Source organism: Melanostigma gelatinosum (assembly GCF_949748355.1).
Source record: "Melanostigma gelatinosum genome assembly, chromosome: 10".
Classification (NCBI taxonomy): domain Eukaryota; kingdom Metazoa; phylum Chordata; class Actinopteri; order Perciformes; family Zoarcidae; genus Melanostigma; species Melanostigma gelatinosum.
In genome coordinates this window covers 10,565,550-10,637,638 of record NC_136643.1, presented here as the reverse complement: position 1 = coordinate 10,637,638, position 72,089 = coordinate 10,565,550, and the positions used below count along the sequence as shown (strand labels likewise).

General features: G+C 41.4%; 2 protein-coding genes across 3 annotated transcripts in view; both read right to left on the bottom strand.

Moving 5' to 3' along the window:
* The window catches only part of LOC306783016 (insulin-like growth factor-binding protein 2-A), a gene marked incomplete at its 5' end in the record, with an annotated part of 18,870 nt that extends 17,066 nt beyond the window's left edge, over positions 1–1,804 (bottom strand). Inside the window, one exon of the mRNA XM_079276541.1 lies at positions 1,444–1,804. Coding sequence (XP_079132667.1) covers positions 1,444–1,804 — 361 coding nt within the window. The remainder of the gene's footprint in view (positions 1–1,443) is intronic.
* A 13,348-nt stretch (positions 1,805–15,152) lies between these two features.
* Positions 15,153–59,774, bottom strand: slc4a3 (solute carrier family 4 member 3; the record flags this gene model as incomplete). Of its 2 annotated transcripts, none has more annotated exons than XM_079276387.1 (22): positions 15,153–15,230; positions 16,333–16,506; positions 19,396–19,565; positions 21,289–21,542; positions 21,652–21,818; positions 21,913–22,002; positions 22,340–22,531; positions 22,769–22,963; positions 23,058–23,206; positions 23,302–23,517; positions 24,433–24,652; positions 25,498–25,682; positions 26,160–26,265; positions 27,025–27,208; positions 32,416–32,551; positions 32,756–32,936; positions 34,136–34,281; positions 43,173–43,396; positions 44,676–44,863; positions 45,049–45,299; positions 47,571–47,745; positions 59,718–59,774. In XM_079276387.1, the coding sequence occupies 22 exons, from the start codon at positions 59,769–59,771 to the stop codon at positions 15,153–15,155; spliced, it is 3,735 nt and encodes a 1,244-aa protein (XP_079132513.1). The 2 variants fall into 2 exon arrangements, with proteins under 2 accessions (XP_079132513.1, XP_079132512.1); XM_079276386.1 differs by having other exon boundaries at positions 47,571–47,739; positions 59,718–59,771.
* Positions 59,775–72,089: the final 12,315 nt, after the last annotated feature.

Here is a 72,089-nt window from a genome sequence, read left to right as displayed (position 1 = left end):
TCAGACTGATGTACTTTGGGTAGTCGTCGTGACCAAATACGTTGGTCATTTTACATACATACATTTTTTTTCCTGTTTTTTAGTCAGTGTACAGCTGCTGTGTTACTTTAAAGTAAATGTTTCAACATTTTTCCCAGGTATGATGGCAGGTCAAAACTAGCTGGCTTGGTGATGCTGGCACACACACACAGAATATTAATGATTATGCTACACTCCCTGGTGAATACTGGAGGGCTTTGTAATAAAATGACATCATGAACTTGGCAGCGGACAACTCAATCAATCTCCAAAGAAAGATCACACAGACCCAACACATATACAGTACTAAATCACTTGAAGGTGTGTCTGAACTGTTGTAGAATTAGACAGTTTCATGATCCATAAATGAACGCCCCTAATGAAAGTAGCATTTGCCATAAACAAGGGTTTCATTTCTGAGAAGCCATTAACTGTGCCCCTCCCAATGAAAACATCAGGATGTTCGTTTTGTTTTAGTAACCTTTTTCTGTTCATCCTTTCATCAAAGGATCTGAGCATCTCAAGCTGATTGAAAGCAGCAGCAATGTCTCCTGTACTGTCAAGCAAATGTTTTTGTTCTTACATAACCTGCTAGTCATTTCCTACTGGATTTCAGATCTCTACATCTTACATCTTTTGTTTAATGTCTGCAAGGCATTTCCAATTAGGGTGAAATATACTTTGAAAAACCACAATTATGTACTTGGATGACCTTGACTGGAACATAAGATTTTGTTTCTGGGAACTTGTGGCAATATTTACAACCATTACACTGTAAAGAGTGATTACACATTCTACTGCAATGGATGATTCTGCATAACGAGTACTTTGTCTTTTGGTGGCCCACTTTAAGTGTTGAGGCTTTTACATACTTTTGTATTTTTACTTGAGTAATATTTTGAACGCAGGACTTTTACTTGTAGGGATGTCACCAAGTGAGATTTTATTGGTGACACGGTTATTGTCAGGAAATATCTTGGTTTACTACATGTTTACTTCGTAAGCACATCACTGTAGTTTTTGTGACAAGTACTTTCACAAAAGAATATTACGCGGCCAAAAATCAACGTATTTTTTTCAAAACAAGATCTTTTTCTTAGCTTTCGCACCGCATCAACCAATCACGTTGTACAGAATGGTGCGATTGACGCAAATTTGCGTCATTCGCGCCATTCACGTCACTCCAGTCACTTTGCGTCTGTGCATAGACTTTGTATGTAATCTACTCACGCGAATAATTTGCGCCGCATTTGATGTGACCACGGCATAAGAGGAGCTGTAGAGTCTGGAGAAAATTTGATGTGAGTTCATCACTGAGTGACCCTTTACACTTTTGTCATTTTCTCCATTGTTAAAGTCTTTTGTTGTGGTGCAGCTTTAACTTTAACTTCCCCCGTTCAGCACTTTTTTCTTAAAAGAACTTACCATTTGTATCCTGCTGGTCCAGAATTGTCGTGACATCCAAGTCCACTTGTTGTCCACATCGTCCGAAACCGTGGATGAGCTGTTGCAAAGGTAATTCAGACTCTGTGCTGGGGTAGCACCTCAGGCCCCCTAAGCACCTTGGTGTATAGACCCCACAAAGCTCCCCTTCCAGCCTGGCACACAGTGGACAGCAGCCGCAGCCCGGCTCCCTCACTATTTCTGGACATGCTGCTGTGACTATTTGACAGGCAGCCAGACGCTCCGCAGTACAACTTGGGCATCGGAAAGCTAAATCCCCAAGTAAGATTCCAGGTAATGCAAGGTACGTAAACAGCAACCTGTAAGTCAAATATATGACCATTCTGACGCTTTTTAGGTTTATTAGTGAACTACTGAAAGTCAAAATGACCCTTGGAAGTTAAAAGTATCAAGTTCAGTAGCCTGAAAGTCAACTGTGTGTGTGCGTAAACACTGTGATGCCACTCACAGGGTCCTATCTGCTCCCATATTACTACCTTACTGTAAATCAGGAACAAGAGGGCCCATCACTTCAAAGTGTAGGTTGGACTGATTTTGGTTAGTTTGGTAGGTTTCTGCATTAAAGCAATGTTCGGAATAGTTAATAATTAGCTTGCGACTAGCTAACTATTGCTAAGTCAAGTAGCATTTTCCACTTGGTCGGGTATAAATAGCCGAATAGCTGTCGTGTGACTATTCTCACCTGTGTGCAAATAGACATTCTGGTTGTTGTTTTTTTACTTTGGTCAGCATAGCTATGGATTCAGACTTATTAAAGTCAGGTCTCAAATAAAAAAACTCCATACTTTTTTGTTTTTTGTAATGCTTCATTAAATTAACCAATAACATAAATTATATACACAGCTGTGCAATTCATCAATGTACCTTCATTGATATTCATAAGACATATAAATTCTGCTCCGCTCTGGCCCCGTCCACATGACCTTAAATTAACTGCTCCCACAACTACTGTGCCATGCTGAACATGGCGTCGGCAGGACAGGTCTGTCAGTCTCCACTGGTCAGGTCAAAAAAGGTTATCGATTTTGCTCACTTTTTCTCAATATGTGCAAACTGAAAGACTCAAGGAATTTGCAAGTAAATATAGTCACCAGCAATATTTAAATTTGCTCAATTAATTGAAACAGGAAAGTTAGAACTATAGGTTCTACTAATTGGGGAGTGGAAGAGCATGAATGATGACTTAGTGACGCGATGCAATGTTGAACTAACACAGTCATGCGATGAAGTGCGCGCCGCGCCTCTTGGAGACTGTGAACTAGCCGGAAACTTCTCACTCATTACACAGCCGGTGACAACAGGGAAGATATTTCCTCATCTTTGTCCGACCCCATGATGGACGCTGAGGTTCCCGGCCTTGCACTGCAGCTCCGGTATGAGGTCACTGCAGCGCACATTGTTACACGCTTCAATTTAGCTGGTCTGGGAGTATGTAGTAATCTCAGGGTCATATGTCCTATTTGCTTGATTCTGACACTTACATAACAATTCTGGGATGGAAAAAAAAGGTTTGCTATAGGACCAATGGGGAAAAAAGAAAATAAATGTCAGTTCCTGACGTATAAAATTCCATACTGACATTTTAGGACACTTACAATCTTCTCCCCACCCACGTTTGCAGCTGGATGGTGATGGAATACACTTGTCCCAGTACACAACTGGCATATCACAAGACATTCTCAAGCCCCTATAAGGCCGGTAATGTATTTTCTTCATTAGATGCTTCAATGTTTAACTTACTTTCTTTTTCATGGTGTGAAAATGTTACTCGACTGGGTTATCAGTAGGCCACCATATTTGAAAGTAGCGAGAGAGGTATCGTGACCAAAACAAGTCAATATACTTAACCTTAACCATTCTAGGTCAAGTGAAATCTTGCGAGAGTTTGGCAAATTGTGTGATACCAACGAGACAAGACCATGAATTATTGCAAGGGCTGAATCAAAGTCACACATTTGTGGATTCGTCCATTTTTGTGCCATTAAACTGCATCTTAATTGCTAAATAGGAAAATGTTTTTCAACACTGCATTTTTCCATACATTTCTCCTCCTATCTGTACCACCTAATCATCAACTGCGTTGCAGTTTGTGAAGGCAGCATTCAAAGTTGTCATCAGAGCCCCGACTCAGCGACTCCTAAAACACACGCCCCCCTGACCGCGGTCGTTTTGTAATGACCTTTGCTGCTTGCCTTCTCGCTGTGTCAGTCATTTTCTTCCTCTTGGTATCATGCTTACAATCTGGCACCTTGTCGCCACATTTTTATAAAGGTTGATGCCCAAAAATGTCCCAACAGCAAAATAAGAAAATACAGGCAGGGTCTCTTCAGAGTCAGGCACCTCGAGTGGGTCGTAAGTCGTTATTGAGGGTTATTTTTTTTTCATAATATCCTCTGCATTCTGACTTTAAGGATAGTTTTTTCAGACCAAAACAAGGATTTATGTTTCTCCCCAACTTTCTGAGGCAAATAAAAAGTTTACGGTACATGGCCTCTTTGTTCTGCTCCTGTTCCTACCTGACAAAATACTTTCCATGACTTTGAATGAGACGCTGTGCAAACAGCACTTCCATTCCCTTTCACAGGCACAGAGCATTCACAAAACAGTGTCTATCTGCCGTGTAATCTGTTTGCTCTGTCACTTACACCGCTATGCCTTCAATTTAGGCAAATGGAAATATTTTCCTATGACCACTCCTCAGCATTTCTCCGCTCACAAATTCATTATGATTGTATTGTGTGTACCCATTGCTTAGCAACTCCAAATGAGTGGGCAATAGCTGAACAATGTTGAAACGTTTAACTTTGCATTTAAGCGGAACGACCTGATAGTGTAGTGCTGAGAGATATTTTAACTGGGCTCCTGAGAGATCCATCTTCCAAAGATTAATTTAGTCTCGACAAATGCTATACCAAAGAAAGGTGGTCACATTTTCCACAGTCAGTCATTTTCCTCAGTCATGAATGAAATTCACAGGAGAGGAGTGAAAAGGAGACTTATGTGGGAGGCCTCTGACACCTAAGCCCGAAACAAGAGATTAATGAGGTTGTAAGATTTTGAAAAAAAGGTCTCAGAATGATTTTCAATGAAGTATCAGCATAAGTACAAGAAAGGGTTTCTCTTGCTTGTTGTTTTTCATTAACGTATAAAACTCTAACTCAACAAAAGTGGTATTCATCAATATTCCCCACACAGGGGAACACATGTTCTTTCTAATGTTTGATGACACATATTTAAATCACCGTTATGTAAGTAAAAAGAAGAAAATAACCTATTTGCAGTATTTGGTTGCTTGGGGAAGCATGGCTCAGTTGCAGATCTGTGGAAGCAGATAATCATGTAATTACTTCAGAGGACACCAAAGAGCCCCGCAGCCAGAACAGTGTCCAGCCTTATTTCTATCAAACAGTGTCTGTACATGAAGAGCTAGAACTGAATGTGAACCAGTGTCCTCTGTCAAAGTTGGCCAATGACAGCAGAAGGACACGCCCCCTGACCATGGTTGCGGTGCTCCCCAGTGGCCAGACTGGTTTTGGAACGAGCATTGTGTGCTCGCCTCGCCATATTTGTGTTTTTTTTAACGCTGCGTCTGCGATTTTTATGGATGAGTGCTTATGATCTGGCGCATGCTTGCAACATTTGTATAGAGGGTGAAGTCCCGGACACATCAAAATCAGATATTGCATGCAGAGAGCAGATTCTCTGCAGATACAGACACCCCCCACACAAGTGATGAGGGATTATTACATTGCTTCTTTAGAAAGATTCTCCTCATTCTACCTTTTAAAAAGGTGCGGTGTGTAGGATTTGGCGGCATTTAGCGGTGAGGTTGCTGATTACAACCAACTGAAACTGCTCCCGTGTGCCAAGCGTGTACGAGAACTACGGTGGCCTACGCGTGAAAATGCAAATGTGTTTTTCTGCGGCCAGCATGGTGAAGAGGACCCGCTCCGGATGTAGATTTAAACATCTCATTCTCAGGTATTGAAAACACGACAATTCTTAATTGCAGGTTATTACACACGATAGAAATCATACGTATTGATAATATACAGTATTATGTAATGCTGCTCCGTTTAGACATTTTTAGCACCCTTGACACCCTGCGGGACACCAGTGGACATTCTCACTGACAGTCTATAAGTTCAAGCAAAATCATTCGGCGTATAACTGACAAAAGCTAAAGAATCAAGGTGTTTGTATTTATGTGTGTTTTATGAACTCCAGAACTCCAGAAAGATATGGGCGATACAAAAAAAAAAAAGGGTTTGTTCCCATTTTGGTTTCAGCTGCATTCTACATGGTTGAATGGTTTCTAACTGAATTAAGGTCGGGATTCGTGTGAGCTGGAAGGTTAAGCCAGGCGTCCAGGAAGTGATGTTCGCTTCTGAATATGTGCATCTTTAGCCAGTAGTGAAAGTGCTGAGCATGGATGGGAACATTCCGGGAGCTCTGGCTGCCTCTCACAGTCGACTGACATGAGGCTCGTGTGAAATGGAAACTGTCAGCTTTCCTCAGGTTGTGAACGTTTGACTGTGTCTGTTTGTGAGCCCTGCAATAACAGCCTGGCTAACCTGTTCAAGGTATTCCCAAACATTTTGCTCAGTGCATGCTGGATTAGCAGAGTCCACCTCCCCTGATCTCTGACTCCCACCCATCTGACCTCGTATAGGAATAAGACTGACCTCAAAACATAAACATTGACATTAAATGTCTCTGTGAGATGCTACCAGCCGGGCTTGTTAACAGTGAGGCCTCTTAGTTCACGTGTCTCTGGGGAGGCTTTATGTGGAACGTGTCTTTGGGTAGCATGGGAACAGCCGGCTCGGTCTGGGAAAGGAAGCAGGCCGTGCATTGCTGTTGCGCAATCCAATTAGATCGGAGTTTCAGAGATAAGAAAACTGGACCAGATGACACAAAGGGTTTTTGTGACCAGTTGTGCGTGTGTTCGCTGGCTGGTCAACCATTTGAAGCATCCTCAGCACAGGTTCTAATCAAACCTATTTACCGGGAATCCACCAGGAAACTATTTTTCCTTCAAACAGCAACGTAGAAGCTGGGGTATGTGCTTACAGAGCATTTTCTCTTTGCTGATCAGATTTGCTTTTATAATTGATACAATCACTGATGTTTTCATGTTATTAAGGTAAGTAATATAAAAGAGAGTAAATACATATAATTAGTACATTTTTATCAATCTTTATTTTTCCTTAAGGACCTGTAATTAACATGACAATTTGAGAATTTACAGCATTTACAGTGCATTTGCTCCACACAAGCACAGATATCACATGTGCGTTTATTAAAAAAAAAAAAATCTTCCTCTCACTGCATTCCCTGGTAACATCTGTTTTCAGTGTCTGCCTCCCACGGGATAAACTCATTAATTTGTGGGAATGTCCAGGAAGCAGATGGCCACCATGTCTGTTTCATACAGGGCTTATTGTTAATGTTAATGGGCTTTTTTTTGTTCAAAATGTGGCTGGACTTTTAAACAAAATCCTGTGTGGGAAGTAACAGAGCTTTATAAAAGTAAGGGTATATGTTTTTATTTAAAATGTGACGTGTTCATGAAGGAATTGTTGCGACAGAGGTCATGTATTGTTCTTTGGTCATGCGTTTGGCAAATCACGTATCACTCACGTGGGGGAGGAAGTCGATTTTCCAGCTGGAGAAAGTGTGCCAGTGCTCTTGGAAATTACAGATATCACGAACGGAGTCAGAAAACATTGTAAAAATGAAGTTTTGATCTTGTCATCTTCTGTTCATTGTTCATTGTATGCGTGTAAAAAGGTAGATCACCTCATGTGCAATCTTAAAGCTGGTCCTTAATGACACAATTTATGTGAATGCCACGATTCTTTCTGTTTTAATAAATGGTGTTGTCTACTTACTTGTTGGCACTTATCTTCATCCGGACAGGTAGCTAGCATTCCAATATACCTAGCTACTTAGTCATTACACCAAAAAGAGAAATCATCAATCATCAAGTTCAATTAACCATTATCATTGGCTGAAAAGCAATACTATCATTATGTATTTCTATAAAAGCAACTAGCAACAAATTGAGAGACCGGGAAAATAATGTACTCCCATCCACGATGCTCAGAGTGCTCTCATTGAAGCGAACGTTGCACATTGACGCCACCAATATGCCAATGAGCATATCTCGTCATCTGGCTACTTTTAGCGACTTTTGCAGCTACCTTTTGGTACCAGTACTTTTCTCTATATTTCGTTTTCCACTGCTGGGGTTGTGTAGGATATGACAGTGGCCTGCAGTGTTATACTCCGTCAGTATCGGCTAAGCTCTCCGGGAACCTTTGACTGAGGTGGTACCAAAACAAGTACCAGAAACCAGCTCCTAACTTTGCTAATGGAAAACCCACAAAAGAGAGAGTTGAGTTTACCATGCAGCGGACTTGTAGCAATAATGAAAGTTAGAAAAACAGATACATATAGTGAATTCACATAAAACAACAACAAAAAAGCTGACAAAGTATTTTCAAATCAAAAAGCCGTGTGCTCATTCAATAGTCTGACACAGCGAGCAGGAGGGCACAGAACGAAGGTTCAATCAGCTGCAGCTCGTGAGAGTAACTCAGAGTAACTGGGCTCTGATACGGAGGTATGTTGCTTTATTAAAGACATTTTCCAGCTATTTCAGTGTTGACAAGATCTTCACTTGTTGACACCACATTCATACACCGTGTCTATGATGTTAGCCGTTTGTCTTGTGCCGTATGGAGCATTCGGACCGTCATTCTCACTCTGTTTTCTCCAGGAACGGCATGTGACCAGCACATGTTTGACTGCCGCATTGACGACTGCCTGTCACACTTCAACAAGAGCATGGAGACAAGTGGCTATCAGGACAGCTGCCCATGGCCTACTGAAAACGGTACTTTTTATTTACAGTTTCTTTTTGTTATCATTTAATTAACAAAATGTCAGGTTCTTTCACAGTCACATTCTCAAAGTTAATATTTCATCCATATCCTAGATTACAAATGTAATATTATTTGGATCAAGTGAAAGTAAGGTGCCAGATTAAGTGAACTACAGCTATTATTTCTGTATTAAATCAACATTTAAGTAAACATAAGTATCATATTAGACCTGGTATCGGAGATACCCACTATTAAAAAACTCTGATCAGGATTTGGAACAAAAACTTGGTCAGGACATGCCTTCTGAAATGATAAATTGTGTATAATCAAGAATATGCACGTCATAACGAATATGAGCCGTGCCATCTATTAGTCTGTGTTGAGCCTTGGTATGCACGTAGTGCAGGAAGCCATCCCCGAGCTCAACATTATGGAGCCCAGTGAGTGAAAACTGAGGGCTGGATAAAGTGGCACATTACACATGTTTTATGACCTTTTCAGTGACGATCTATGACCGTTAGTCATGGGGAAAGTCAGATACTTTCCTGTTTCCTGGCTGCGTTATGTGCTGGTCAAAGTTTCATCTAATTACTCAACTTTTAATAAAAATAAGTGCTGGACTCCTGGGCTCATATGTCCAGACAGCAGTTGTTTGTGGAGACTTTCGTTCTTGCCATAATGCCTACAACAGACTGCAGTAGACTTTAATTATGGCTGTAATAATCCAAATTTTACTGTTAACATGGTTTGAGGCTAAGCTCCCATACAGCTCAAATGGTGCATTAGGGTGGGGTGTCCATCATCACAAGGAGCCCAGCTTGTTGATAAGGCCTCCAGCTGTCAGGCTCGATTGAATCTTGATGTTTTCCACACTAAAAATTGTGCACATATATGCAATAGTATATATCATATATTCATCGTGTTCTTCTCATTTTAATCCTCAAAAAAAAGTTCAGCATGATATGAAATGTGCACCCGAGGACTAATATTTATTACTGTCAAACCATTTAATGTTGAAGTGTTATCTTTACCTCACATTTCACATGTTCTATATCTCTCAATGGCTGTGTATGTCTTTCATGTGGTTTCAGGTGATTATACATTCATAAAAACATATATACGTTCTAGATACTTTATTATATTTCTGCTAATAGCTCACCCTTAGTCATACACACTGTGCCTTTAAGTATAACATACATTCTAGGTAGAACTTCATCCTTGACTGTCTAAATACTTAGCTGTGAATGTCTGAACTTACTGGAACTCATTATTCTGTCATATATGCTGTTTGACACCAACTTCACACTTGACTAATCTGTATTGTCATTTTTTTTTTAAAGCTCACCAAAAAAAAAAAAGAATCGTTCTTTCTGTATTTGAAACACATAATACATATTTATTCCAGACAAAAAAATAATGTTTTACAGTTGATTGAAAACCTCTTTACAGCCACAAGGACCTGCTATTCAAGTAGCCCCCACAAACCAAGTGTCAGTCTGTGTTACAAATGCATTTTACAATTTTGTCATCAGATGAGTATACATCAAGAGGTTGTTGTGTAGAGCTGTGTGTCATCAAAACAACGTAGAACTCCATCAAGCAATGTTTTCAATGTCAACTCTAAGGAACTTTCTGCGAAGGTGAAATCAATAGTAGTGCCGTCTCACTGAGAATCCAAAGCAATCCAAAGCTCAGAGTGCACTCTGTCCACACAGACATGAAGTAAACAAGAAGGCATTGAATAGTTCTGCATATAGCAATCCAATAGAATGCCCATGTTACTTTGTTTCTGCTGGAAGTTACTGTGCGCTTGTTGTAACGTCATTTCATTTGCTTTTAAGGTTTAAAAATTGCTTAATGCAGCTTTTAAGGAAATCATGGCTTTAAGTGGCTGTAAAAATCGTACGTGTTCCTGAATGAACAAACCTGTCACAACACTATAATAAAACCTTCTACACAAAGGATTAGTATTTAATTTATAACCCATGAGATCAACAAAACATGATGAAGACCGAAATTAGGAAACTAACCCTGGTAAGGAACTAATCCTTTGGTATGCAGTGCAATTAAAGAAACATGAACGGCATTCCTGCAGTATCCAAAAGACACTATCAACTATAATTCTGTGCTCGTATATCACTGTGAACAACCTTCCTTATAATAGTGGATCTAGTTGCACCCACATTGGATTTATAGTTAAATAATGGTTGAACCGAACACACTATTCCATATGCTAGAAGTCCAAGATCGCCAGACGTCTTCACTCAAACCAAAGATGTTGAATTAAAAAGAGGTTCAAAAATAACAGAGCCAGGTCTTAGATTTGGGTGGGTGGTCTGCCCTGCTACCATGGTGGTATAAGGCGACTAAATGTGGTGAACTCAGAACATTGACATGGCAGAACCTTTTGAGGGTAAAAAAAAAAACAAGTTTTTCTTTTCATCTTGCGTGTTTCAACATCGAGCGCCCAGGCGGGACAGAGTGGCAGCACCACGCCTTTTATTATCTTTAATAATACCCACAATTCCACTTTTTCCTCTTGTGTAAACACAGAGGATGTTTTGCTAAGTATTCGCTCACTGGCTGTCTCTTGGCTATGGCCTACGCAGCTCCACACATACTCAGACACACCAGTTCCTGCCATAACAAGAGCGCGTGGCTGTTTGGAGCAGCCTAGCAGTTTTGTATCGTCAGACAACAAAGGACAACGGCCCTTGTGACTCTTTTACCACTGTGGGTCAACCAGCTCACCAAATAACATCGCTCCACTGGACTCAGATGGCAGATACCAACTAAACGTCGTCGTCAGATTTGAATCGTATGGTGTCCATCTAATATTTGTTTTCTATAGCGTTGCACTTAAGTGTGAATACTCGCCATGTGCTGGTTATCTATGGAAGTCAATCAATAACAGAACTATCAATCGAGCACAAAACGAGTCAACGTTCCAATAAAGTTGATAGTGGACGTTTTGTGTAAGACCTAGTTTAAAAATGGTCTCTCTCTTTTCTCAAGCTAATTCAGCAGCCTGAGGTCTTGAGAATGTCAAACTGCTCGCCAATAAATGTTGGCCAACAGTCTTCAACAAGACATAGACACGTCCAGCTATTAAGGTCACAATTAAAATCTCCTTACCAGATGATACTCCAGGTCGACTGCATTGGCCTGTTCTGCTTTCAGCTGGAGTTAACATCAAAGGAATATAAAGAGCCAAAACACAGAGCATGACTTCTCCGATGGAGTGAAGAGGAAGCCTTACTGCCAGCTAACGGGGCTGCAGCTACTGTGCACAAGAGTTCATGTCCTGTGTTTTGTTCTGGGAGTTTCAGTTCATCATTCAATTCAGGGTCACATTTACACTGCGTTCCAAATCCCATACTTTTTCTTTTTACTTTTCGTATATAGCGCATCTGCCTTCACAACATTTGTCCTGTTGCATGCAGTATGCATTCAATCGGGGCGTATTATATTAACACAGCATTGCACCTTGTGAGATTGTAATAAAACACACAACCAGGAAACAAAATATACGCTGTATTGGTAATAGACATTTAAATGAAGTGGATTTAAAGGAACCTTGTGGAGTTTTTCACCACTAGTAGCGCTATGGAGCAATGTTTTTAGGTATGTGCCCCTTTTCGTTTGCCTTTCGTGAGTGTGAAGTGACACCTGCCGACTGTTCCACGTTATTGCACTGATCAACAGAGGGTGGTGGTAACGTGCATTGAAATGTAGCGATCGGGAAAGATGTTTCAAACTGGCTTTGTAGCAGGACACACACAATGCCTTCCAAATCGCATACTTTTTCATTTGAGTATGTTCTGCAGATATATGTATTGTTGCATGCAGAATGCTTTTAATTGAGACATACAACTTTGTCCTAATATTCCAACTTGAACTTTGACCCTCTTGCTCTCCACTGCGCTGAAGATTCTGGGTCAGAATAGCCAGAAAAGCATTCTGGCTAACTGCATCCTGGTATTTTTGGCATACTGCATTTGAAAAACTATGTATTGGAACATATTAAATATTTTTCTGGCATACTTAACAGTATAGCAATATGTGTATTGGAACGCACATATATTTACAGGCGTTTTTTTTGGACATAGTTATTTTACATTTGCCAATATAAAAATGATTTTCCCGATTACAATTTAATTCCTAGCGGATGGTAGAAAGCTATATTAGCCAAACAGCTTTTGGACAATCTTGTATTAATCTCGGTTACATATAATTGTTTAAAATGAATAAAAACATCACACAATAAGAAAACAATAAAACTGTAGATGAATTAAATGTAGGAGGCAATTTTTTTGTCCACATTTTTTTAAATGATTAAATCTCAATATTTCTGAAAGTATGGCCAGAGCCCTGCTCGCTTCTATCTAACACATGTGGTCGCTCAATAGCTTTGTCTGGACCTCCGTAAATTGGAAATCAGCTTTACTAAATCTAACAAGCAAAAATCATGTGCCTGAAAATACAGGCAGCCAAACATTTACATTCAATAACGTCCTGAACACAGCGGGGCCACGTATAACGGAGTATGATGGAGATAACGGGTCAGTTTATTTGCTCAGTTTGCCCTCTTAGTCTTTGTAAACCCTGAAACAAAAAAGACATGGTTGAAAAGGTCCATTAAGCCTATTTTAAAAGACACTCCTATCAGAGTCCTAAAACACATTCTGTCACTCATTAACTCGGGGAGCTGCAGAATTAAATACAGACTACAGCAGGTGTACGCTTCACATCAAAGTGTAGCTTCAAGTGTTTGCCTGAAGACAACAATGGAGGATTCATTTACAGCATAACACCATGTCACTTTGCTGGAGTAAACACATCATTCCCTTCACTGATATTCATTTTCTCCATTGTATAACACAAAAGTCTGGACCGTAAGCTCTATATTTTTACATCGCAAGTGTTGGATTCATGTACACACAAGAGACAACAAACTAAAGGCTTGGAAGCAGTATTTACAGATCGAAGGTCAGTTTCCCCTGAGACAGAATTCTTGCATGGCTCATAATGTAGGACATGGTTAAATGAAATGAAGATATACTAATCTGGTGAGCATACAAAATCAACACTACACTGCTGACCCTGAAATCTTTTATAGGTACTCTCAGAATGAAATTTTGCTTCACTTTTAAGCACTTTGGAGTTTTTAGTAGTTGTTTGTATACCTGCAGAAGTAATCATCATTATCAGGTAAAAACAAGTTTTTGTTTTCTATTTTGCCATATTTCATAGTTATTTATGGAAACGTCTTCAGCTGACACCCAGTGAGTTTTGCCTGATTCCACCTTCAATGTCTTTACCCATTGAAGCTGATACAGTGTAGAAGTGAACACGCAGACATATGCACGGTGCAAGGATAGAAGCTAGAAGGATACTACCTTAAAATGTCATGTTTTATAGACAATACATTCAACTTGGGAATAGTGACAGTGTGCAGAAACCTTCTACTACTTCCCATCAACTACAACATACATAAAATGCTCCGAAATGTAGTATTTAGACTGGAAAGCTAGTGAGAATGGAGCCTAACTCATTGGCCTTATCAGCCAAAATCACATCAATTTCTTCCTCTCCTTTATAAATAAGAGCGTCACACAAATCTGTGCTCGACTTGTTAAAGTCTCTTATGAAAAATAATTTTATTTACAACTGGTGTTTCTGTGTAGGAGAAGTAAGGTCTCTGATTACGTGTCATGACTGGACGATTACATTTAAATTCTATAGTGGGCTCGCGATATAGGAGGTGAACACTAAATCTCTTGGTATTTCAAAAGAACTCTGAACACAGAATTCCAAGCTCACAGTCTTACTGTACAATAAATCATTCATACGTCCTGCCAACACTCAACTGTTCCCCAGCGTTTTCACTGCGTGTGTGTTTGCTTAGTGCTTATGCTTTTCCAGCCAAATGTGTTACTATGTTATTCATGACATCCCTGAAACAAAAATGCACCACGACGTGGAAAGGACAGAAACACCCCTCAAAGAGACTTGCACAGTCTGTGGAGACTTTGGCTTCAAGGGGAGAGTACATTTAGAGAGGAGGCTTCATGCCAGTGAGCTCAGTTGGCAGCGACAAAAGTGAACTTTTGCCCAGTCAAAGTGCTCATTACTAAAAGTCTGTACAGAAAGGGAAAGGACTACTTAACTCCTTGCTTGCCCATCATTGCAACCTATAGGCAACGGCAGTAGCATGAAGGGAAAAGGCAGCTAAACTACACAGGCAGTGGAATTTAGGGCTTTCAGTTCATCATTATGCATTTTGATAAAAATCCGCTTCCTGGATGAAAATGAAATGAAAGCAAATCAACCCCCCGTTTTCCTGCTTTCTGGACAAAAATAAGTCGAAATGATCCAGCCCGCTGTAGCCCTAGAGGTCACCGTCATCATTGCACTCATGCCCAGAACCTGCAGAGTAATTAAAGGGATAGACAGGAAAAAATAAATAGATAAAGTGTTCATGTAAGTTACATTTCTTTGCTAGATTTGCACTGTCCACTTCAGGTAGGGTGCTGAGGCTTCAGGGAGTTTAACACAACACCACCACCACAGCGATCTAACATTACGTGTCCTCTTTTAGTAAAAACTGGAATGAACAAAGGTAAGAAGGGAACATCCAGCTATAACACCGTTATTACTGTCGCTCCTCTCGCTTTATCACCACTACGCAGAGACAGTGAGGCTTCCGGAGAGGCTACCTCCGATTGGTCCGAGCTGGAGGGTGGGAGGCATTCATACCAGCAGGGTCCAATTTTAAATTTATACAAGCATGTGGATCTCGTTGTACTCGTCTCGTCCATCTTCATCGAAGTTGGGAGAATCCTCGTCGCAATCCAGCTGTGAAAAAGACAAATGATCTTCAATAGTTTTCATTCAAGGTCACTCAAAGGTCAAAATCAGGCCACTTCGGATGCTTTGAAACCTAACCCCTTTGAAGCTGTTCAAACACACTCTGGTTGCGCTTTTGACTGATCGGAGAGCTGTATATTCAACCATCGGACTGAGACCATGTGAATTGTGGATCTCGGCCTGCTTCAAGGGGAAATAAATGATGACATTCTGTAAAATGTGCTTATTTGCTTTCTAATAGAGCGTTGAATGAGAAGATTGATTCTCTGCGAGAAAGCCCAAGTATTTCTCAAATGTCTCACTTGTCCTTTGATAGAGCAAGCTCCAGCTCTTCGTGCTTACAGCTCTTTGTTCGATAAAAAGTCAGTGTGAAAAGGAAGCGGACCAAAACTAAAAGGCAACAATTTATCTCTTTTTTTTCCCCTGGTCCGGACCAGATGAACAAGGTGTGAAAGACTCAGAAATACTTAAACGTGTTTGTTAGAGAAAAACAAACTGAAGAATAAAAAGAAATCATAGTGTGTACAACCTGGTTCATGTGAAGGTGCCGGTTAGAGGGGTGATGGATCTGACATCACGGAGGTCTAATTTTGGTAAGTTTTTAATTGTTTCCAAGGTCCTCTGTAGTTTGATTCTACAGTGCCTTGGGTTCATGAGACCTTTGGATGAACACAACCCAGATGGTGGTCAAGTTAAGAACAAAGCTGTTTGTACTCGTTCCTGAAAAAGTCGACATTTTGGAAATGGAAAAGGCTTTAATCTGACAGTGTTGACATGTATGGGTTTAGGGGATCTAACCAAGAAAACATGGAGCCCGGCTTCAGGTTGGACTGTGAATCTTTTTGTGGTTCGAAAAAGAAATATTTGCACATCATCTGAAAATATTAGTATTAGAAAAGACGTCCATGATCACAGGGGAGAAAATCATTTGTAGTTTCTTTGTTTGATTTCTCTAAGAGATGTTAAAAACATGCCAACATCCATGTATTCAATTTGCTGTAAAATAAGTATCCTGGGGCTATGTGGGATCAGATTATTGTGGCAAAGACTCAAACATTCCTGGGGCATTCCTCTGCTACACACAACCTACCGCCTGGAGCTCTCGTTCCTCGAAAATCCTGGAGAGGATGAGGCGGCGAAGCGGCACCGTCATGATGAGGACAAAGGGGAACGCCAGGGAGGCCTCAGTCGACTTCACTACCCACAGAGCCACGATGCACGCCAGCTGGATGATGGTGAACATGTTCATACGCCATGTCTTCACCTGAAGCAACACACACGTGTGGTGGTTAAAGGACATATAAAACAAATACAGACAAACACAGTGCAGACGTACACAGAGAGATACTCATCGACGCATATCGAGGCACATTGAACACACTGAATCCCAAACTATTCCCTTGCATGAAGACAATCTTACATGTTTTTGGCTCCATCTAGTGGAAAATCCTGCATCTAATGATTTGTCTGAAATATATGTAAGTCAACCTGAACTTTCTCTAAACCCTTCCTGTCTTTTTCCTGTTTTTGACAGGAAAAAGACAGGAAGGGTCAATCTGACACAGAGTCAAATCCGGACCAAAATCCATAACTGATGCCAATACTGTTAACGTCAAAGTAGAGTTATGTGGGGGGGAGCCATATGTCATCATTAGCAGGATCCTCAGAGTATATTTTCATTGCAACACACAACACAGATGTTCCTGTTCACGTGGGATTTTACTCACGTAATGTTTCTTTGAGATTGATTCGAGTCATTCATTCAGTATCAATGCTCAAAACAAGATCTGGTGGTATCAATACTCTAAAGTACCTTAACGCGTGTCACACTTTTGTTGGATTGCTTGAACGCTTGAAGAGGTAAAACAGCAACACTTTGAGGTATACAGAACAACTTTACACACGTTTCATTCACGTTCTTCAGGGCCATCACGGCCACAAACTGAAATGCTTCGTTCTAACAATAAAGTTGTTCTACACCACAAGTGCTGCTGGAGATCTACCTCTTCAGGCTGTTTCCCTTATCCAACCTTGGAAGTAGGTGAAGCTGTGCTGGAAATCCCTGCTATGCGTCTACAATGTCTACGCCAATGAGTTGGTTGTGCTCGTCTAATTGTGCCTACTGAACCCGTCGGCTGTCATTTCATGTCATCTTCCCATTAAGTTTAATGAGCTAATTCGGTGTTGCAGTGTTTGGTTTTTTTTTGTGTTGGTTTGGTTTATTAATAAATACAAATTGTTATTATATTTCCATTTATTATTCAAGCCTTGTCCACCCTGCAGTGGAGGTATTGTAGGCTGTCTGCATGACTGTTTCCTACTGTATATTCATGTATATTCATCACCACCCCTCACCTCAGCTTAAAGAATAGCTTATTCTAATGTGTGTAAATCTATTGTTCTTGCTCTGTAAAATAAGTACTCTTAAGGTTATCTGAAGTTGATATGAGGCTGCAGCAAATAGAGACAGAAAAACCAAATGGTTAAAGTTACAGTGCTTTTATTGTTAAATCCCCTCTTTGATTTACTCTCCCTCCACCGCAGCTCAGCAAGGAAACGTCGGTTGTGGAAATACAAAGTAGGCATTTCATAACCAAAAGATTTATTATATTATCTTCAATTAAACGTTGGAATTCATTTTTCCACAGAGCAGGGACTGCAGATATTGTCCCCATCACTTCCATTGGAAGCCTCTGAGAATTAAGAATCTTGCAATTGCCTTTATAAAGAGGAGGAATGATTACAGCAAGTGTTAATGGTCACATGGGGACCTAGATGTTGTTTTAAACTGTGAGCCTATCCTATAATATGACCTGTATGCGTACAATGGGCCCCACCACGACTCGTAGTTGTGGTAATTGTGTCTCTTTGTAGTCATGTTGAGTCTCTTTGTAGTTGTTTTGTGTCTTTGTGGTAATTGTGTCTCTTTGTAGTCATGTTGAGTCTCTTTGTAGTTGTTTTGTGTCTTTGTGATAATTGTGTCTCTTTGTAGTCATGTTGAGTCTCTTTGTAGTTGTTTTGTGTCTCTTTGTGGTAATTGTGTCTCTTTGTAGTCATGTTGAGTCTCTTTGTAGTTGTTTTGTGTCTCTTTGTGGTAATTGTGTCTCTTTGTAGTCATGTTGAGTCTCTTTGTAGTTGTTTTGTGTCTTTGTGATAATTGTGTCTCTTTGTAATCATGTTGAGTCCCTTTGTAGTTGTTTTGTGTCTCTTTGTGATTATTGTGTCTCTTTGTAGTTGCTTTGTTGTCACTGTGTCACTTTGTAGTTGCTTTATATCCCTTTGTATTCATGTTGAGTCTCTTTACAGTTCATTGTTGTCATGTTGAGTCTCTCTGTAGTTGCTTTGTGTCTCTTTCAGATCACTGTGTCCTTTGTAGTCCTGTTGAGTCTCTTTGTAGTCTTTTTGTGTCTTATAGTCGTGGCTTTATGCCATGTTGCAATTTTGAGTCTCTTGCTGGTTGGTACGAGTTTATTTGACATTTTGTAGGTGAAGGACCTGACACTTTGGGCCCCTGGGCCTGAGGTAAAAAACCTTATCCAGGTTTCTGATCATTCTCTGCTATGTGTGCAGCTGTGCCCTGAGATAGAGTTGCATAGTAGTTAGTCAGTAAAACAAATAATATCGCGATATACAATACAATGAGGATCAAAACACTGAAATAAGTGTAATAGGTTATTATAATGTATGTAAATCTATTGACACCAGTAATACAGAGGACAAAACTATTGTATTCTTCCATTACTGATGGTCACATGGAGAAGCTAAATCCAGCAGTGTGATGAATGCAGCCAGAAACCCAACTGTGTTCATCCTCAACTGTTGAGGTAACTCTGTTTAGACTCAAAAATCCAGCAACATTTTCCTCCTCTGCTTGTAACTCTCTGTTGGTTAAAGGAATGACAGATTTGCTGGATGTAGTGGAGTCCAAGTGTGGCCTATAGCTGTAAAAAACCTGGATGCCTTTCATGTTAAGTGTATAAAGGGTTCTGAATGATCAGGTCTCTCTATCAAACCAAGCTCAAAGCTAAAACTGCAGAACCACGTCTGCCTCTGCTCTGCTGCAGTTACCACTGTGCTGGGTTTGGTTTCTCCATCTTACCACTAATAACAGAAGACGAGCGCTTGACAACGTCCGTATTGCGTGTGTTACTACCTTGGTGACGTAGGTGTGGTCAGGGTGATGCTTGGCGGGCGTGACCATGAGTGTGATGCGTTCATACAGTTGGATGCCTGTCAGAGAGGTGACCCCCATGTACAGGAAGATGCCGAAGAGCACAGCCAGAGGGATGAGGCGCAGCACGTCTGTCATCACTATGGACATGCCTGATGGATTAGAGATGGGTTAAAGGTTTATTTTTCAAATGGCAGTCTTTACTGTTTTTTGAGCCAGACATTTGCAACTGTGGAGAGAATTATTCATTCAACAAGAGAACAGCCCTCATGACAAACACGCTGTCAATTCGAAACACATTCACTGTTAAGCTGAAACGCTCTTTGGGCAAATCCAAAAAGTCTTCTTCCAAATCTCAAGCAGTATTTCAATCAAACAAAGGCTCAACAATCACGATGAGTCATTATTGTTGTACACTCAAACTGGATCAAACTAATACTTAGGACTACTTTGGGAACCCTACATTAATTGAAACAAGATATCCTGTTGGCAAAATAGTACCAGCCAGTGGATGAAAACAATGTCGCCACGTCAGACAGTCCATTTTGAGTTGAACAATTATCATTTTGAGGACAATTTGTAAACAGATTATAAACTCATCGTAAGCTCTCTTAAGCAACGGCTGATTCATACTTCGTGAATGTCTCGGCATGCAGGGGCTGCAGAAGTGGCACTCTGTACCTTTTTGACCGTGTGTTTTCGCTCAAGACAAATAATTGCCTGGAAATTCCAGCACTGTAATAATGTGGTAAAAAAAAAGAAAAAAAAAAACCACAGCCAGATTATAAAAGAAAATTATTTCTCTGCAAGTGGTCAGTTAGTTCAGATTCCTCCAGCTCCATCCAGTTGCACTTGGTTGTGTGTGATGTGATTTGTTTATTGTCACTTTTAATGAGAACTATTTTGTGGAATGAAATGCTTTTCATGATTAAGTTAACAAGCTTCTAAAAAAATGTATAACAATACAGAATTTGACATGGTACTCAAGAGGAGCATTCAACCAATTGGCCAGTTGCTAAACCCCATCCCCGTTGGTCACCGATTGCTTCTTTGCCTTTGAAGCGTTTCGTTATAGCGTGGCATGTTTGAAGTTAACAGTGATTATAGTGGCAGTGATTTACTTCACTACATTCTCAGTGTTGAAACTGGCTCTCCCGTTACACACTGAGGGCACACAAAAGCAGGCTTCTCATTTCTAGCCAACAACTGTGGAGTTTGGCTGAAATCACAATTGTTGCTGGCAGAGTTTTCCAGCTGTAGCTCGTGTAAGATACTGCTCACGTTGAAAAGTTAGCATTCTCACCAGTTTATGATGATGGCGCTGAATTGGTTTTGAATTACAGTGTAGCCTCTGAACTTTACTTTAAAGTTAGTCACTTCAAACAGGAGAAAATGCATTAATTAAGGGGGAGGACTATTACTGGAGCCCTGGGAGGCAAGTGGGAAAAAAGTCAATGTTTTCTCTCCTCTGTTTTTAACTTAAGAACAAGTAAAAAAAGAAGTTTTGCACACATCTTTTTTTTTGGCAGGTGATTTAAATGTTTTGGTCAGGATCATTTTTCTATCTTCGCTGTTAATCATGTCGGCCACAACAGTCTAAAGTGCACTACTACTTATCCCTGCACGCTAAACACAAGGTTTGTGTGTTATGTGGAGGAAAACATGCTTTTAGTCCAATTTAACATATATTTTTAACAAATTTCCCCCTGGGGATGAATAAAGTATCTATCTATCTATCTTAAAATATGGTGAACATGTACTTTAGCCTCTTGTGGCCAAAATGAGTATTACAACAACAAACACAATCCTGACAAAAAAAGAAAAATCAGCTGGCAGATTACCGTCCAACACTCCCACTCTCCCCTTTCCTCTTACCAACAAGAACAGCCACAAGAAGCCCGGTCAGCCTCTGTTCTTTCACCTCCTGGATCATGGGCTTTTCGCCGGGCGCCGTGGCTTTGCTCATGACGGTGAGAGCGTTGACATGAGTGACGGAGCGCACAGTGGCCGCGGTGAGCCATGGCAGGCCAAAAAGAGGACAGATGGCACCCAGAATGACAATGAGAAGAAGATCCAGGTGGAACCCCGAGCCTTTAACCAGGCAACGCTCCTTCTTAGAGACGATCAACCTGATAGATTGGGGGGGGGAATTTGAACAGATTAAAAAATAAAGTAGACCTTACTACACAGATTCTCCACCCAAAACATTACGACTGTAGATAATCATACTGTACGTACGAAGTGATCTGAGTTTCCATGAAAATGAGGATGAAGACAAGAATGGCAGGTACAATAGATGCCCCCATCATCCAGGTAGGAAAATGTTTCTTGTCGCCAAAGGGGCTGATGAACCAGCCTCTCTTGTCAGGGGAGGTGACTGAGAAGCCCGACGGCACATTGAGTTTCTAGAGGTAAAAGAAAAAGCCCTGATTTGTTGGAACTGTAGGAAAGATGCACTTCAACTGTTGCTGTCACTGAAGTCATTTACATTAAAGTTACCTGTGTGTAAGTGTCAGTAATGGAGTAATCCACCAACACTGAAAATAAAATTGAGATGGGGATGCCAAAGTCACCAATGATTCTTCTGGCCTAAGGATATTGAGAAACCCGACATCAATTAAATCCAGTCAACATCCAGCACACATCTCATCACATTGGATGCATTTGTTAAACACATTCTTTCAGTTGAAGTATTAATATCATTATTTTCCCAAACTGCCATGGTGATATGTCAAAGTGCAATGTTATGATAAGGTAGTATGCCCCAATTGAATGCATACTGCATGCAACAGCGCATACTTAGTCGTATGTACTTAACGTAAAACAAAAACGCTGCCTAAATTCAACATGACTTTGTGTATTTACACAACAGGGCGTCTTTAAAGGCCCACGAGAAGCCTGACATCCATTGTTGGGGTTAGGTTACCTTGCCGCCTAAGAAACGACTGTTTCGGAGTTTCCTGAGGAAGAAAGCAACAAAGAAAGTGCCTATCATGAGGACCAGAGACAGAAGAGCAGTGTTGGGCTGGTTGCGGATCGGGTCATCAACTTCATGATGCCCAGCAACTGGGTGAAAGTCACTGGGGTAAATTGCCAGCAGTGGATGCTCCTTAAACACCTAGAAACAAGAAGATAGTCTCAGTTTTTTGAGAACTGCTTTTTGCAGATTTGACAAGTGAAGGATTCCACTTAATTCTTAGATGCTATCAACTAATAAGTATTGAACCATTAAGCATAATAAATGACTCATCGAGAAAATAAGTTGTTGTTATGGGGGAAAATGCAGATCAAAGTTTATTTTATTGTCCAAATTCTTATGGAGCTCATTGTGCTGTACGATTTCTGGGGTTGTTACCTTGAAGAGCTTCGAGAAAGTCTCATAGATGAAGATAAGGGAGATGAGGAAAGCAAAAATCTCCTGGGTAAAAGGTGAGATGTAGCGAACAAGGAAGCTGCCCTCTGCTGCCACCATCAGCAGGACAATGAAGACGAGCCAGAAGCCAATCCACACACGCCCAGTTAGGTACTCAACATCGTGGGACTGACAGAACTGAGTGAAAAGACAGACATGTTCATCACATGTTCAGGGAAAACTAAATGGGAATTATGGAACAGAAAAAAAACACAGATGATGTTTTCAGCACCTTGTAATAGGCTTCTTCAAACACCAGCAAGGGTCCTGAGAAGCCTATGATGAGGAGAGGCTGACCACCAAGCAGCGAAAATATAACTCCAAGAGTTGCTGTTGACACGATGAGCTCAGTCACTCCCATCATGCCGTGTGTTTTTTCTCCTGTATGACAAAACAGCCAAAAACACACCTTTTAGAGCACAGGTAACAAAAGTGACAAGGAATCCACTTTTTTATTTTTGGTCGTTTCAGTTTACCCAGCAGGCCTCCAAAGGTAATAGTGGGCGACAGTGCTGCAAAATAGATGAAGATGACGGCAGCGACGCACTGCATGTCCACGGCATCTTTTAAGTCGCTGACATATTGTGGGTAACGGCGGCGGATGTCGTGGATCAGGCCTCCAAAAGGGATCCCTGAGCGCTTTAATGGGTCCACCTCCTGGTCTTCCTCCTCCTCCTCCTCTGGACTCACCTCTAGGGGGTTTGTTACAGGCTCCATTACATAAAGAAACCGATATACTGATCATCATCGCAATAATTGAGCATACACACTGTCCTGCTACCTTGAGAATTCAACAAATAAAGCAACAAATGTGAATATATCCACAGCCGAAAAAAGTCCCCAACAAATCAACTATTTACTCCTGTTTGCATGACATTTCATAAAAACTACAAAGGCCAGCTGTTTTAGGACATTACAGAGAATTGTAAAATATATTTTTGACCTGTTTTGTAAGATTTCCCTCTTTAGTTGGAAGGCTGGGTCGAACACAGTTAAACGTTTGTTGACAATGAGAAAAATATAAAGCACTGGGCTGCCCCCAGTGGTTGTAACGGTAAAAAAAAGGCTTGAGGAACACAAAATGTGAATTTTGTATCTATAATCTATAATAAAAATTATAAAAAGTTATTTATGCTATTCTTTATAATTATGCATCAAATGCTTCCAGTAAAAATACTGATTGGACCTTTAAACAGTTAGATGGTTGCTTTATTTTAAGAATTAAGTTATGATATACAATGGGATGTCAAACCTTTGAATGGAGAGGGTGATTTCTAATCAATTCATTTCAAGATCTTTTAACTGATACATAATTTGGAAACGCGACAAGTCTTACGAATATATCGCTTGAGTTTTGTTTACGGAGGTGATGAGATGTATTTTTCAAATTTGTGAAACTACTAAAAGATACAAAACAGTTTTTCTCAATGTCTTTGTCCAGTTGATTTGTAGGGACTAGTTTGCGCACAATTTAAAAGAAGTCTGACTCCAGGGATTGATCTGTGTTTTGCACTAAAGCGCAAACAGTAGTTTGTAGAAACAGAGGTGCCTCATGCAAGCCGAGCAATTGTGGATGTGGCTTGGAAAAGAGGCTCTTGACAGCGTACCTTTGTTGTTCAGCTCTATTCCAGGTGAGGACTGATGCCTCTTGAGTTCTCTTTCCTTCCTCTTGCGCAGCATCTGCTTCTGGAAGTCAGCCACTGTCTTCAGGAGGTCTTTGCCCTCCACATCTGAGGGTGGAATGACGATGCTGCAGTCCAAGAATTCATTGATACCGTTCAGGAGGTCCTGTCTGTCATCAGCAAAATAGGCCACCTCATGGAAGTTCTGCAACAACATACAAATGAATGTCATCACCAGAATGCATTTTCCCATGTTTGCCTCATTCTTTTTTCAACTTTCTAACAGTGAGACCATTTTCTGGGCTGTCCTCTTTGTAAGATCTTTTTGGTTTTGTGAAAACTGTTAAAAAACTAAAATGCTGAGCTTGAGATGTCCACCACACCACTGAATAACAGTCCCTACAAACATTTGCCCTGAAGGACCATAATCACATTTTATTGTTTACTTATTTCAAACGTTGTATTGTTTCTTTCCTTTTAAAATGACAATCAATTGTTTACTAAATGCTAGGAGTGATTTTTCACTGATTATAGCAGCAACACTGATTTCCATGACACCGCAGTGCAATAATACAGCAACAATAGCCCGAGTGGAAACCAGGAATATAGCATGCATTTGGCCTGAAGGGCAAACATGAGAAAATGGCTCAATCCGGAGGACAATTGTGAAGCCAGGGCTCTAGATCGAAACCCTGATAGAATAGAATACATGATTGCATGCTGTAATGGTTGTGGGATCAAGAAGTCTGGTTTGAATGGGTTACAATGGCAACATTTTTGTCCTTAAGGGTCTGAGTCTCTGTAGTTTGGCTACACAGTTTATTCCCGACTTATTATAGGAGCTGTGTTTGAAAAAAAAGAGAAAGCAAAAAAAACCTTTTCACACCTCGAAAAGGTTTCAAATCTCAGACCTTTGCCAAAAATGCATGCCGTATGCATTAACACAGCCAAAAAGGTTGAACATTTTAAAATGGAAAAGCTCAAAATCCCCCTAGAGATGCAAGCGAAAGGGTTGATTTAAATTCCACATCTTTTACATTTCACATCCACCTTGTCAGACATGAGAGTGGAGAAGGAGCGTCCAATCTCATGATAGTCCACGTTAGACTGACTTGGACCAAGCAGGACGAAAATAAAGCGAACAGGGACGGGGACCTCCAGCACGGACTCCAGAAGGACTGCCTCATTCAACCTCACAAAGGCCATGGCTGGCTGCTCCAGGAAGTCAACAGAGCCTGAAAGGAAACGACAAAGAAACCGCGTCTAGTTCAATGTTTTTTGGGAACAAAATCGGTGATTGGGCTTCGGCTATTAGTACATTCAACACACAGTTTGTTCTCAAACATCTCAACGTAAATGACTCTGAATCTCCTCTTCACTGACGTCTGTGTGCAGTGCTAATTTGCTGTTCAAGAAAAATAAGTCATCCTGCAGCTTTACAGCAAAAAGGTTTCGAGGTCCTAAAGGGCAAAGAAAAGCAGCTGCAGAAGTGTTGACTTTACATCAACAGCAGTGCAACACTACAAACTAAAGACAAACTGAAAAATGACACGATTATGGTGTTGTACTAATGTCATTTCAATATTTTATTTGAGTGTTTTAAAATGCAGGCTACTGGGGAATTTGCAACAAGCAGATGAATCTCTTGAGAACAGAAGAAGAAGACATAATTCCTTCAACTAATCTACTTCGTCAAAACTCACGGAGCTTACCAACTAAAACAATGACAGCTTCGGCATCTTTGGGAATCTTGGCGAGGAGTTTCATCGATCTCGCCGCAGCTGGATGGCTCTCGAGAGGCAGTGGGTGGAGAGATTTCTTGGAGGAGGAATAGAACAAAGATTATCCACACTGCTGCGCGTGACGTGACACCGTAACATAGCATGGGACCAATAATGTGAATTTATTGTGGGAACGGCAATGTATGTGTGCACAATAATATTCTAATGGCCCAACATAATTCACTTTACACGGCCCAACTGGATGACTGCTTATTTATGTTTGAACAGAATGGTTTTAATGGGCTGATTTAAATTTGCCAACATTGTAAGCCACAGGGAACACTAGGTTTTCACAGTTAATGCATCAAGAAGCTTTAACTAGAAGCACCTGTAAGCTGCAGAACATAATTCAACACATGTGTGGCACAGAGAGGCTTGCTCCTTCCGACTTCAAGAACTACCTACATGACTCCTGACCTTGTGGAGCGGTGTTTCAAAGAACAATGCCAGAGCCACAGGCCTCACTTCAGGAATTGAGCGTAATCACGCTTACATCTATGCTTACTGCTGATTCTTAGAACTTAATGCAAAGCATAAACTAGAACAAGACAGCTCAACGTGGCTTTTATCCCGTCCATTTAGATAGCTGAGTTCAATTATCCTGGTGGATTCACATCCAAACGATTTATTCGCTTACTTTGGCTCTGGTAAAGTGGATGCACTGCGCTCACTGCCTTCACTATTGTCCCATGATCTCATATCTCACCAATCTCTGTCACCGGCATCTCAAACTGACAAAGAGTTAAGGTGTCACGGACACAACAAATGCCATACAGAAGGTACCAAGGGAACTTACGAACAGGCTGACAAACACTTCTTGTTTGGGGTCGTATACCCCCCCCTTGTTATCCTGGTGCTCCTCCTGCTCTTCAGCCACCAGTGGCAGATTGGTATCCTGGACGTTGTTGTGATTGAAGCTGCCATGAAGACTGCTGGATGAGTGGTGGCGGTGAAAACGATGTTTCAGATCACTCGGGTGGCTGTGAAAAAAAAAAAAAAACATGATCAAGGGCTAGAATGTAAGTGTAAAAATGTAAAAATATTAACACGCTGAAGTTTAACAATGTTTACCAGGGTCATTATCTTAGTTTTAGTGTGTTAGCATGCTAACATATGCTAATTAGCACTAACCTCAAAGTGCAGCTGTTAGTTTTATCAACCAAAGTAAATACAAATTAAAATGTGAATCCGACGATGGTGTTGGACAAAAACTCAGAGGATCACCAAAGTGATTGCGATACAACCTCTTGGAACCATGAATATCTGCACATTTTGACACAGATTGACAAGAGGCAGCATCACAACATGGTCAGTAAAGTTCTGTCTTATCAGGATGCTCATTACAGTGTGTGACAAAGTCTTATTATAAGACCGGTGTCTAGGATTTAGTAGTCACACGTAATATTCACAACTGTACTTTCATCAGTGTATAATCACCTGAAACTAAGAATAGTTGCTTTTTTGTTAGCTTAGAATGAGCCCTTCAAATGTACAAAGGGAACGGGTCATTTTTAGTCCGCCGTGTTGCATCGGCATGTTTCTACAGCCTATAGCCTAGAACGGCAAGACCAAACACTGGCTCTAAGGAGGACCTTTGGCTTTTTGAAGTTACTTGAAGGCCACCGTAGTTCTCCAACACGCTTGGAAAGGCAGGGGCGAGCGGAGGGGTGATGGCACTACATCCAACACACTGGTCCTTTAACACAAGGTCCACTCAAGCTTGATAACAAAACTGCACTGTCATAACATGACAGTGCAGTGCAGTTTTTTATCGTAAACAAATGAAAAATCATTGTCATGAAGTATTTTAAATAGGAGGGCTGCAGGATCATTTCTGGCAATGACAAGCGCACAGCTGTGATTCTTGTTAACCTAATCTACATCCTGTTCATTCGACATGCTGCAGAGTTTTACCTCATGCCGTTGCAATGCAGCTCATCAATATACGAAAGTCAACCGCAAAATCTAAATCCAAGCCACCTTTCAACTCAAGCTAATTAGAATGCGCTCATGAGAAAATCTTGCGTTGACACAGGAATTCTCCGAAAATGTGCGTTAGAACGTGAATAAAATCGCTGGAGACTAATCTGTGTAGCACGTTTCTCTGTCTCTTACAGAGAAGTATTTAGTCTGTCAAACCAGCCAGGATTTTAAACACTGCTTCATGCTCAGGCCATTGGTGACATCACCTCATTAGGTCCACATGGTCCAATAAGAAGGCGCCCAGATTGGACAAAGGAACGAGGTGTGACACTAAAGTGAATTGTACTCACGTAGTTTCCAGAGGATCTTTAAAGTGGTCTGAGTAAGCGATGAGCTAAACTTCAGCAGCATTTCAATGTGTTTCTTTCCATGTCATAAATCTGGTATCTCAGACTGGCGATGACTCCAATGAGAGTGTTTTGTCTCCTCTGTGGACGCAGCCAGGGACATGCTGGGACTTTCTGTGCAATGGCTGTGAAAGATGGAATAAACACACAATGTCCTGCTGCTGCGAATGTCCGCTGGCCATCTTATTTTTTGTTTATCTATTGTGTCGCTTTGTGCGTGCAAGATCAATAGGTTTGGTCAACACAATGTAAGTAATGTTGAATTATTTGCATGTATCCACTGGCCGAATCCAAACTCGTGAAGTGTCATCACACCAATGCATTGTCCATGCAAGGAAGCTGTTAGTGAGCAAACCCCGGCTGTACCATTCTGGCTTAACAGAGAGGCCCCCAGACAGAGAACACTGGACCAGTGGCTTCTGAGAGCCGTATACAGGGACATAAGGATACGATGAGATCCTTAGAAAACTTAAACAGGTACGAGTGAAAGTTTATTCTTGACATTATACCTCCCATTATGAATCCTCTCATTTATGGTTTTTAATTGACCAAAACTAGGAACAGAATTCTGAGTGGCATTACTTATAAAATTAAAAGCATTTGTCATCTGTGAAAAGGAAACTTAAAGGCCTATAACAATGCACTGGAATTATTATTTGTATATGAATTCTTGAACTTTGAAATATAAACTTATATTACTTTTTGCATATCGTCACCTTCCTAAAATAATGGCCTAAGTCATTTTTTGACAAAAATGATTTTGTTGCCTAAATCATCTCCTTATGATGCTGGCCACCTCTGGTAAAATCGCCTACATCCTCAGATGAACAGATAATGCTATTATACCCCTGTAATATAGTGGCCTATGTCAAGACTCAAGAGTGTTAGGCCGTTTTATTTTGTGTTTTCTGAAAAACCTGAAAAAATGACTTAGGAAAAAAAGTTGTGGTGTCCCCATGATGAACATAAACTCTCCAAATCTACACACAAACACTGCTGCTGGTTTGACAGCATCACACCCAATCATTTCCAACAACACCATTGAACTTGACACCAACACTGGCTGACTGGGCGCGATGGAAAAAAAGAAAAACGCATGCAGGAACCACAAAGCACCAAAAACCGCAAAGGCAAAAAAAAAAAAACTGACCCTGTTGACGAGAAACAGTAAACCTCGGAATGAAGACACCCAAAAAGCCTGATGCTTAGTCAGCCTCCTTTCATCTGAAATCCTGGGTTTTGGACCCATTTTGGACGCATAAAATCATGTTGGACTAAGAAAGCAAAGATCTTTAAAAAAAAAAAGGCAGAGATCAAAGAGCCAGGATAGCTCACACGATGAAGAATCAAACTATTCGTCAACCCGGGGAAGTACACCAGATGATGAGCCAAGTGTTAAATGTCACCATTTGGAAATTCCCTGTTCAGTTCCCCTGAGTTTGCCTTTTTGTAACAACCTCCCCTGCTGGATAAGATAAGATTAATGAGGAGGGTTAGGATTTTATTCTTCATGCTGCCATACCTTCAATCCCAGCTCAAAATGTAAACAAAGCTGCATTCACACTGCTATACACTGGCAGGTTGTTTTAATACATGGATAAAGAAACAAATAACTATTTCATGGAATGCAATCGTGATCTGATGCCATGGTAACTAACACCACAAACCAGAAACACAGCTCTAGTTTAGGCCTTCAGATTAAAGTTATGAAAACATATAAAAGAGGAAAGTCCTCATCAATCAACTATGAGTCAAAAATAATATGTCCACATCAAAACAAGTGCTTACAGGACAAGGCTAATAACTTTATAACATATTCTTAAGTACATCTTTAAAATAAATCATGGATATATGCATTATTTAATCTAGTTTAAGCCTCAGTAATGTCTTGCACAGCTGGGCACTGTAGTTTACAGCAAAAGTAACTAAAACAGCTTTAAATAGGAGCGTTCTTGAGGACTATTTCCAGCGGCGGATTTATACACATTCGGTGCTCTAGCGAGTCATTTTAGGAGCAGTGTATGTGTGATCGACTGAAGATGAACGACAGTATGTTTGTGTGTTCATGGTCACCCAGTGCAACAATCTGGCTTATTGATGTGTTTTGGATAATTCATGGACAACAATGGAGTTGTATGGCTCAGAGAAATAATATACTGTATAGCGGGATTGTTATTAGGATACATTCATTTTGGGGGTTTTGGCCTGGAATGAGATTTGTTGGCAATTAGAAACATTTTTAACAGCACAGGGTAACGAGTTTCCAAACCAGTAGCGGAACTTTTCATGGTCATGTATTTTTTTTTGAAGTTTAGTAAATATATAAAAACCTTTTCTTAGGAAACAGCACAGTATTAGTAATGAATGAAAACTAATGTCAAATAATACTGGGCCTGACATTCTGTTACAGCATTTTTGAGAGTGATTGGATCAGTGAAGCCGTTTTAACATACTAATGTTGCTTGTGTGGCGGCCTGAAGAACCTAATCCGTGTACATGGATCTTCATAATTCTTTTTCTTTCGTTTTGTAATTATAGGAATGAAAATTGTTAATGTTAGGTACAGTGACGCTGAGTTTGTGTCAAAAAGAGCCTGACTAAGTTAAACTCGCTTGATAAGACAGCCTCAGGTGCAATGTTCCCTCTAATTTTTCATGTGTCTGGGCATACACACAAGCTCCCTGAGCACACTGAGGACCACTGTGAGCAACATCAGATGTGCACGCTGTGGCCACACACCAGTATCACACCTGTTCAAAACCTTGGATCATAGCAAGTTACATGGCTTATTAAAAGAATCAAATTACAGCAGCAATTTTCACTAGTTTACTTTTAATATAAGTGATTTGACAAACTTTAAAGGAAAAAGACAAAAATCTTGTTGTTCATGAGATGTGTAGTATGTTTTATGTGAGAGTCCTGCTTGGCCATGGGAAGAGTCTTGCTTTGGCCTGTGTGAGGTCCTGTTGTGGAAGAAATGATACATATACACCTTTCAGACATACCATTTTGTTCACATTAAAACATTCACATTTTGCACAATGACGTGTGCTGTAGCTTGTGATACAGTGTAAATTCCTGTAACTCTGTCTGTAAAATATGTAATTACTCAGTTTTTTATTATCATTTCTACTACCCATAAATTATCTAGTAGTAACATAATTTAATGATTAATATCCATAAGTAAAAAATCTTAATAAATGTCACTAGAATATGCACAAATCTGACTTAAATTTTACCTTATTTTTCACGTCTGTCCTTCTCACTTCTCCAATGGTTGTACACTTTGTCCAGGTTGATGGCTTCGTCTGCTTCTTGCTTTGACTTTATGTCGCTGCCCGTTCGTTTCGCCATGATAAGGGGTTAGCATTTGCGTCTCGTAACTCCGCCGCACTGTTGTTAGCTAGCTAACCTGCACGGCGCGAATGGGCAGGGCAATAGTGTCAATGCTATGATTGGCTGCGTAGCGTAAGTGAACCGAATCGTATCATTGGCTGGACACCTGTCACTCACTGAGTTACGTTGCAAAATAGTACAGAAAACAAAATTATTATTATTATTATTATTATTATTATTATTGGTTTAATTGATTAGATAAGAGTAGGACTAATATTAGATATTAATTAATACGTTTATGTTGAATTTTATTTTATGCGCTGCATAGATTTTCTTGTGCGCTGAGAATGTGCGAGCAGTGCGCGATTGCTCAAGCGAGCAGCTTAGAGGGAACATTGCTCAGGTGCTATAAAAGGTTTGTTTAAAAGACTCTGTACTGAAAAAAAAAACAATCTTTGTGAACGGTGCATCAACTTGTATGTCTTTTAAATATTAAAGCTCGTGTTAGTGTGCTTGCTGACCTGTGTTTGAGAAGCAGAGCCCGGAGAACACTCGGTCTGTCCTCGGCTCTGATCTGGTCAGAGATGATCATCGTCTCCACCACAAGATGGACGATGCCGGGCAGAGAGTTCTGCTCTAGGTCCAGAAGGATGGCACCTATATAGGGAGGAGAGGTACAGGAAGATAAGGAGCCACACTTGATTGTTTAAAAGGTTTTAGGGAGAAATTGATGCAAGTTTATTTCGCTTTTTTTTTTTTACATGTCATGATTATCATGGATATGGACAGATGGAAATAGGTAAATCACAAGACTGGTGCTGTGAACATCTGCCTTGCTATATGCATGCAGGAGCCCTTTACCGTGTGTGATGGTGCGGCGAAGCTCCAGCAAGCTGCGGAAGGAGAGTGAAGCCACATGGGGTTTGCCCCAGCGGTCTGTCTCCTCCTCCACATCCTCCTCAAACTTGATCCAGCGGGCCCGCTCCTTCCAACGCATTTCATGGTCCTTGTCCACAATCAGCTCGTTCAGCTCCACAAACAACTGAAAAATGAAGTAGAACAGATAAATAAGCATTTAAAGCTGCGAATATCGCCCCTCTCACTTTGATCTAGCGCAGCGTAACCAGAATAAGGCTGGAGCCTGCAGCCTACAAATGATTCTACTTAAAAAGAAAAACCACCGGCACAGCCACAGTCTGCTTGTTACTATCTTGGATCGTTTTTCAACAAAAACACGACATTAAACTGATCGGAAAAATAAATTCAAAGACGGCTAATCCAATGACACAGCTGACACACATGTCTGTGGGGAGCAACTAAGTGGGTTTTGGATCCAGCTAAGAGTGGTTTGGACTGAGAGGATAACCAAATTGTTTGGAAAGACATTCAGTGACTTTTCAACATACTATTCCTTCTTAGCAAAGTGTTCTCAGAGCGAAGCAATATAATACTTATCGGATTTGTGTTTTTGTGACATTTCTGCGGTCACACTGAGGTGGAACACAAGCAGCAAGTTTGTATTCAAGGCTCATCAGGTCAATGAAGAGGAATGTGCTGAAACCAAGACTACACTCCAAAGAACATTTATGGAGTCATACTAATCAATGGATCATGTGACTCTGTGTCACGTGAGAGGTGTCTCGCACGCATTCAGGATTATCATCCAGCTCTACTGTTTCAAACTGTTTAGCCTCTTTCAGCCTGTTGTTTTGCTTCTAAGGCCCATAAAAACTATCTGGTTCATTCTCACTGCTCCGATTAACAGAGTTTCTAGCAGCAGTAGGCAGCTGTTTGAAGCAAAAATCCACTGAAAAAACCCTAACGCAACCAAAGCCAAGCCGAGTGGATATTAAAAGATTACATTTAAAAAAATAGATGAACATTTTAAGACCCAGATATTTACCCTCAGGAGCTGGTGGAGACCAAACCAAGGGCTACAAGGAGAGTGGATATTGGACTTACATTTGTTCGGGGGAACAGAAACGCCACTTCAAAGGAATGCTGTGCAAACACATGCTGACATGTTCACCATGATGACTTAATAAGGAGTAAGATGTCAGTCTTGTTCTTTTGTAGGTAGTTCAACTGCCCCCAAGCGGTGAGGAAATGAATGCTGCTTTAAAGATGATGTTTTCAACGACAGAAGCTGTTTGGTTGTGTGTGACCTGCATAATATGAAGTGTTCACCCAGCGGTCAACATGTAGATTAATGCAGTTAAGGGTAAAAAGTGTGCCGCAAACCTCATGGGTTTTCTTATCTGCCGCCCTCTTCTTCTTCTTCAGGCTGCTCAGTGGTGTGGAACTGTTGCTGGCTCGGTTCATCAGACATCGTGATGACTTCTTCACCAGGTGGCGTCTCACCCCGGGGTTGTCCTCAAACCTGTGACCTGAACAGCCACAAGCATTTTTTTTAAAAGACTAAATGTACAAGGTCAACATAGCTAAGTCACTATGATGTTCTAGAAGACTCATTTAGAACTAACTAGGTGCATCTGTAAGCAGCGGCTTGAGATGCTCTTTTTCCTCCGACTGTTGAACGAACACAACATCCTTTCGAGCTCAGAAAAATGTGCTCCAGGCTGGAAACATCTGAAATCTAATTTGAATGTCTGTTGAAGTTTCCAGTTGACAGAAGAACATCCAGTAACAGAAGGCAACAGCTCCATGGGTGAGAGAGAAGCTACAGTATGGATGCCATGGGAAACTGTTACAGAGGAGGTGGTTTTGCCTCCAGACATTTGTCAGTTCAAAAATAGTCATTTCATTTTCTGTTTCCTTCAGCCACCAATCATATTTGATTGAATTTAGCATAATGAGGAGGTGTTTTCATTGCGGTGAGCACCTGGCTATCATTTGCCGTGTGAGAGAGTGGGAAGCTTGTGAGGTCAGTCATTTGGATAAAAGAACTGGGAAATGAATGACCACCTGTGTGGAAATGAGTTATTAGAGTGTTAAAGGACATGGTGAGATACTTGTGATTATTATTTATTATTTTGAGGCCCAGTTTGTGTTTTTAAACATAAATGGTAACATAGGTATTTGGTGAAATTGATGTATGATTTAAGACACAAATTTGAGATGGTCAAAGGAAAATACCAGTAGTTGTGCATGTTTTAACTGCAAATCAGGTGTATTTACTGTTCCAGCAACTACTTTTCAAAGCAGATTTTCCATTTTCCAGGCAGCAAGTAGGGATTATGGGTAGGTACTGTGTTAGGATATATATGGTTACGGTATGAAATGGGGTTGGTGTATTTAAGGTCATGGTAAAGAGCTGGGGGACAGTTCAGAAATCGACATTTGCATTCAGTCTGGAACTGCTGTCGACCACTCAGACTGGCCAACGGCTGAACATCATTTCTCATGAAATAAACAGTCTTTCTTTAATCTTTTACGTGAGCTGCCGGAGGTAACCACAGTGGAGGTGAGAGGAAAGAGGGGATGTGTGTTTGTGTGAGTGTGCGCTCATAAAACTGCAGTAATTGTTCCATTCTGCTGCGTCATGCCTTGCTAAGGGAAACGGAGAGGAATGGAAATCAAGACGAAGTCAGGCCGTATTTGATTTTGTAGTCTCTCGAGGGAAAAACTCAACTGCTCCAGCTGACTGTCTCACCATAGGGCGGGGCACAGACAGCACAAGAAACTTCTGTGTGAAAAGGACATCATTTTGTTCCTCTTCCTCCTCTTGAGCTGGTATCTTACCTGGGCTAAGGCCTTCGATTCTAAGCAGCCATATGCTTCAACTACCACCATACACTCCATCTACAGGAGTGAGAGCATTATGTTATGATCCAACAACACCACACATCATTTTTTAATCTCGGAGAAGTTCCCTATGGTGCTTTGAACAATTGACATCATCCGCTAAATGAATTGTTATGCATAAATTAGGCTGTTTCCAAATCTATTTGGCTGAGATGCATTTGCTGAAACATTCACACTTAATTAAATGTAAATACAAATAAACCACATACCATTCAAAAAAATGGAATTGGAGTGACGATCATAGACGGAGCCTTTTCTCTAATAATTGATATTCCATTTAAAGAACCTTGTGGCACATTCATGACCTCTGATTATTATTTATTTTCCAGTGAGCTGGAAGAAAAACCCTTTTGTCTTTTCTCTGTGAAAGGACTTAACATTGGCAACATGAGCAGACTCATGACGAGTCTTCATTGTTCACTTGGGTCAACGATAAGACGCACATGTTCTCGGTTACAGAACAAGTCAACTGAACTATCTCCGTGTAACCAACCATCTGATTTTGATATCACAGATTTTTGTGCATTTTAGAAATCAGACAAATCCCTTCAATTTAAATAAATCATAAAACCAATGTATTTTCAATATTGTCAGCATATCTGATGTCCTGTTCCTCTGTGCTCTTTGGCCTGACTGAAATACAATTGTTGTACAAATCTAATTTGCAACTTATTTCTAACCACATCATCTAAAATCTAGCTTGGAATGGGATGTGGCTTTAAAAAACAAACAACGGTTTGACATTATGTCATGAACCTTTGCATGTCAGCGTTAGTTCTTCAGAGGGATATTTCTTTACAAGAACTTGAAATGGATATGCCAATAGAGAGCATCAATGCTAGACATGTGCCCGACACACACAGCACATAGAAGTGGTCACAATCTAGAGCCTCAAACGTCAGAGAATATGCTCCGTCAATGTGCATCTGCCTCTAAAATGTTTGTTCCTTATGAATATGATTATGATTCAAAGTTGAACTTTGGGAACTGGGATTAGCTATTTATTTACCCCTGCTGAATATGGAGCATGGATCAAAGATTAGGGTGTGTTTTGCTAGCAGTGGCTAATATCGCCTTGAGCAGCTAGCCTGAAGCAGAGATGAGCAGTGCACTGTATGCTCACTTCTTTATAACTCCACCCCTCCAGATTTTAGATTTTTTTAAACCTGTTGTCTTCACAACCAACTGATGCCGATTCAAGTGGCATCACTTGAGGCCATTTTTCAGAATTTACCCATCTTCCTCCGGAGACACTTTATACAACTGTTCACATATGCAGTAGTACTCCCCTACATGGCAAACACACTTTGATGTGTTCACCTTAGAGACGAGCGGTCAAGGTTTTTAAAAACAATGTTTGGCCTCAATTCTCCATCTTACTTGTTGATGAAAGAAATTCAAAAATGACTGTGGCCCTCAGGCCAACAGATACCCAACGAAGATAAACAAGACGAAGAGTCTACAGTCACATCACCAAATACAAAATGGCAAAGTTAACATGCGGCATCTTCATATGGAACATTTGATAATTAGCACTTAAGTACAGCTAAAGCTGACCAGACTGTCTTTAGTTTTAAAGCTATATTTTCACTATCCAAGTGTTGACCTGATAATGGCGCAATAGGAAGCATCAGGGGATCAACAAAGTCATAATGATTCATCATCAGGGGACCATGAATGTCTGAAAGTTATCAAAAGCAACTAATTAGTTATAAGTTATAAATGCTTAACCAACCCCACGTGCCCAGTTGGTGCTCGCTGTTTTCAGCTACTACTGTATTAAATCCTACACCATTATAAATGTTCAATTAGTGGCCGGCAGAAGCTGAATTAGACTTTCGTAATCACACCAGACGTATGTCAAAAAATGCAAACTACATATGTAGCAGTGATATGCGGGTCCAGCGGTTTCTGTAAGTAATATTTTGTGCAATAGTCCACCTACAGCTTCTCTTCCCCTCTCTCGCTGTCATTCTCTCTCGCTCACACACTGACAGTGGCGTGGCTCTCAGACATTCTCTCTGTTAGTGTTGTCTCAGTCCTGACAATTGAGCTACTATAATGCATAAAGTCGGCGGTTTGCAGGTTGTGTTCTGGTAGTTGATGAATGCATATTGTTGCAGGTTGGACGGTACAGATTGGCTCCCATAACAGGTTGGGTGGGTGTGGGTATTAAAAAGCCCTGACCCTGAATAGTGTATGGAAGTAGGTATTGAGTGAGTCATCTCGCTTTCTTCTCCTCTCTGCCGAGAGCTGCACCAGCGCAGCACCAATCAGGCAGGCTGTATTGATCGAGTGGCAACACCGGCAATCGCATCTTTCACAAATCACTGTTTTCTCATGTGACGCAGTTCCGACAAAGCTTAGCTTTTCAAAACATCTGGCCAATGACAGTCACAAGAAGGGAAAGTGGAAATATGTCTCTGTTAACCCTGAAGCATGAAGACGGAGGTGTTGGAACCTCGCTTCATCACATGACAATGTGATATATGTGCCATGTTCCAAATAGGGATAAAAATAGTAGAGCCACACATTGCTGGTCAATGAAATGTGTTTCCGCTCCAGCTGTGGCTCCCCCCAGAGCCAAATGGGTGCCACTGGATCAATAGGGCAGCAGGAAAGAGCAGCAGTAGAGCACTGTGTCAATTCGCTCAATACTGTGGGCAACTTTGTTCTGCTTGTTGAATGAGCATTATATTGCCATCAATGAAGCAAGTGGAATGCTACACAATCAATGGAAAAAAAGAGAGCCCCCGTCCATTCATCATTCATATGAAAACAGAATCATCCATGGGGATTTCTCAGAGTTACTATTGCATCACAACTTCCTTCATCGGAAGGTTGATGTAGCTTTCACTGTTGTCAAATGTCCATGACTTAAAAGCTCCACATTGAATGGACAGAATTGAAAAGCCGCACTACAAGAGCAGGTGTATCTCTCTCTCTACACACAACTTACGGGACGGCTCGAGTGGTGACCCCAGTTGAGTGTGGATTGACTCAAGCAAGTCATCGTCGTCGAAATGCAAAACAAACTCTTCAAGGTCCCCTTCCAAGTTGGACATTGAGCTGTAATGGTCGTGCTGGTTCTGCTTGGGCATGCCTAAGCCTTTCTGGACACTGGACCGACGTTCCGGTCCTTGGTGGTCAGTGCCAAGCTTCTTATCAGGGCTCCCATGTCCCTGGTTCTCTTGTCCCTCAATGTCTGTCATCTCGACGGTTGGTACCTCCTCCTATCCTCCTCTCTCCGCGTGGACACACTGCTCATCCAGGGCTTCCAACTCTTGAACGCCGTTGCTCGCCCTGGGTCGCTGTTCTGATGAGCCTGGGTCTATGCAGCAAATACTAGCCTACCTCTGTGGTCCTGCGCTGGTTGTGCAAAATAACCTGTATGAAAACTTTGAAAACCAGCTCCAATATTAGATGTTTTTTGAAAAGACTTTGGCCTCAGGAAGCCAAGAAAAATATCGCTTGCGGTCAGGGAGTCCAACTTCTGAAAAGGAAGTTCTATAAAGCTAAAAAAACAAGCACACACAGTCAAAATATTTCACTTTAGCTGCAGCTCCAACAAGAAGTGCTGATGAGGGATGGTCTACTTTGTGAGGGCTGCCGGCGGTCAGCTGGATGGTAGTGCCGCCCTTTTTTAATGATGTCCCCAGCCCATCGATCTTGGTGGCTTTTGAACAATCCAACATAAAATGGATCCGAGCAAAAGAGTTGATGACTTTCGTTTCCATCGTGCCGCCATCGCTTTCCAACCATGTGATGTGCATGAGGGTCAAGTTTCAAAAGGTTGCCTTCTCCACTCGAATCTCATTAAACGGAAAAAGCACACTTACACACCAAAAAGACACGTGCAGAAACATAGAGTGAGAGCTGCCGAAGAACACAAGTAGTGCTAGTGTGAAACCTAAAGGATGACAATATTACAACAACACCTAAGAATCAGCTCCAGCATGGTGCCAATTATCAGAGCAAGCTGCACCACGCCCCTGGGTCTCCATGGAAACCGTGCGTCCCCTGAGGTGTCGTGGTCTCACTCGTCTACAACAGGTGGCCCAGTGTGAGCTTAACGGGTGCAGCTGAAGCTTTCCGACATACAGCGGTGATACGCTGTCAATGTTGGAGCGTCACGCCCTACAAATCAGAGTTGCTGGTTTTGAGTGACTGCGGGGTCATCTGGATTCCGGTTTTCTAAACAGTCAATGATTACTCTGCTCTGGTAAAGCAGAAAAGGCCTGGGGCAGGGTCGCTGCTGAAGGGGAATCGACTGCATCCCCTGATAATTAATGAGAGAGCGGCTGCCCTGGATACATGACATATGTGGTGCATTTTCTATTTTCCACTACAGAAGGATAAACATATCAAGGGTTTTAATTAAGCCTGCAACAAACTCAGCTGTGGCAGAGTTAACTGGTTTTGGAGCTGCCACAGCACCCACTGTATTTTACGCTTTCTTCAACTCTGTCTATTTGTGCCCCTGGCAGATGAGCAGCTATGGCCTGTAATCTGTAACAATATGATACGTTGGGCTTCCTTTTTGAGGGAAAAAGTCTTCAAGAAATGGCAATATATGTGCAAATCTGATGGGGATGAGGATGAGCTGTTATTTTCTGCACTAATAGTGCCACTAATTTCCTCATAACAATTCTTCACTGCAGTTGGCCTCCCATTAAAATGGGTGGTAATGCAGAGTTGTGATGCATTTGACTCAGCGACTCTTGTGTCACAACAATATCTGATAACGGAGTATTGTACATATACGTAAAAGAAACTCAATGATAAAAATCCATCTGCAGTTTTCTCTTTATCATTATACCGCTAATGCGATTACCATTGACTGGAATCATGAGTCGATACTGTAATTTGTGTAATTCAGATGGAAGCGTACTTCTAAACGTGGTGTGTGTGGTGGGTAGGGGCTGTGCGGTTTCATGAGGCAGAATGTGTGGGACTCCCACAGTGGAGCCAGGTTATCGGCAGCAGTGAGGACAACGTGTCAATGGTCAGCACCAGAGCAGCAACGGAGTCAATACATGTCGCAACATGCTTTCCAGTTTGACCACTATTTGACAGAGGCAGGAATTAGAACAAGAATTTTAGATAAGTGGTCATTGTTTTTTTCTGAATTTGACATTTAGTACAAATGATCTACTTTTGTTGGAAAACTCGTCACTGTGAACAGCATCAAAATGCTCGAGTAAGTCGTCTTGTAGGGTCCAACAGGTCTGTTGCATTAACTCTATTTGAATTTCTAGGGTAAGAACAATTTTTTTAATCATTTTTTTATTCTTTTGTTAAAATACTTTTATTAATGTTTCAGTGTACAGTTAGTAATGTGTTATTTTAAACTGAAAGTAGAAGTTTCTTGCTCTTGCAACTGGACAAAATAATGGAACAGATAATATATAGTATGTGTGGCACCCTGGACATTTGAATGGCTACAATTATTTGCAGTTGTTATTGTATTAGTTGTGTCATTACCTTGCCCCCCTCACTATTATGTTCTGGTTATTAGAATTCAAAACGCTTTGTGTGACTTTTAAATTCACCTAAAGTAGCTGCAGGGCGATACTCACTCTCGCCAGTAGGTGGCAGTAGCAGGTTTTGGTTTGACTGGCGCTGTCGTTCTTGTCTAAGATAAGTGAGCTAGACCAGAAAGGACAGTCCAGATCACAGAAGCAGATATTCATCAGAGACTGACATCGTCATCATTCAGTGTGTAACATATGCACAAAAATGAAAACGTCAATATTTATAATTCAGGTTTTTTAAGACAAGATAAAGTTATTTTCCTTTTTTGGAGGCTCAGTAAAAAAAAAGCAGCTGTTAAAGAGCAGCAGCTGCTGAGTCATAATCGGCCAATAAAATGATAAACAAAACAAAAAAGAAATGTGAATGTGTACCATTGGGTGATCTAATATATATTTCTTAAGACATATGCCGAGGATTTAAACAGTAAGAAAGGTCAGAAAGCAAAATAAGTCATTAAAAATATTGCTAAAATGTTTAGATTGTAACATTCAAATTGCCATAACTCTTGTACTATCACTGCGTTGTCTGGCAGATATATTTATCATTACCAGGAGAGGTTGCTGAGCGTTATTCCAAAAATATGAATCCAGCCTTAAAAACAAAATGCATGTGAAAATACCATCTGACTTTCTGAATATATTTTGCTGCTGAAATTGATACTTTGATGGGAGACCCTGACATGTTTTTACTATGACCAGTAAATTAGGCCTATAACTAAACATTTATATTGTAATCAAAGCAACACAAGTCTGTTTTCCAACGATACAAACAGTGGAGACATCAATGCAAATGGTTTCCAGCTCTCAGTCAGGTAGAATGGATGCCGACGATGTATTTCCTTTACTATCTGGTGAGGAGGGACATGCACAGAGTCTAAAATCACATCCATTTATGTTCAGATCAGTGTGCTGATGCAACTTAAAATTGGCAATTTCTTCCTTCTTTTTTGTCAGATAAAATATCGAAGAAGTTTTCTCTCCTCCTTCGCCACAGTCATTTACTCATGCATCGCCTCAAATACAGAAAGTCTTAACCCCCATTCTCCAATGATATCCCTCAGTGCAGGCCGACACACACAGGAGCTGCTGGCATCTATCAATTTCTTTGATCATACATATATATTTGGTGTTCCCATTTTGAGCTGGTGTCCACAATTACTGGTGTATCGCATTAAAGCAGGATCACCAGTTGCAGATTTAAACAAATCAGAAGAAAAACCCAATAAATCAGAAAATAAAAGAGGATGTGAGCTTTTGGAAACTGAATCACCAGCTTAACAGCACATTCTGGGAAACACACACGACGACACAAACTGCTATATAGACCTGGCAGTTATATCACAAATATCCTAGCAACCACACCAGGTGATATCATGAAGGTCTGATGGCGAAGTGGTTGAGCACAGTGGCTGAGCTGCTATGCTATATAACAATCACGCCAGAAAAACAAGACTTCTCACAAAGATCCCCCCCCCCACAACGCTGTTGTGGCGTGGGTGAAAAGTAGAATCTGAGTCATCTCGGATGGTGCATTTAGCAACAGAGGAAATCATCTCCCATTCCCCTGCTCCGAAGCCTTTTTATTTCTCCACAGCAATGAGAACACATGAAAGCTAGTTCTTCAGTCAGCTGGTAACAAACGAGGCCCAGCCATGTTATCACTTTGTGTGCCAAAATATGCCACAAGATAGCAGGTGTGAAAAGTAGCGATTGAGTTTTAGTATACTGGTGTATCTAATATTTTGTACAACCAGGTCTGTGGCATTTCTGTTGAAGTCGTCCAGAGTACGACAACCATAGCAACAGTAATTTTATTTCATGCTATGTTACATTGTAGCTTGAGAAGAATAACAGCCTGTTGCAGCAAAACACCTCCTCTTTCTCGGCTACTCATCCAACTGCTAATCTGAAGTGTGCAATAGGACAGTGGAGGTTAGAAGGGAATACACGTGGTTCCACCTCAGTTATGTCTCCCTTACTTTTCATGTCATCCAGGTCGGCACTGGCCAACATCTGGGCCTCTGCCTCATCAGTGGGCACCTGCTGGTAGACGGCCGTCTCCAGAGCAGTCATGCTGCCGATGCAGATCCGCTCCCGCAGGTCATAGTTGCTCCGCTGGGCGCCCGCCAGACGATGGTGGACGGGCTTCCTCCGGAACCATTGGTTGGTGGTTGAGCTTGTGGGATCTGATCCCGGGGGGACACTGACAAAAAGCAAAGATAAAGATTAAATGCTGCAGTAATGAGCTTCACATTATAAGACATTGGGGAATGATGTCGTACAAAGTGTTGAAATTCAGATGTCATGATTTACTCTAAACTCAAATGGAGCTGCTGACCAAAATGCTGTGTTGTGCTCCTTGGTTGCATTGCTGTCTCCTCACCAGAAGGGGGCTTCACAACACAGCAGTAGGACTGACTCCTCACCAAACCTCTGAGTCATCCTCAGCTGTGTCCGCTCAAACGCAGCTCAAACACAACCTTGCATGGCACAGGCATGGTGGGGTTTCTGTGCTGTTATCCAACCAGGTATTAGCAGAGACCTGAACACCAGAATCAACATGGGGCCCCTGAGCTCCGACCAGCAAAACCCATCCATGATTGTATAATTAAAGAAAAGAAAAGAAAAAACAATGTAATCCCGATGTTATGCATGTGTGCTCGCTAGATGGTCTTCCAATGACTACGACTCAACTGGAGCCATTAGTGAACCACCAGCCTGAAGAACGACTGAAACATTTACGCTGCTAATGTAAAGTTCACAAGCATACACTGTATCTGAGCCTATGCATGCAATAAGAGCAAAAACAACTCTGTGCTCTTGTCTGCTCTATTCTATTGAGCTGCTTGTATCCATTGCTACACCTCTATTTTAATAGAGTAATACTTAGAATAATAACTGAATCATCTTTGGTATCCTTTCTTATGCCATGGAAGACAAAATATAAATTTCTGTCTTGCGTCCGCAGGTGAGTGTTAAATTCCGCGGACAACAGTGCACCACAAAAATTGTTCTTCTGAATTCAACAAGTCAAAAGTAAACCAGTCTACAAGGCTTTTTAAAGTGCCGTTAACCAGAGCAACACACTGTATACTTCTGTGTAATGTATGTTTCATGCTACCAGTACACACTCCCCAGTAAAATGGACCACAATGGAAAAACATGCACAATGGACTAAAATACAGTGTGTAATGTCAAAGGACTTATTCATAGAAAGTCAAAGAAAATTCTCACCAAACAATGCGGTTCCCCTCACAGAGCATTTTGACATTTTCAAGCTGATTGTTTTAGTTTTATGGCCAACAGGTTCATTTCATTGTCATTGCTCTAATGAACCTTGTTTCCAGCCCCAGCAAGCAGCTGTTTACAGCAAAACAGCCTTCAAGTCCACTATACGCTACCTCACCAGCGACAAACAGCAGAATTAGCGACAAGCTGGTGAACATTTAGCTGCTAAAAAGATGGATGTCCTAATAGCCTACCTGTTGCACGCCGCTTCCTCTCCATGCACTTCCTCATTCTGTCCAAGAACTGCAATTGCCCCATTATGAGCCTCCTCCTTTATCAGAATGGGCGAGGCTTTCCGAGACAATGGATGCTCTTCGTTTTCCGTATGGAAGGCAGTAAGGGGAAGGGGTTCCTCCAAGTCCTCTTGGCTCCCCAAACTAAACTGAGAGGAAGATGAAGATTAGTGAGAGGGGAGGAGAATGTGCTAACCTGTGGCTAAGCACCCCTGCACAAATAGTTACACATGCCTCGGCCATCTCAATAGCAGGAACCAGACTCCGGCAATCGTATGAATGTATCTCGCCACCTTTACACTAGAGGCCCAATGGTTCCTCAGTCCTATTTTACCTGTGGTTGGGTGTCAGGTAGCTCGGTGGGCGTGGCAGCCACTCCCTGTCCGTCAGTCTCGGACTCGGCCTCTTCCTCGTCTACCTCGTGGATGGTGGGTGTAACGTCGGAAGGGGGCAGGGAGGTCTTCTTTTTCTTCCGTTTCTTTTTGCGCCTCCTGTCCGTGCCGTGCACCCTCTTGCGTAGACGCTGGGTTAGGGGCAGGTGGGTGGATAAGGGGTGGTGCGTATGGTGAAAAGTGTGTCTGTGATCTGTGTTAAACAACATTAAGAATGAAATCAGAAGTGTGTAGTTTGTAAATAATATTAGCATGAACAGCTGACACATTAGGTTTCTGTTGTGCTTTGGATATGGAACTAAACGACTACAACTAAGCTACTTCACATTTTTTCAGCATGTCACACAATGCTCCTAGACCTGTTAATTATTTTTCCCAAAACACGGGGCAACTAATTTTTACAAACTGGAATTGAATCGGTGCAATCTGAGCTATAACGCAGGAGCATTTGCGTCACCATACACATTCCAAACAAGACTAACAGTGAGGAATCACATCACCAACCACCATTTGTTGTTATTACAGAACCACATACTGATTTGATTCCATTAGGGTGAAATATGCAAAGAACAAACGCATTGCTATTCTCAGAGAGGATGCTCTCTCTCCCCCTAATTCCCTATTAAGCACTTGAAAGACACAACACAAACAAAAGCTCTAGATTTGAATTAACATGTAAAAATGGAGAAATGCAATGTTTAATAACACACATCAAAAGAAAGCGGCTCTATCTAATCTTAGCCACTATTATCTGCTGCCAGAGCATGTGGTATCAGTCAGCTAATCTGTCTAATAATAATCCACTCATATGTTTGCAGACACAGGATCTGGTGCCCTGCTCTAATTCTGATCTCTTAGTATTAACACAAGCCAAACTGTGATAGACAAGGTCAGGATCCGATTATATCATTGTATATATATTGTATTCATACATGCACAAACTAATTTACATTTCAGTGGATGATATAAACAGATAATGAATATGGATATTTCTTAATGCTAGAAGCTCTGTGAGGCTGTACTTAGGCGCAGTGGTGCTAAATGCTAATGTCACGATGTTTGGCAGGAATAATAGTTAGCATGTTAATGTCATCTTGGTTTTTAAGCAGCACGCTAACATTTAATTAGCATAAAACACTAAGTAGAACCAGGCGGCAACCTACGGGTCTGGAAAGTGAAGCCAATGCAGGAGTGGCATAAACTTGCATTCTCTCTGGTTGCAAAGAAAAGTCTGGTTGTATAGAAGTCCATGAGAAGATGACCCGACTTCTAACTGTCTTTATTACCTCAGTAAACCTTGTAGACATGAGTGGTCTCACACAGAATGATGTTGATTGAGTAAATTATTGTTCCATTTACAGTAAACAGACCATAAATCAGGGCGGGACTTCCTTGTGATTGACAGGTCGTTACTCCATCGTTGCCTGGTTGGGAGTTGTTTGTGTTTTCTTACAGCTTTAACCCTTTCACACCGTGTTTTCAGTTCTTGAAAGTAAAATGTTGGTCGCCTTATGCGTTTGGTTGTGCTCCACCCTGTCATGTCACTTATGGTTGCAAAAAGCCAAGATGGTGACGGCCAAATTGCCAAACTCAAAATCTTAAAACGGCAGTCCACAAACCAATGGGTGATGTCACAGTAACTATACGTCCACTTCTTATATACAGTATGAGTAGAGCTGAGGCTGATGGGGAAGTCAGTATTTGAATAGTTGCATGAATTTGGGAAAAAAAACAAAGCATTGGTCAACATAAAACACTGCCCTGAAGATGGTGCTAGATGAAAAGTTTATCACTGAAGTTATTACAATTCCCCCGGAGGAGAACATGAATGTCTGTACCGCATTTCACAGCAGTCCAGGAGACAAAAACTAAAATGTCAACCTCCTGGTGAGTGCTATCGAGGAAGAGTCTGGGGATGCTGAAGTCAATAGGAATAAATCTCCGGAGACCGTAAATATCTTTAGAACAATTAATGGTCATCCAATAAATTGACCAGATATTTCAATTGAAAAACGAAAATTTTAACCTCATGATGGCGCTAGCAAAATATTCAGGGGATCACCAAAGTCAAGAGCAACCAAGAGGGACCATGAATGTCAATAAACGGGGCAATTTAGGGCAATCCATCTAATGGCTTAAATATTGAACCGAAGTGGTAGATTTTAGTCCACTAAAATGAGCATAGAAACAACGTAATATATAAGGAGCATGTAGAGACAGAAATATGACATATTTATGAAAATGTTGATCAAATGAAATGAACAATTGAATGAAACTTCCATTTTACTCTGAGCAGTTTTGCTTTCTAATAGTAATTTGGATGAATACTCTGTGCTGGATTATAAAACAGTGTGCGCACTTGTCGACATAATGTATATATATATATATATATATATATATATATATATATATATATATATATATATATATATATATAGTACTTGCAAGCTGTAGCTCTGCTTACATTCAAAGTCTTTCTCAGTGTAATGCCGGCCCATCTTGTCTCCGCTGGCGGAAGCAGAATCACTGATGATGTCTCCAAAGCGCTCCACAGACAACGCTTTCTCCCAGTTCTTCTCCTCCTCTTCTCCTTCCAGTTCCTCCACTGATCCTTCCTCATCTTCCTCCTCCACCTTCACCTGGAGAAGAATGGAGAGAAAGAGAAAACGTTTCACTTGAAAGGGAACTGGTAAGAGTTAAGGAGAGGGCTCTACAAGGGAAGAATTGGTTCATTAAAGGAATACTTTACCCACAAAATGACCATTTCTATATTAATTACACACCCCGTGTTACCTTTAAATTGAAGAAAGGTAGTTTTTCCAAGCGTGCCTTCGCGGTGAACGAAGAACCATGAAAACAGAGATAAGTCTTGATGAATGGAAGTCAATGGAGGCCAATATCCTTTTTGCAAACTCTCACACAACTCATGAAGTATAATCCAAGTCTCATTTACCCCTAGGGGGTCCGCGGAGGTACTGTAGGGGGTCCACCAAATTTTTGGTTGATTAGACAATTTAAAAAACATATATATATATATATATATATATATATATATATATATATATATATATATATTTTTTTTTTCTCTAAACATGAATCTGTCCATTATTTTAATAGTTCAGTATTGTATGAATAGGCCATCACTCATTTTTCCTTTCCACATTTATGTTTAAAAGGTTAAAATGAAAACATCAATTTGAAGAGCTTGAATGCATGATTATCAAGCAATTGACAGACAATGTTATATTGGCATTGGTATCAGTTGACAAGGTCTGTTTATAAATGGCAGTGGCACGGCCTCTCACTGTACCTTGCACATGTTTAAAATAAAAACATGAACATATGAACCTGTATTATTTGAATATAGCTCAGTATTGAATGCACAATAAAGAGGTATACACTGTACTAGGCCCATTTCATATAAAACACAATTTTATACAATATATATAGTCGGGGGTCCCTGCTCCATCTCTCTATCAGTTTGGGGGTCCTTGGCCTGAAAAACGTTGAAGACCCGTGATCTAGTCGTATGTTTACTGATTCACGAACAAATCTTAATATCTAAATCAATTCCTCCACTACTGTATCATGCTCGCTGCAAGTCTGTGCATGAGACGGTACTGGAGGAAGTGTTTGAAATAGTAAGATTGTGGGTGAAAAATGCATAGTTTAGGATGCATGCGTTTTTGGGATTCTCCATTTGCCCTGGGAGCATATGAGAAATGGTAATTTTATGGATTAAGTATTACTTTAAGGGGAGTGCTTTGGAGGAAGTCCTAATCAGGATGAACATAGAACAAATACATGTGGAGGACTTCCATCTACAGTGTGTATATACGGTTGAAAACTGCATCAATGCATAAGCAGTTTAAATTGCTTATAACAAAAAAAAAATAATAAGAATCTTCTGCAAACACAAACTTCCATTGTTACTGCTCCAATTTAAGCCAAAAACCAACCAACAACAGGGTTTTGCTTTTTGCTTTGTATTTCTCATAGGAAATAAAGGTAGTGTACTGTAATTCTGTTACGGCACAATACGCACAGAGTGTCTGTACACCCTCCACTGCATGTGAGGACATCAAATCAATACAACACAGTGCTAAGCAGCAAAGAACTAATGCACTAGACAGCCCCTGGAGACAGCGGAGTCTGAAGGGAGTGTCCTGCCAGAGCCATTTGGTTGCCTCCGATAGGTCAAATCTTTGGGACAGGCCGCTTCCTCGGCCTCAGATTGGTGCTGGCAAGAGCGGTCAGCAGTCTGGCAACTGCTCGGTGGTCTCCGATTTCTCCGAGCCAGGGCTCCATTACTCCCTAATTACCAGTGGGATGAAGGGACGGGATATGTTTAATGATCTGAGCTACCTATCTACACAACGCTGAGGCAGAAGAAGCCAGACAAACTATAAAAGGGGGGATTTTAAATTCTGTGAGCAGTAAAAGGCTTGTTTTCACTGGACGGCCAGCTCAATGTTGCTCATTACTTTAGGTGCTCTATATTCCTGCGAAGCCATTCTGGTTTAATTTCAACCTCTCTAACATCCTCTTCTTACTTCGTATCCGTGTAAGACTCTGAATTTAATAGTCCTAATGCAATGCATGGGGAAATAATACTCTCAGCTGTGGCAGATACTACAGTAAAGGGATTTTTCTCCGAACCTGCTTTTGCTCAAGCTCCATTGGCACAAAACTCTTTCATGTCATCTTTGAAGTCAGTTGGAGGTGGAGGGACACAGGAGGAGGGCAACCCATGCCCAGGTGGTGGAGTCGCTATGCGAGTCCGATTTGGATGACAGACAATGGAGTGCAGTGATTTCAAGTATGGGACACAATAGCAATCAGAGATTTTAGAACAGGCTCTTATAATTCCAGTGTTTGGATACACTGAATCTCTAGTTGCATCCACACAGACACAGATGGACCAGTTATTCTGTCTGGTGAGAAATTCTGATGTGAGATAAAAAAAATCTGAACAACACACAGTATCACCAAAAAGCAACTTGAAGCCAGAGTGAAGATGAATTGAAGAAAATAAAACAAAAAATAGAATCAGCAGTCAACAGAGTGTATCCTTTGACGTGTGGTATAAACCCCACTAGAACTCAAAGGAGTTATACAATCCCATTCCTGTCAGCGGTGTTGCCAATATGGAGATGGAAATCTCCAAATAATGAATGGTGGATAAGAACTCTCATCTTTAGGAGCAGTAGCACTGTGGGTTACCATTGACATCAAACACATTTGATGCGTATAAAACTCAACTACTCTGTGGCTGGTTTGGCCACTTCTAATCAATTATAAGGAGGAGATACAAACAGTGTGATCACTGTTCAGCTAAAACATGCCGTCTAATGTTTTCTCATGAGCCAACTGCCCAACTTCCACTGCAGCATTAATATTTCATATTTAATGGAATGCTGAGCCAGAGAGCGACATTAAAATATTCATCATCTGCTGACTAATATATGGAGGAGGGTGTTCGCCCTGTTTTGTCAAGATCAAATGCCTCCACAGTAGTGATCAGGGAAACCTTCTGGGGTGAGGGCATATTTGGGGTTTTCATGTCCATTGAACGCATTCAGGTAAACATGCTACTAGTGATGTAGTACAAGCAGTGAGAGAGATTACCTATGGTGGGGAGGAGTTTTGGTGGATGGGTCAAACAAACACAGGACTTTGTTGAGTTATTGTGAAGCTAGTTTTATGACTTGTTTACGTATTTTACTTTGATTACGTATTTATTTTTACCCCACCATTATATATATACATATATATATATATATATATATATATATATATATATACACACACATATATATACACACATATATATACACATATATATACACACATATATACACACATATATATACACACATATATACACATGTATACATACATACATACATATGCCAAAACTAAGTGCTTTTGTTGCTTAAAGCTAACATGAGTTTTTGTTGCCGAAACCTTTAAATTGAATGAACATTTAAACAGTTTAATTGTATCGCGCTGTTAAGAAGACATTTCACATATTTCTGTTTGATTAAGTTGCCCATAAACCTGCAAACCAGCTGACCAATGTAATAAGCATCTTGCACTCTGCCAAACCCATCGGAGTTCCATTGAAAACACATGCTGAGCAAGTTCACTAAAAACAATCTCACTTATTTTTCTCTATATAAAAATCAATTATTCATGCTGAAAACTGAAAGTATTAGAGATGTATTTACTGATGTGATGGTGCAGCCATAAAATGAAACTACAGGCATCGTATACCCTACTACAGGTGTCGGAACAATCGGCAAACGAACCCAGAAGTGCACGCCCCCTGACTGCTGTTGGGGTTAAGGTGCTCACCAGCTGGTAAAAGCCAACCCCAGATTTGTTTTTTGTGTTTGGCCTTGTGATATTTGCGAGATTTTTTTCCAGCACTGTGTCCGCCATTTTCATAGCTTCATCTTGGATGCGCCCATACTATCTGGCATTATGTTTTTGTTGATGCCCAGGAAGAGAATGCAAACAGAGGGCATGGGACTTAGCAGATATAGACACCACCACACACTTCTAGTGGGTCAGAGACTCGAGTGATTTAGAGGGATTACTTCTGTATGAAACATCCTACATTCTGCCTTTAATTTCCCAAAGTAAAAGCTCATTTTCAAGCCAATAAGGCAACAAAAAACATTGGTGTTTTCAAAAAGGAAAAAGCATCGACCGCACATACAAATCTTTTGAAATTCACAAGGAGTATTAACCTATGAAAAATGGCATGTTCTTCTATACATTGTTCCAGGTGGAAGGGGCAGCATATTCTGCCCAGCTCTGTCCTACAGTAACTCTGGAAACATAATTTATAGAACGTTGTCAGTGATTGTGGGCCATATTGGTTTTGAAGACGTAAAGTGGCTCCAATCAAAAGTTGTATCATATAAATAGATCAAGTAACCGTGTAAAAGGAGTCACAAACCCATAGATAACTAACACTAGATTTAGCAGTTTCAGCTCTACAAAGGTTTTGCTTTTACAGCCTGCACAGTCAGTGCTTTGGTTTACTCTCAAAAAGCTCTGTGCACTCTACCTGCTCTGCACCAAACAGCAGCCTTTAGTGCCCTCAGGAGTTATTGGAGACCAAAGCTAAAAGGAGAGTGAATGTCTTGCATTCATCAGGTGACCAGAGACACAACTTAAGATGCTGCTCAGCGTCTGCTGGATGTGGATCAACCTAATTTAATCAAATGAAAAGAGAGTTGTCTCTACCTTTATTCTGAGCAAGAAAGTATCTCTAGGCTCTTGTATGCTACACTGCTTGATAGTTTGTCACTGTATGTTTGCTGTTCTTCACACAGATATTGTAAATTTTAACAATCCAGGTCCAGGCGAAGAGGATCGCATAGTGCTGTGATTTATCAAAATCCAGTTGGATGAAAATCTGCAATCAGTTTGTTTGCCTCTGCAGATTACGCCGCTTTCTGTTGCTTCTTGCTGGTTTTTATTGAGCAGTGTTTTAAACTGCTTCCCACTCCCACCATCCCTTCATCTGGGCATCAGTGATTGAAGGAGCTGGCACTCTTCCCAGAAAAACAAATCACAACTAACATAAATATCAGCATCAGTGTTTTGCTTTCCTTTTCGCCACACAGCTGATGTTTATCAGCCATTATTTCAAAATGTGCGGCTCACTGAATGAGATTGTTGCAAGTTTGCTATAAATATGGTCCAATCACACAAAAAAAATCTACCAACTACCACAAATATTTCTGTTACCTCCTTTGCACTTCTAATCTGCCACCGAACAGCAACACAGAGAATACAGATTCAGCAGAGTCTCCGCAATCGTCACTCTTTAATAATAACAATAACAATAAAGATAATAATAAAATAAATGGACATGTGACGACCCCTCCCTTCCACCAGGGGTCTGTGTCCTGTTTTCTCCTCAGTTGTCTTCCAGGAGTCTGACCAATGTCTTCCCTGTGCAATCCGCTCAAACAGTGTAAAAAACACATCTGGATACTTCTCGTTAAACTTAGGCAAGAGATGCAAATTACTCACAATATCGCGATGATGGAACTATTTCCCGCGTGCAAAACATCTCCAGAAAGCTTACCCTCTCTGACTAACGCCATCTTTCCCTGTTCTATTTTGTACCGCAACCACTCAATTTCTACTTGCTTATCCACTTCCACTCTGTTTCTCCTTCTCATGAGAAAACGAACAAAAGCAATTATTTCTGCTGCTCAAAAGGTAAGGTTCCCTGATGGAACTGAAAGTGCTGCTATTGACTGACCCAGTCCCTCTTGTTTAGCCACCAGCACCCCTCTCTCAATGAACTGCTTATTAACCATTGCCTTTTCCTTAAGCCGTTTATCACCAACATCACTTAAGATCAATACCATACTTTTCTGCAATCTTGAAGAGCTGATCTCTAGAGCAACGATCCAGAACCTCCTCACATGGAGCATCAACAAAGTCCTCTACCCCTGCCATAATAGACAAGGTCAAAGGCCACAACCAAAACCAGACAGCGTTTTCTAGGTCAACTAGTGCACTAAAAGAGACAATGATTTGTCCCCCAAACTGATGTGGAAGTCCCTCTCCCTAGACTGCCTATCCCAAACTAATCTACCTCACTGAACCCTAGTCTTCATGCAGATTAGCGGGAGGCTTTTTAAACACTTAAACCAACAGCCCGCTTAGGCCCCCAGCAAGCTGGCTGGCTACTCACCTGACAGCTATGGATGTGTCCCCAAGACAACTGCTCTGACCGCACACCACACAAAAACAACAAACAAACAAAAACAAACCAATGCAGCCACACGGACCCCGTTGCGTGACCTATCCAGGGACACTCCACAAAAGTCAAAAATGAACACACTAGAGGACCATGTACTCACTGCTGCCATAAAAAAATGCATCCCCCAAACACATTGTGTGCCGGACAAAACCATTATTATTCAGAACCAAATATCAGCCTCAAACCAATCAATTTGGACGGACAAAAAAAATTTGCCCCCACAAAAAACGAAGATGCATTCAATGAAGCAGTTTAACCATTATTGATTAGGTTTAAAGTAACATAAAAGACAAACGTAAACTAACAGTGACATATGAAGTCAGTGATTTCAGCAGTGTAAGTGAGTGTGTGCGTGGAAAGTGTGTATGCAATGTTGTATCGTGTAGAAACAAACCATAACCGCAAACAAAACCAAAATGGCTGTCTCAGGAAGGCGCGAGAGACCAACTGAGAATCCAGAGGGTTTTTATACTGGCTGGTCTGGCACACATGGCCAGCGTTGCTAATGGCCTCAGGTGCTTCCACTCTGCCTGACGACCCTCTGCCACCTGCAAGGACGGCAGCCAAACGAACAGGCCGACAGGGCAGAGGGTCGTCGCAGACATAAAATGCACATAAAAAATAAGACGAATATATAAAATGAAATAGAATATATGGACTGCATAACATAACATGGAAAATAAACCGATTTCATGAAGCTTATAATGAGGCTTTGCTACGGTTGCCAGTGGAGCTTAAGGCAATGCAACTTGTAGTAACAAGTGACCAAAGCTACCAACATCCATAAGAGGATCTCTTCAAAAACTGCAGCTGACGCAAGCTGGCAAGCAGCTGGTGATGTTTCTGTGGCAACCCACACTCAGCTGGGCCACATAGGTTTGCTTTAATATCCTCCACACACTCACACAAAACCACCTCAGAAAACTAAATAAACACATCGGTTCAGAGTTAAGAGTGACATTGATCAGCCATAGGAGGTAACATTGCAAAGAAGCTGTTCTGTCTCTCTATGGATGCTGTGTGTGTGTTGTAAGTAGAGAGTGCACACGTAATTGAGTGTAGGAAATTGAAGGGTCCACTTGCTATCAGCCTATTACTTCCTTCAAACCACTGTCACAATATGCTGTACACAGTGGATGACATGGTCCCCACTGTGCGTAATGACACATCACCGACTTAGTTGGCAGAGCTTTTTCTCCCTGAGAACACAGGCTAATAGCTAGGAAGCATTCTGCTATGCAGGGCTTGAGCACTTTCCACAGACCCATGCCTATGTGAGACACTGGAAGGGAACAATTAAGTCTTGAAGGCAGTTCAGTGCTTCTTTCAATCAAGATACATGATTCTGCCAATCCACAATTTTTTTTTCTTCAGCACTTACACTATGCCATTGTTAATCAGGTTTTGACAGTTATATTATTGTAGTTATTTACTATATGATTTCAAAGTTCGAAATCGAAAGCTCAGTCCAAACTATTTTCAATTGAGAAAACAATTGTGACACCCTTACTCATTAGACTTCAATTCAAAACCTTAAAATGGAGAATATTTCTTTTAGGTAATGTGTGAATTGCTCAGCCTCTCCAAGAAAGTTGATTATAAGGTGCTGGAAGAAGAGGTTGTTTAACCTTATATACAGGCCGAGCAGTGTGGATTCCGTCCTGGCCATAGAACAGTGGACCAGCTCTTTACAGTTGCCAGAATGTTGGAGGGGACATGGGAGTTTGCTCATCAAGTCCCCATGTGTTTTGTGGACTTGGAGAGGGATTTGGAGAGGGCTTATAACCCTGTCCCCTGGGGAGTCATGTGTGGGGTTCTGCATTAATATGGGATCACAGAGTTTATTGGTACGAGCGATTCGGTCTTTATATAACCAAAGTGAAAGCTGTTTCCGTATACTCGTCCAGAAAGTCAAACATATTTCCAACGGGTATGGTCTCCGCCAGGATTGACCCTTGTCATCGATTCGGTTTGTGATTTTCATGGACAGGATCTCAGGATGCCGCTGTGTGGGAGGGGAGGAGTCTTTGCAGATGATGTGGTTATGTTGGCTCTATCAGACCGTGACCTCCAGCACTCACTGGGGCGGTGTGCAGCCGAGTGTTAAGTGTTCAGACAGAGTCAGTACCTTTAAGTCCGATACCAGTGTTCTCTGCCAGAGAAGGTTGCATTGCGCCCCCGGCATTGGGAGTGAATCCTTGCCCCAAGCGATGGAGTTCAATTATCTCGGGGTCTTGTTCAAGAGTGAGAGTGGTGGGTCCAGTTAACGTGTTGAGAAGGGAACTGAGCCGGGAGGCAAGGCTCTTTATTTACCAATCGATCTACGTCTATCCACGCTCCGATCCTCACCTATGGTCATGACCTCTTGGTAGTGACTGTAAGAATGAGATTGTGGATACAAGCAACCGAAATAAGCTTCCTTCGTAGGATGGTTGGGCTCAGCCTTCGATATAGGAATGAGGAGCACAGATATCCTGAAGGAGCTTGGAGGCTCAGCTTCTTTGCATAGAAAAGGGGCCAGCAGAGGAAGTTCAAGCATCTGATCAGAATGCCTCCTGGATACCACCAGGCTCGTCCAACTGGGGGGAAAAAAGCCCCGGGGCAGAAACAAAATACTCTGGCTAGCATGTTAGCGATTAGCTCACCAGCAGTAGTTCGCCAGCTAATCCTACGTCAACAAGTTTCTAGAACTTCATATTCATGGCATTGATTTTTTGTTTTTTGCTGTGGACCCTTGCAATTGCTTGTCGAGCAATATCTGGGAAAACCCAATTTCTTATTGTCAATAAATGTCCAAATAATGATAAAACATTAGGGAGACCTTGTTTGAGCTCAAACTTCTTCTTTTTTTTTGCAACAGTATTGCAACAATTTAAGTTTGGTCTTGATGGTGTACTGCTGTGACCTCCCTATGTTATTTCGTACTTTGAAAGCATTCCTTGCCTCATTAAGACAGTTCTTGATGTCTTTATCTGTGCCCCCATCGTGTCTGACAGTGCTGCCCAAATATGTGAACGTGTCAGTTTTAGGGAGATCTTCTCCGTTAACCTGAATTGGTGAGGGATTGGGAATGTTCAGAGTCATCACTTCTGTTTTCTTTTTGCTGATCTTCAGGCCAATCTTCTGACCAAAATCACTGAGGCGGGATGTTTTCTCCTGCATGTGCCGATGAGCATGTGAAAGAAGAGAAATATCATCTGCATAGTCTAGATCTGCAAGTGATGAAAATAGTGTCCATCGAATGCCTCTATTTTGGTCTTCAGTTGTTTGTCTCATTACCCAGTCAATAGTAATATTGAAGAGCAAAGCTGACATCACACATCCTTGTCTCACACCTGTTTTTACTTGGAATTTTTGTAGACTGTTTCCAACCCTACATGTGAAGTTGGTATAAAAACTTTGGATCACATGAACTATATCTTCAGGGATCCCATAATGCCGCAATATACGCCAAAGGCTTTCACGATGAATGGAGTCAAATGCTTTTTCAAAGTCAACAAAGTTTATATACAGTTCCTGCCACTCTATGCTGCTCTATGATGTTACGTAATGTGAATATATGATCGTTGCAACTTCTACCCTTTCTGAAATCTGCCTGTTCTTTTCGGAGATGTTGGTCTACAGCATCTGTTATTCGATTAATAATAATCTTTGCCATGTTCTTACTTGGTATTGACAGAAGTGTAATTCCACGCCAGTTGTTAGTTTCTTTGAGAACCGTTCTTTGGTAATTTGATGATGATCCCCTCTGACCAGTCATTAGGTATTGTCTTATTCTCCCATATAGATGTAAAAAGTGGTTGCAGAATTGCTGCTGCCAGAATCGGGTCTGCTTTGAAGAGCTCTGCATTGAGGTTATCTGGGCCAGGGGTTTTCCTGTTTCTTAAGGATTTAATCGCGATTATAATTTCGTCTTTGGTTGGTGGTTCAATGCTGATATCCAAATCTGCTTCTACATCTTGGATGTTGGCCTGTGTTGTTGGTGGAGGCCTGTTCAGCACCTCGCTAAAATGCTCCGCCCATCTAGCTGCTTGGTCTGCTTCCATTGTAAGAACTTTCCCTGTTTATCTTCTATTGGTATATCAGATCTCCCCCTGTATTTGCCACTAATAATCTTGGTTAGCTTGTAGACCTTTCCTTGCTTAAGACCAAACTTAAATTGTACCAGAGCTGTGTTTTATCCACCCAGTTGTACGGTTATGAATGCTGGAGAATGACGCAAGACCTCAACAGACTATCAACCTTCCACACCAAGAGTTTAAGACGAATACTGCACATTTTCTGGCCAAATGAAGACTTGTATGATAAATGCCAAGAAAAATGCATGGAGACCATCCTAATGAGAAGAAGATGGGGATGGATAGGACATGTGTTGAGAAAAGATCTTGCTGATATCACAAGAACAGCCTTACATTGGACACCAGAAGGGAAAAGGAAAAGAGGCCGACCAAGAAACACACGGAGAAGAACTGTGGAGAAGGAGATGCAGAGCCTAAACCACTCATGGGGCACCATCCAGCGACTCGCCCAGGACAGACAGGAGTGGAAGACTTTTGTTGCTGCCCTACATGCCAAGAGGCATAAAGGGAAATGATGATGATTGCAACAACATCAAAAGCGCCATTTGAAATAACTGAAACAGGCCTTTTGTTTGACATTCATGATATACAAACAGTCGTAATGGGCAGCACTGGCCTGAGGGTTAGAGAACAGTGACGCATGCCTCTTTTAGAAATACCAGATCCAGCTGGGAAAATACTTGATTAGGGAAACAGGAAACACCACATCACAGGCTTTTTAAAAAAAAAATGCATTTGCATATCCATTTTTCAAATCTCTCAGATGCCAGTCAATTTCCAAAATTACTATTAACCCTGCTTCACTTCCCTTACATCTCAGAATGCAAACCAGCACTGCCAGCTGAAAAGAAAATGTCATATTTTTATTTTTTGCATTAAGTGGTTTTGCATACCACAGACGGAGTTTGTCTGTATGCTTACAGTATAACATATTATAATATTTTTCTTTAGTTTCTGTTCAAAGAATTGTTTGACATTTTGGAAAATAGAAAAAATTGACTTTGGACGTAGCCTATTCTGCCCATTTCCAGTTGTTATGCTAGCAAAGCTAAGCTAATTGCATTTTGGAATTAAATCTTTAAACACACAGACATCAGAGTGGTATGGATGGTTCTTCTCATCTAACTCTCGGCAAGAGGGCAGTTACCCACAATGAATATACACATGTTCATTGATTATGTTTTCTTTGCTTTCTTTCTTCTAGTGTATTCCTCGACGCACTTTCTATAGAAAAATGAATGAAATCAACAGGACTAACTCCAACAGCATGACCTTAATGCCACAGGGACTCTGCCACTGTTCTTACTCACTTAGCTGCTTGGGAGAGCTCCCGGGTCTAATTAGGGCAATTTAGATCAAGCTGAAAGCTGTTGGCTTTTTCACAAGATTATGCCATTCTGAACACCGGGCTGAATAGTTAACCTCCAAAAGGCAACAGAATCCCTGCAGCTCAGAACCGACTAGCTCTGGGCAAAACAAGCGTGTGTCTGGTTATATAAAATGTAATGTTTATGACATTTTTAAAACTGCAAAAGCCTATTTCACACGTTTATGGTTCCGAATCGAATGAAGAAAAAAGTTCTTATTACTGTAACACTTAATAACACCAGACATGACAGTAATGTACAGTGGGTTTTATTTACAGATGTTTGGTGTGTGTTTACTTAAGTCACGTTTCCATGTTCTGTAGCTTCCTTTTACAAGGTTAGATTATAGGAAAACCTAAAGTACTTCTTACCTGTTGTAGGTTGTCCAGCACATCTATCTCTGGGGCATGACCTCCTGTAGCCATGGGGCCTGGCGTGCAGCCAGTGTGTGAAGAACAGCTCTATGACGAGGGCACGGGTCTGCAGAAAAGACGGCTAGTGTGGCTGCTGTAAACTAAAGAGAGACTGGGTATGGTTGTGGGGAGGGATGTGTCGGGACGGACAGTCTGAAAGGTGATGAAAGGGGTGGCAGGTGTGGGGGTGGGGGTGGGGTCAGTGCTGTTGGGAGAGGGGAATAAGCCGGAGAGGGAGGGAAAGATGGGGTGCAGAGCAGCAGGGACCTCGGGGAGGACGAGGATCAGCCCTTCTCTTTCACGGCTGGGGATCCAGGAAGCCTTTGGGGTGGCATAACCTGCAGGAGGGTGGACAGGACAGACAAAGTCACTCGTCGGATATGAGGAATATATAAGCAACTGTTGCACAGTAACCAAGCACAGTAAATGATCAACACATGCTGAGAAATACACAAAGTGAATAGTAATGTTCAAAGTGAACAGCTATATTCTGATCAAAATGCTTCAAATTCCTGCAAAATAAAATGTGTCAATATGTCAGTTTGTTACCTTTGCAAATATTAATATATATATATGTATATTTTTTTAATTAATAAATGCATCTGTTGTGAATCACTGGTTCCCTGTTGTGTTTTTTTTCAGCTTCAACGGTATCAGAGAGGGTGTTGACATGCAACAAGAGCCCGTCTGGACTCAAAGCTAGGGTCTTGTGGTCACGCCCATGTCAACCCTCCTCTTGTCATACTGTATTCAACTTTAGGGGGGACATTATACTTCTAGTGTCTCAGTGGAGTGAAAGGTGAACACGATGCATTGATCTGAATAACACTTATTTTCCACATTACATCCTCTGGGACGGTGTAGTACTTGTACCAGGGGATCTTCCTTCAAGAACATGTGACAATTCATCCCTTTCCTCTCCTGCCATACTTCTCTTGGGCCGGGTTAAGAGCTGGATGCAACCCGTATTTGAACAACAAATGATCTAACAAGCCTCATTATCTTTTCACCGTGTGCAAAATTAGTATTGGTAGAAACAAGTTCTTTATCAATCTTAATTTCAAAATGATTTGTTTGTGGGGCATGTTGCAAACAGAACCAGAATCCGCAGTTGAATGAAACAGACCAGGGCTGTCTCTATCAAGGTACCAGACGGTTTGCTCCCGCTATAAGCAGTCCAGAGAGTCACATAATCAATTCATTTGGCATATTCTAAATCTGGCTGGTAGCACAAGTTTGGAAAACTCCCCGTGAGCAACACAAAGTCATAGTCTTTGTTGTTCAAGTAACTATATCATGATTATAAAAAGGTATAAATTATCCCAGTTTAAAGTAGCATTATCTGATTATTTGTCCACTTAGGGGCAGTGGAACAAAGTTGAAGTTATTATGGCTAACACATTAGCAAACAATTGTACATCCAGCAGTCGCAGAGCAATATTAGCATTAATTTAGGAGGCATTTCTCTGTCCACCTGGTGAATGTGAGTCGAACATTCACTGTCCTTTTAGCTCTGTTAGGCCTCTGCCAACTCCTGTGGGACATTTTCACCGGCTAAAGCCCCTTAAAACAGGGACTAGGACCATTTTAAGGAACTCATTGCATTTCAACCTCATGGACCAGGGTCGAAATTATAATTTTTTTCCACGTCTTTTAATTTCAGTAACATATTCCTTCATCTTTATACTCACTTCTCAGTCTAATCTGGGTACCACTGTAGCACACACGCATGCATAAACAAACAAGGGAGGGCACCTTGGGACCGCTTAATTATGCCGATGATGCCAAAATAGAAGCCGCTGATTATTTTGGTTTTCACGTGGAGGAAAACAGGTGCGTCTCATCCTTGTAAACATGCTAAAGATTGCTGGTCAGCAATTATTCAGAACAGTGTGAGTCGAGATAGTCACTCAGTGTTAGTCTCCAGAATTTGAGTCGATCTGCAGTGCTTACGTTCCCCTTTGTAATATCAACAGGCAACACCAGAATGTTCTACCCCTGCTGAATACAACGTTACAGCAGCGCATGCAGTGATGGGACAAAACAAAAAAACACAGACTGAATTGAGCATACATCATTACAATTAGATACTGCCTCCACAGAGAGGCCGATGGAATATAGCTGATAAATCCCAAGTGACCCACTCTGTTTGGAGCTGCTGTTTTCCCGCTGTCACAACAAGAGGCTCCACATCTGTCTCTGTTTTATTCAGCTGACTCACTCGGAGACATTACGCACAAGGCGCTGCACATATAAAACTATGGGATGAGTATGCAGTATGGCACATGGGCAATTGTTGTGCCCAAATGTGGCATTAATTATAGCTGTGCTGCATCGCCAAGAACAACAGGCTCAAGAACAACAGGCAGGGACAAATCCATTCTGAGCAACTTATACCACCTTTTCGTTACTACAATTCATTTGTGCTGTTTAAATATGCTATGGGAAAAATACCCGCTCCTGCCCACCGCCACCTGACTGACTGCTACCCCTTCATACCAGCTGTGTAATCAGAGAGCTGTGCACGGCTCGCCCTTTGAATGTGTGAAGGGGACGCTGACATACATAAGTGACTGCCATTGATAATGTTGTGGGGGCGGAGCTGCTGAGGAATGCCAAACAGATACAAGAAGAGGAAAACGAAACCTCTGGTGAATGTCAGGGCTACAATACAGATGATGAGGGTGACGCAGGACGGAGCCCCTTAAAATACTCAGCCACATATTTCACTGCTGAGAAGAAATACGGGGCCCACACGCTCGGTCAAATGGACGAGAGGGCAGCACACTCATCACCTGATGCTACGTTTCAGCCACCAAGACACACTGACATGAAAGATGTGGCCGACAACTGAATAGTTAGGTCATACAAATATTAAATGAATGTTAACCACAAATGTACATTTTTGTAAAATGTTTTTTTTCTTACTTGTTTTTATCACAATTGAATGGAACTAGTCCAGACATCAGATATATAAAAAAACGAATACAAAAATTGAATTAAAATTCTGAAAAAAACTGATTTCTCAAGTCCCAAAGTAATGCCATCCGATGTCTTATTTTGTCGACCAATCCTCGAAAGATCGAACAATATTGACTGAATTATCAAATTGCTTATCAGAATCTTGTTTTTCTGTTGATTGATTAATTGAATAGTTGTTTCAGCTAGTTTGTTGGCTTAAGTGACTGGTAAGGTTGCATTCAATTATATCTAAATATGTTTGCATCTCACAATAATACCACTGCTGCCGATGAACAGTAGCCTCTTCAAGCCATTTATTTGATTGCAACAATTAACAATGCTGCACTATTAAATATTACATTCGTCATCTAGCAGACGCTTTTATTCAAAGCGACTTACAATAAGTGTATTCAACAGTTATTCAAGAGAACTACTCGTCACCAGAAGTCATTAGTGCATCTCCTTTTTTAAACAAGCATCTAAGAGCATGAACCAGAGCATAAAGTACAGACAGAGTACAGTGCAGAAACAAACATACAAATACAATAAGTGCAACAAACTAATATGAATACAATAAGCACTATTAAGAGGGTCATTTTTTAAGATAATTTGCATCTTGACTTATGAAACTGGATAAAAATAACTACACTCATAATTCTGCTGTATTACATAATATCAGAAAAAAAAGAAGTGATGTTAAGAATGAAATGAAATGCCATTTTTGCCAGGCAGCTTCCAAAGAAAGCTAAGACCATGAGAGACAGAGGCTGGTTTGTGTGGAGGGTCCTAACTGAACACTGAACAGTGTTATTAACACAGAAGCAGCAATGGAAACATGTTTGTTTGCTTATTTTTCAGCAGCTTGGTGTTTGTTGCACATCATTTCATCAAGATGGGTCTTTGTGCAAAATGGCACGACAAATTGAACTCCCGATGCCAAAGCAATATCTGCCCTGTGGCCTCACACAGGTTGTAGGGATTGAATCAACTAAAGGGGATTTCCACACGTGTCAGGAATATTAGTGAATGTCGCCATCAGTCGTCAGCTCACTGCTTTACTTACATCCATCCTATAAACCTGTATTATTATGTTTATCCCAATGCATCTACTGATAGCATTTCTTTAAAAGTCTAGTCTGGAGCAATACACTGATTCTTAATAACAATCTATCCATTCGATTTTTGCTTATTGGCGGCTGGGTTGCAGGGGCAGCTGCATATTCCAGATGTCCTTTCTCCTCAGCAATATTTTCCAGCTCTTCCTGGTGGACCCCGAGGTGTTCCCAGGACAGACGATATATCGAATCTCTCCAGCGTGTTCTGGGTTACCCGAGGGCTTCTTACCCGTTGGACGTGCCCGGAAACACTTTAAAAAGGGAGGCGTCCAGGAGGCATCCTGACCAGCCTGAACTGTCTCAGCTGGTCCCTTTCGACACAAAGGAGCAGCGGCTCTACTTCGAGCTCCCTCTGGATGTCTGAGCTTCTCACTCCACCTCTAAGGCTGATCCCAGCCACCCTACGAAGGAAGCTCACTTTGGCCACATGTATCCGCGATCTCATTCCATCGGTCACTACCCAAAGCTCATGAGCTCAGCTCCCGCTTTACCACAACAGGTCCGGCACAATGCTCGCATCACTGCTGATGCTGTACAGAACCACCTGTCCCTTTGCGCTGTGAGGCAAATTTGTGATTTTGGGTTATACTGTCACGTGGGTGTGGTGGAGGACTCAAATGCAGACCAGACCAGAAGTAGAGTGACGCAGGTATTTAATGAAACAGAACAGAAAACTTACAGGAACATAACAGGGAATCCACGGACGAGACAAGAGACGAGGGGGGAAATCCAGCAGGACAAGGCAGGCAGACGGGGAAAACCCGGGAACAGGACCAGCCAAACGGGCGGGTAGACATGAAAATGATCTGGCAGTGAGTGCGTGTGTGTGACTGGGGTTTAGATGGTGACGCAGCAGAGTGAGCAGGTGAGAGTAATGAGCTGACGAGGTGCGTTTGACTGGCAGGTGCACTGAATAAACTGATTAGGTGAGTGAGAGATGGAAAAAACTGGATAATGGTGGCAGAGCTGTGACATATACAAAATAAATTTAATTGAATTGGATCGGATGCTCCATTTTACATGAACAAGACCTGAAAATACTTGAACTTGAAGGAGCAATCCATCAAGTCAATAACCTGATGCATTAAAAATGAAATGTCACATCATCAAACGCATCATTTAGTTACCCTTTATGTATAAAATCAGCATTAAACATGCCAATTTTAGTTGTTCTGTTCTGTGTTTTCTGTTTCTGTTCTGGCGCTGAAGAAACCAGTGAGTGATTATCTTCGATCAGAAACTGAACAAGACTGACTCTTGGCTTCGGTGCGGAGACATCTTGCAGACTTTCACAGTACATAATGACAAACGTGGACGGGACTTAACACTCAGTGCAGAGGGAGAATGTAAGATCACAAGTTACTGCAAACCCCAACGTGTTAAACCCACGCGTATCGTGTTGCAGCATAACTAACACTGCTCAGTACTTGATGTAGCCTTGCATATATGCACATCTTTTTATCAACAAACGGCCAGCAATGCCAAAAATACCATCTGTCCAAGCACAATGCTATCACGTCGGCCAGAAAGCCTGAACAGAGGCCACCAGCAGAGTCCTCATTAGGTATTTGCCCGGTAGGTACCAACCTCCCCCTAACTCCAGGCCAGACCAAGCCACTCCAGGCACAGCCTTGAGCAATTATCTAAAACCCTATATTTACAAATGTCCAGGACGCTACAGATGCTTTGAATAAATTGAGTCGATCTGATAATACTGTCTGGAGCTTTATGGTTTCCTGCTCTAATATTGATCACTCGGACGGCCTTGGAGAAGTCAGGCCTTATCTGGCAGATAGAGAGAGACTCCTTATGTTGTTTTAAAAGACAAATTTTGACGCTGTGCCATAAACAAAATTCAATTCACCGCTATTATTATTTGGTTGTCGGCATAAATCTCAGTGCTGACTCAAGGCCAATTCAAACCAAAGCTCCTGTATTTGCATGGTGAGATATATGTTTATTATGTAGGCTATGGTGAACTAACCTATTAGTCACGTAGCCCCAAATCATCCAGTTTTATCTTAAGTGACAAGAGTTTACACAATTTGAAAATGTGTAATATTGTTATTGTATGAAAGAAATGTAAAAATAGAGTTTCCTTTCTGTATGCAGAGCCTACTGTAGTTCACACTGCTTCTGAAATCCCACCCCCTGCTTCTTCTTGCTCGGACATAAGTGGTACATGAATCAATACTTGCACTCAATTCTGAAACTTCTTATTTATAAAACATTTGTGGCTAAAAAAGGTCTCGGATTACCACAGCCGATGTGGTTCCCGCCGGAACTGCACAGCCAGCAGCTTTAAAGCCTTCAAATAGAGGAAATCCTGTGATGCGCCATTAGTTTACTCTCCTCAGTGGACGATTTTGCTGAGTCATTACTATGTGACCCCTATCCACCTCCGGAGTCTGTCTGAACTTGAAGCTCAGACTAGTTCACACGGCTCGCATGTGACCTACACAGCATCAGATCTCATTGTTATTATTATTATTTAGCAAGACGCCAATGCACTTTCTCTTGCACAAGCGAAACACTGCAGCACAGCAACGACTGTAAACATACTACAGTCAGTAAGCCACCGCCTCCGGAGCGACACACACACACACACACACACACACACACACACACACACACGCACACGCACACGCACAAACACACACACACACGATGAGGACGTCCCTGCTTCGCAGTGCAGCCCTGCACCCGAAGGCAACCCTACACCTGCAAAGACAGACAGTCCAGCATTGATTGCACATCTCAGTCCAAGCAACAACAACAAAAAGCCAGCCAGTCATCTCCTCTGCTCACGCACACACGTGTGTCTTTGTTGCATACCAATTACCCGAGCAGCGACCAGCGTCATCGCGATGCCAGTGCGTAGTTGCCCACTCAAAAGTCAACGCAGTAGCATTTTCGCGTTTGACACCGCCGTATCAAATTGTGCGCCTTACCTGCGATTTCGGAGGGCAGTCCAACGGGTGGCGAAATTAAAAAAAAAACCCAAAACAAGAGGCGAGAGATGCTGCGACTGTACACACATGCAGCAGCGAGACTGGTCACTACACTACACGTGAAGACGCGCCTCGCAGCCTTCGCGGGATCTGCAAAGGATGCTCCTGCGTGACCACGTGACTCTGGAGGACAACCTGCCAATCTGGAGTCAATGATGGATGGACAACAGCATCATCGGTTTGTGTTCTGTCTCGTGAGGGCGGTAGGTAGGGAATAGATGTCGTTAGTAGTATAAATCATAATAATAGTACTTGAAGAAGCAGTAATAGAGGTAGTGAGTTAAACGTGTGCAGCCTCGTGGAGGTAGTACAGTAGAGTGGGCTAATAAATGCAGACTCAACACAGGCTGCCCACTTCTTATTCTAGTAGGCTGTACACCGAATCTACACACGGACAATAAAACAAAAACAGGATAGTCAGGTGACAGCATATGGCAAATAGAAATACATGTTGAAATACATTTTTTAATTCCAACCAAATTTCCAGCATTGAAGAAGAAGGTTGAAATGTGAAAACATGGGCGAATACATGAAGTGGAAAAACAAAACAAAAAAGCACACTGAAGACTGTGTGTAGCCTACATGCAGTTTTAAGGAGAGAGAAAAATGAATCCCATTACAGCTTCATTATAGAGACTTCGGACAAATGTCCACTGTGTGGCAGCAACGCTTCAGATTTAAAGTGCAGAGATAGTCAGACACACAAGGCTGGATTATCAGCCAGGCAAAGCAGGAAATTGCTTGGAAGGCCCCAGACCCCCGGGGGCCACTAAAGGCCCCTGTGTGTCACGTTCATTGTGGTCATATGGATGCTTTAATTTGGGCCTGCGTGACACTTTTGTGCTGTCCGAATAATGCAGCTTGTTGAGGAGCCTTGTGTCGAATACAGTTTTAAAACCGTTCGAGATATGTACTGTACTTAAGTCCGGTCAGTTGCTTTGTGTTTGTTTTCAGCAGAGGATCGAGACATTGTTACATCGCGACGCATTGCATTTATTTATTTGAGAGGGATGATTTCATATCTATTTCATATTTACTCAAGGAAAGCCGGCAGTGAAGTAAGAGTCAGGTCTCAAATGGAGGCCGGCTGCGATGCATCGCTGGTTCTAAAGATTATCTTGCCAGATTTGGTGTGTTAAAAAAGTTCTTACATCCCCCTGATCTGCTCGGAGCTCCATCCTGGCCTCACCGATTGCAAATATTAAACATGTTCTATATTTACGTGTGGGATGATGTGAAAGCCTGTTGCCTCACGAGGGGCCTGGGTGGCAGATGCTGATGATGAGGCAGAGACTGGAAGTGATAGTTTGGATGGAAGAAAGAACACCGCATGGGGGCGATCAGCATGTTGACTGCCGGGAGCAAAGCATGATGTGGCCGGGTGAGTGGAGGAGGCAAACAAGCAGGAGGAGGGATGTCCCTCGTCCAGGCTGAGGAGTCGGATATCGGCATTGCTGCAGAGAAGCTGCAGAGACGGGAAGAGTTTTAAAATTTGGTAGCAACAACATTATTGGCTCACGTGGGTTGTGGGAGAAATCCGAACAGTCAGCTGATTGAGTTGGAAGCAGAAACAAACAGAGAGAGAGAGAAAGAGAGTAATTAAGGAGGTGGAGGTAATGCTTGTGAAGTGAAAGGATACCTGGAATGTAAACAGCTGTTCAGTTCTATTGAACTTGCAAACGTTAGGAAGTTATGGAAAACACTGGAGGATCTTTAGTGGCAGATCATCAACATTGTAACACGTAGTTAGAACACATATATATTATAACAAGCTCTCAATGAATGAAATGAAGCGAGGTTTTAATCTCTGTTCTATTTCATATTTGTTGACCTTTGTCAGGCTTTGTCAGACAATCCTGTTTCCTCCCAGTGATTTTATCATATTTAACCAACCTAAAAACTGAAAGTCGCATACAAAATAAACTCACCTGATATACAAGCATTCATTTTTCAAATACATTTTTTTTTTTTAAAGTTTACCAAATGAAAGTATACCCATTGAAAGGGAGCGAAGACTCTCTGTATATTTGTGCATGCATCAACAGATGTGCAAGTATGCATTATTGGTTCTCTCCACTAGAGGGTGCACTAAATTCACAAATAAAAACACATTACACGTGTATGGTGTACATTATCTCAGCAACTAAAAGGCGTGTGATTCTATAGAAATAAAAGGAATATCCATATATGTTTAAATCGGAATATAACACGCATGCAAAAATGTTTCTTTTTTTTACATGTTATCAAAGTTGATGGCTGGACATTTCTTTTTCATTATTCCTCAGATCGGTTTGGCAAGCAGTTGCCACACAATATCCTGTCAAGTTGGGAAGGCAGATTACGTGGCAGCCTTTATAATGGTAATACACCCTGTTAATGTTTAAAGTTCAAAGATGTTTGAATCTGCAAGGCAGACGTTTCCCAGCTGGAGGATCATCCAAATGGAATATTTTCTGCCGCTAACTAACAAGATGACCGCCATCTGAATACAGAGTGAAATATGAAAAAGCACAGGGTCAGAGCCAAACACGGAGTTAAAAGTGGAGATCAGCACCGCAGAGTGGGGATCCGTTGTGGATCTGAGTCAGCGGTGCAAAATGCTGAACGCACGTACAGTAGAATCAGAGCCCTGTCGCAGCACACTTGATGAACGTACAGGGTCGGTAATCACTCACTTTGAGCTTCTTTCCTGTGGTGACCGCAGACAAACTTCCTCAGGTGCCTTTACAGGATGTTTCATTTGGCTCAGTATACCTGAGGCTTGGATCTTGAGGCCGAGGGGCGAGGCTGTTAGTCGAGTGATTACAGGTCTCGCAAAGAGAGAAATAACACTTCAAAACCACCAGTCATTTATGTCACTCTGTTCAAACACCTTTCTTCTGATAAATTCACAGACAACTCAGTTTCTGGTTTTGTACTTTTGGCCGTCCCACATTTGCCCAGAGTTTTGACGTTTCCATTAGTTTATTTATTCCATATTTGACATTAACAAAGGATCAACGAAAGGTATTATTCACAGTGCAAAGTCCATGGAGAATAATCACCAAAACTCCCCTCAGTTCTGGAGCATTTCAGTCTATTTTAGATCACTGTTTTTGGTTTCCTGGCCCGCAACTCTGATCAGTATCCTATCCAGATGTGGCAGGCAGCTGTTGTTATTGATAAACCCACTGCGCTCTATACCTGCCCAGCACCAAACGGCAACATTAGTGACAAGCTGGTGATCTTAGTGGAGCATTTAGCAGCTAATGTGCCAGATATGTAACCATGAAGAGCCTGTGGTGGAGTGTAGTGAACTGCACGGTGGCAGAGGATGTATTCAGAGCCTTTCCTCTAACAGGACCAGTGCAACAATATAAAAGTACTGTTACTTAATTACGGTTATTTACATATTATCAATATAATGTAAAGTATCAACAGTAGTAGTTGAAATGTTGGATTTGTATCACTGACACATCAATGTGTAAGCATCAATTAATCAGTTATAGCCGAATGAAGTGGAGCTTATACCTTTTATATACTGCTTGGAAGTTTATCTATATCAATGCATCGTCTTGTATGAAGTCATCAATGTTCTTAATTGATCTTATTCTATAAAGTAACTAGTACATCACAAATAAAAAGTACAAAATTTCACTCTGGAATGGAGTGTAGTGTGTTGAAGTATAAGTAGCATCAAAATGACATGTAAAGTACCTCAACATTGTACTTTAACACAGTACATGAGTGACTGTAATTCCATTCCACCACACACATGTGACATGTGCTTAGGGTGAATACAAGGAAAGAAAAAAAATACTTCTTGGCAAATAAAAACGGCAGAACAAACGTGGTGTGCATGTCACAGGAAGGGAATCTTAAAAAAGTCCACGAACGAGAAATAGCTCTATATTATATATATATATATATATATATATATATATATCAGATAGTTCCTCCCTCTCATACCTCCCTGCTTTCTTTGGTATTCTATTCATTTATTTAGTGTACAGGTTTTCTGTCTGATAACAAGTCACAGTGTGCTGCTCCGCTTCTCTTTGTGCCAACTGTGTCGGTGCAGCTCATCCGGCATTGGGGACAGCAACACGGAAGGAAGGCTTAGGGCGCGGCTGTTGTGCGTTACCAAGGTGAACGTGTCCACAGTGTTCAATCACCTGGAGGATTGTTCATTGGCACTGTTAGCATGCTAGCTGTTTTTCAATTAGAAGGTATGCAAATATTAGTGAGGTTTTTTGAGTTGTTACAAAACACGATTGTTTCTCTTGAGGGTGATGCAGCTGATCGGTTTGAGGTTATTAGAATTATAAGTAACACACTCTCCTATTTTATGTTTCTACAAATTAAATGAATTATAAATGAAGATGTGTCCAGAGAAATGCCAGTAATGCATGTAGTGAAGCCGAAGCAGCCATTTTTGAAAGGAAGTTGGCGGGTCGGGAATGAAAAGCGCGCCCCTTGCGAGCCTTCTTCAACAGAGCTGAACATCTTAAAGGGACAGTCCAACAGTTAACATGAATTGTGATGTCGCTTGTGAGTCCAAAGTTCCACGAAATCAAAGCACGTAGAGTCCACAAACCGAACAACTGAAAAGATCGAAGTGAAGAAGGAGCTCTGTGACAATGAGCACACAGCAGGCAAGAGGACAGGCTCCCACGGAGTAGTAGAGGGCAATGCTGTGGGGAGCCACGCAATGCAGGGAGAAGAACATTGGAAGAGCTGTAACACGACTCAAGACGTAGCCAATAACATCTGTGTTGCCTCAGCCCCCACAAAGAGCCAGAGGGTTTGGTGAGTCTAACAACAGAACAACAGAGTGCTCTGTTGAATCCGACACCGAAGTTGTCAGTGAAGCTAGTCTGAGAGCAGGTGAAAATCCCCCCCGGGGAGTTTCCAAGAAGTCGTAAAACAATGCATATAAGTTATCTTAATTCTTGTTTCAACATAACATGCTAAACTGAAAGAAAAAGTGAGAGAACAAACTATTTTAGGGAGGTGTGTTGTTAGTGGCAAAAAAAATTCCCAGATCACCAACACAAATACCGAGAATACCCTACGCAGCCAGGGTTCCCTGAGCAATACAAGTGACAGCACAGCACTACTGCCTATAAATATGGAGCCCCATAACTGGCATAACAAAATTATTATACGCCACGATGCATCAATACTTTAAGATTTACTTTAATAATTAAAGCTGTACATATAAATAAAAGAGGTTTATACTTTTCCATTAATCACCAATCAGA